General features: G+C 45.2%; 1 protein-coding gene and 1 long non-coding RNA gene across 4 annotated transcripts; one reads left to right on the top strand and one right to left on the bottom strand.

The window, feature by feature from the left end:
• Positions 1 to 60,558: 60,558 nt before the first annotated feature.
• LOC132249449 (uncharacterized) lies at positions 60,559 to 66,487 on the bottom strand. Its single transcript, XR_009460927.1, has 2 exons — positions 66,401 to 66,487; positions 60,559 to 65,430 (listed from the first exon to the last, which is right to left on the bottom strand). It is a non-coding gene; the product is annotated as an uncharacterized LOC132249449 (long non-coding RNA).
• KLF4 (KLF transcription factor 4) lies at positions 66,132 to 70,846 on the top strand. Of its 3 annotated transcripts, none has more exons than XM_059724599.1 (5): positions 66,132 to 66,317; positions 66,416 to 66,533; positions 66,619 to 67,456; positions 67,550 to 67,714; positions 69,421 to 69,624. In XM_059724599.1, the coding sequence occupies exons 1-5, from the start codon at positions 66,313 to 66,315 to the stop codon at positions 69,465 to 69,467; spliced, it is 1,173 nt and encodes a 390-aa protein (XP_059580582.1). In that variant the 5' UTR covers positions 66,132 to 66,312; the 3' UTR covers positions 69,468 to 69,624. The 3 variants fall into 3 exon arrangements, with proteins under 3 accessions (XP_059580582.1, XP_059580580.1, XP_059580581.1); XM_059724598.1 differs by lacking the exon at positions 69,421 to 69,624 and adding an exon at positions 69,631 to 70,846 and having other exon boundaries at positions 66,137 to 66,317; XM_059724597.1 differs by lacking the exon at positions 69,421 to 69,624 and adding an exon at positions 69,631 to 70,846 and having other exon boundaries at positions 66,135 to 66,317; positions 66,619 to 67,714.
• Positions 70,847 to 71,843: the final 997 nt, after the last annotated feature.

Genomic DNA, 71,843 nt, shown 5'->3' with positions numbered 1-71,843 from the left:
ACAGGTGTACGTGCACCCCCTGAGGTTGGCAGTGCCCCCCTGACAGAAGGGGGTGCACCGCCAGTCAGCGCTTGCTACCCCCCACAACCACCGACACTGCTGCAGGAACTCACCGCTCGCCATCACCACGCCACTGCCACTGCCACCACCTGTGGGTGGTCACTGTGCCCCCCCAGACTCCGGGGGCATGCGTCGTTCAAGCACCAAATAATGTTTCAAAGGACTTCTTGTGTGCTAAGTCCAGTATCAGGACATCTTTGGCAGGTAGATTCTAGGAATGGTTGTACTTCCAGGGTGCTGCATTTTCCTCAGATAGAGAAGACAATCATTCAAGGCTGTGGGGCAGGATAGGGGAGGAAGGGAAGGCCAAGAAAACATGGATAAAAGACACCAAGTGGTTAGAACTCGGAAATCAATCAAGCAACAAGATTAGCAAAAAATAGATAAGTGTGGAGAGTTTGGCTTGCCAACAATCCTCAAGTCAAGGCCAGTTGTATAATAATAAATAATAACAATTAATGCTAATTCTTTTTGGAGCACATGAAGTGGCCATTATTTGTAGGCCTGAGGCCTCGAGGGACAACCCCCACACTTGACCGTTATGTACTACATAATTGTAGGGGCTTGATTGTCCTATCTCTTAGGCCAGGATAAGTCAGGGAGTAATGAATCAGTCTGGCCAGAAAGCAGCAATTTTCTCTGGAAAAAAAAAAAAAAAAAAAAAAAAGCTTTGCAGTTTCAAAAGTTGATTTTCTTTCACACTGGAGCCAGCTTCTCAAAAAATACACATGGAGAAGCAGAAAAAAATTAGACTGATAGGGACCCCTGCCTCCAGCCAAACTCAGCAGAGGTGTAGGTGATCCAGGTTCAAAACCCACTTCTGTCCAAGTCAGGGTGGTCTGGGCTCAGACACTGCAGGGGCTTGAGTGCAGGTCCTAAACGTTGCTGGTTCTCATCCATTTTGGATCTTATCTACTCTCCCACTTACATGTATCTGGGACTTTTTGGGTGAAACCAGCACATTTCCAAAGAAACATATCTGTTTTTACCAAAATGGCATGTTTTGACAGGAAAACATTTTACAGGACACCTTTCAACCAGCTCTCATAATACATTAATTTGCCTTGGGTTGAAACTAGTGTAAGTGAAAATCTGTTCCCATGAGCATGGGGGCAGAGGGGAAACTCATTATCCATCACCTCTCCCACAGATCCATATCAGACCCAGGGGCATTCTGGTCTGTGGCTTTTTGTTTTACTCATCTATTTTAGTTCCCAAAGTCCAACTTCATAATCATTTACCTTTATAAACATCAGTGATGATAGATTGGAAACAGATTCTCCTGAACCATGTTTGGATGAAAGAAAACCTATGGAGATACAAAACCAAAAAAAGTGTTAGGGCGGCATATAAAGAAAATGGAATTATTAATAGCTTGGGAGGCCCTTTCCAAAGGTAGGTTCAGTCTCAAGACCAGATTATATAATACTTTCAAACAATAAAACATTGGTACTTACGTAAACAGAATAGGGAGAATAAGATCAGCTTGGATGTCAGGCCTGGCCCCAAAGATTTGGTTTAAAATGTTCCAACAAATTGTTGGCTTCCAGCTCCACATCCTAGAGGAAGGGAATGCCTTGGCAGGCACTTGGTTCCAAAGCATTCAGTTGGAGAGTAAACTTAACTCTGAAAAGTTGGCATTTCTTCCTTAGCTAAAGCTTGAGGAGAGCTATATGCCTCTCACCAAATTAAAGCTCTAAGTCATCTGTAGCATGATAAGCCTACAATGGCAAGGCACAGCAATGGGGTTTCATCAATCTGGAATTTCAAGGCAATCCGTCGTCGCCCGTAGCACAGAATAAGCACAGAGGAAGAGATTACTCATTGGATTTTGAACAAACGTCTTTATGCTGTAGTGCCTTCTCACCCACATTGCAACATGGGAGAGATGGAAACACTGAAGAGGTAGGGGACATATCCTGGCAAATGGACGATTCCTTAGAATCAAGGCCAGTCCTCAGTGGGCCTCCTCCGAACTCCCTGCTTTGGCAGCCAGGGCCTTTTCCATGCCGCGCTGCCTGCTTTAGTTGGCTCCCTGCCTGTTACATGTTTTGGCACTTCCAGTGGCACATCGAACTTAAGAACAGGGAAAGGGAATGCTGGAACTGCCAGTCTGAATGTATCCATCCGTTACAGCAGAAAGCTACACCTGTGCTGATCACAGGAAGCCCATCAGATGGACAGCCAGCAGGTCACCACTTGCACTGAGCACAGTTCGCTTGATCCTCAGCATTCCATGTGGTGCAAGATGTACCCAACCAATTTGTAACATCAGACATTTCACCAAGTGTTGATCTGCTTCAAAGTCTGAATCAGACACGTCAATGGAAAGGTCTCCTTTTAACACAATCAGTTATGAAACAGAGCTCATAAAATTGACTGCCTCCAACCAAAATTAACATAATCATAATAGAAAAAGAAAACGCAGGAGAGGCACATTATTGCTGCATGTGCAAGAGACAATTAAATTCATCCGTGATGAACCAGAACCACAGTATTACTCAGAGCTGTTTGTCAGGACATGCAAAACAGCACGTTCATATGGCACCATATGAATGGCCAAAAAAGCAGAGATGGCAAAGCCAATAAAAGCAAGATTTTACCCATCCCATTTTATATGAAGGTTCCATTTAATAATATTTTTAAAGAAGAGTTAATTGCTTACCATGCAGTCCAACAGGTCAGTGGGTTGTGTATAACCATGACTCATAATCATCTAAAGCACCTTCTGTGGATGTGCCTATAACCATCGACAGAACACGTTACTACTCATGTCTGTCATATGCTTATGACATCTATTAATCATTTATTAATCATTTACAAGTGGAACTTTAGTAAAAAGTGGGGTCTGTATTACTGCTAATATTTTTACTGGAAAAAATAGAAGGGTGGTCTTGCAGCTAAAGCACTGAACTGGGACTAAGGAGAATTGGTTTAAGTTCCTGACTTGTTCTGGACCTCAATGCGTGTCTTTAGGCACATCTCTCAGCCTCAAGTCTCTAGCTGTAAAATGGGGATTATAATACTTCCCATCTCCTGCTTCTTGTCTATTTGTACTGCAAGCTTTTCAAGGCAGAGATTGCCTTTTACTCTAGGCCTATAAAGCACTAGCCACAACAAGGCCTCCTTCTTGGATGGAGACTCTGGGCACTTACTGATTCATGTAATTATCAGAGCTTTCCCCTTGACCACAATAATAAAAGGACTGAAGAAACTGGTGACCAGCCATCTTCTCTTGTTGGCCCTTGCTCTGCCTCTCAAATCTCCCCAAAACGAACAGAGATATAGCTGCCAGGTGCTCACAGCATTCCAGCAAAGATGGCTCAGCCTCTGGAAAAAACAGCTGGCAATGATAATGGATGTGGGTCAGTGCTGTGTTAGGCAATAGGCAGCCCTTTGCGCCCTGCTGTACTATAGGCACAAGCAGAAACAGAGGTAAACACTACCAAGTGGAGACGATAAAGATACAGACAAAGATAAAATAAGATTCTCCTGCCACTTAATCATGCAAATTTGTGAATGTGGTTTGATGACAGTGACTCAGGGGAAAACAATTAACTTATCAGCAGTCCTCGATAGAGCAGGGCCATAAATGAAAATCATTATCCACTGACGCTGTCTATCACTGCCCCAGCATCTATACAAGACTTCATTGTACCCTGTCATATCTGTTTCTGTTAGCACGCTCAGCATAAGGAGATTCTGCTGTCTCTTCTGAGGAGAGACAGCACATTACAGGATTTGTAGCTATAACTTGGACTTTATCCTGGTTTTGAAATGGCAGCTATAGTAAGCAAACTACTAACCAGGATGCCATCAATTTGAAAAATCCTATTTTTGTGTCCTGGATTTTATTTTCCATTCTGGCAATACAAAGAGAATCATATTTATGTCAAGCCTCTTTTGCAGTACCAGTGATGGGAAGTGCTTTAACATAAAGAAAAATCCTACTAGCATTGTAATAAATAGTACCTCTGTGAACTGAGTGAGTGAGAAATAGAGCCCTTTTGGAGCTCCCTGCCCACTGAGGTCACAGATCATAATTTGGGACTGGGACCTCCTCCATATAACATGTCTGTTTTTATTTGTCGATCTGTTTGCTTTGTTCATTGGATGGTACTTCAGGCAGAATCCTATTTCACTTTACGTGCCTGAACTGCAATTACCCATATATGTAAGTGACATTTGGGGCACATTTGTGATCTTTTTTGCCCTCAAGTGTGTTTCTGCTGGACACAAAATGTAGTGGTGGTTCTTCACATCTTTTAGCCAAGCAGCTAGGGCCCTTACCCACAAAGCAGGAGTCCCATGTTCTAGGCTCCCTTCATCTAGAGAGGTTTTAGAATCTGTACTGGCTTCTTCCCAGCACCATGCTCTAATCAGCAGGCCATAGGCAGGCATTATCCAGTCCTATCTCCAGCCTTACACTTGAAGCTGGAATATGCACCTTGCATTTAATATTCATTAGCTAAAATGGATGGAGAACACTGGAGAAGTTTCTATCCCATTGGAAACAGGGCTCTAGGCTAGAATCCAAGACCTCATCCCTTCCAGGCCAACATCCTTCTCACTGAGGAATGCACCCTATGGCTTAGAGAAGCATTTCTCAACCCATGGGTCATGACCCAAAAGCAGGTCCCAGGAATATATGAAAGGGTCATGAACAAACTTTACAAATGGATCAACAAACTTTAAAAACGTATTCTCATTTAAAGGAGAAAACGTGTGAAACAGTGGCTTTTCCCTTGCAGGCTGGCAGAGTTCCAGCCCGCGAGGGCCTGCTTGGGGACCCCCATACCCCATGCACCCATTCCCTGCCCCACACACTGGAGAGCTGGGGCCTGGGGGCAGGGAGTAGCGAGCGGGTCAGGAGTGAGGGGCACTGGGTCAGAACTGGCCATTGATATTTACAAATGGGTCCTAGTACAAAAAAAGGTTGAGAACCACGTGCTTGGAGTACCCCACATATATCTAGTGCATTAGCTTCAAGGAAAAGAAGATGGATAATGCCTGACCAGTAGAGCTCTGTGCTGGACAGGCAGAGAGATGCGGTGTCAAGCCCTCTCCCTCTGGGTGAGGCAGGCCTAGAAGCTCAGTCTCCTGCTTCCTAGGTGAGTGTCCTAAGTCATGCTACAGGGCTAAAACATAGGAGGGTTCTCTCTGTTCCCTACATTCACCATGGGGTTTTGCCCAACTATAATGTCGGGACTTGCCAGTCTTACATACATACCTGGGTGAGTGTACACGTATGGATGCTTATGCACCCACAACTGCATGGGTAATAGAGGATAACAGAATTGCAAACTGTGGTAAGTGCCAAAAAAGCAGTTACAGCAATGGGTAACTGTTGTTTGGGCACAGCAAAATTTAACAGGATTTAGCCCTTTGTGTAGCTGATTCATTTTTTCTTTTCAGTAGTTGGCTGAAGACAGAGAAGTTGACTGACTGAAAAGAAACCTATCATCAGAGCCAGTTTGAACTCAGACTTTCTAGCTCATGAGAAATGTTGGCATTTCAGACTTTACTTTTCTTCTTGCTCTGATTCAGAATGAAAACTAGTATTTTAAAATTTCAGTGAACTGAATATTCAAAAAAGGTCAGTTTGAAATTTTGTTTGCCAATTCCTAAATTTCATTCTGATTGTAGGTGCTTTTTTATTTTATGACTTCTATTACTCTATATTACTTCATGATCTCTCAGTATTCGGACATCATGAAATAAAGAGAAAATATTACAAAATTGAAAACCTAATATGAAATACAATTAGAAAACAAAGCTCACAAATCCAAAATCAATTTCCAAAAATTCCCAGCTTGAAAAATTCTGAAACAACCTTCAAATTTCTTTTCTTTTTTATCCCCGGGAACTATGTTCAAAATCAATACTTTTAGAAATATTTCCATTTTAATAAAAACTATATTTCTTATCAGAAAACACTTTACCTCAAAATTCTATTACAGCTCAGTTTAATATCTCTACAATGTGAGAGAGAAACATTTTTGTTTAATTTTTTTTTTTTTTTTAATAAGGACATGCTCTTAAAAGCATCTGCCAATTTTTTTAATTACTTCTAAAAAAACCTTAAAGTTAACTGTGGGTACGTCTCCACTGGAGTCACAGCTACGATTGCAGTTTAGAGTTAGATATACCCTAGCTAGGTCTAAACCTGCTACATCGAGTACTAGTAACAGTCTAGCTTAATTTACTCTGCTGCTGAAATGGATTTACAGAAAAGGGGACCATAATACACAGGATCAGATAGATCTTCTCAAGCATTTGGGAGTTAGCTACCCAAAATACCTTAGAGAATCAGGGCCACAATATATTCCCTGGCATGACACAACTACATATCACCTCTTATTATAGGCTAAAAGATAGAGAAATTGAAAAGCAAATATAGATTTTAAGGAGTGGGCAAGAACTAATACAATGTCTACCTTGCCACAGCCTATACTGTCCCTCCATTGTTAATGAATTTATCTCTTAGTGTTGCAGTAATGCCTATGGACTCTGCATTCATTGTCCTAAATGACAAATCACATAACAAAAAGACGTCTTCAGAGAGTTGGTCATAAAGTGTTAACTATTAACTGTGGTGGCAAGAAATTTAAAACATGTATATATTTTAAAATAATGTGCTCATTGTTCCTTCGGTTATTATCTTTTTATTCTCTCCGTTTCCCACCTTTTCCTTGGGAAAAAACAAATGGATAAAAATTGCTTGTTTTTCTTTTGGGGGGTAGGGGGAGAATATGGGATGGAAAAGTTTCTTTGAAAAAATTTGAAAATATTATAATTCAATTAAATTTTCCACCAAAAAAATGTACAATACTAAAATTTCATTTCTCCTGTCAAAAAAAAAACAGTTGCCAGAAACAGTTTGACAAGCTGTGGTCCCTAGCTAACTTAATTATCCTGTCCATCTAGTGATATATTAGCCATATTAGCCTGAGACATGTTTGCACTGAACTATAATTTCTTTTATGATTAGCTCCCTGGGGATTTTTCCACTCCTCCTAATGAATTTGGCTGCAGTTAACATGCTTGTAATTAGATTATGTTTGGCTGTTTGTAGAGGTAAGGCCCAGAGAGAATACCCCTCATATTCTGACGCAGGGGATGTGAAATCAGGAAAGGTTGAGGTAAATGCATAGTGGACCAAAAGACACTGAGAACCATTTCCCCTGGAAACCGAAAAGGACGCACTTAAATTTGTAGCTAACATATTAATTTCCTTATAAAAATTGTTCTTGTTTTTCATATATGCTAAAATTTCTACTGCCAGGATTGCAAGAAGGGGCCTTCAAGTGAATGAGAAATAGACCCCCTGCTTTCCCTTACTCCCACTGCATACCTTACCACCTGCATACTGTAGTGGAACATCCTTTCCTTTCCTTTTTTCCTCCCCTATTTCTGCCTGAAACTAGCTGCTGTGATGTTAATATAATAGGAAGTTCCCAGACCCTCATTTACCTATTATAGACACATATGGATGCAGAAGAGTTACACCTTGTAATTCCAAAATAATTCAGCTGTCAGCAATGTCTGCCTGAGCTCCATTCTGCCCTTAGGAATACTTTCACTATCCCACTTCCTACAGGAGAGTTACATGGATGTAACTGAGAGCAGAACAAGGCCCTAGAGAGTGAAGATGCATTTTTCCAGGGATCCATGGCCGTGGTCTGCCAAAGCACTTATGCTCATGCTTAACTTTAAGCACATGAATTAATCCACTGGCAACTCAGGCAGTCATTTACTTTATAATTGTACAACAACAAAAGTAGCAGAGCCCCCACCAAATATGCTAATCCTCACAAGCATGTATTTAAGTGTTTTGCTGGATCAGGGCCCATTTGACAATTGTGGCATGAATTAAGGTTTTATCATTGCAAATAGGGTGCATGTACACCCTTGTGAAATTAGCTCTACCCCATCAGCTCCACTCACACCTAACCAAGGGAATCTCTACACCAAGTGGAAAATGAAACAAGCAGACAAAAAAAAAACCTCAGAAAAAGTTTAAGGAGAGGAAACATGCAGAAGACAGAAGTCGGTATGTCTGCTGCCAATTATTATAGCATAATGGCCATAGAACAGAGACAGATTATTTCTCTGTCTCCTACCTGACGCCACAGAATGCCAGGACTTTAGCCCAACAAATCAGTAGGAAGTCTAAGACACTGAACTTGGGACTCAGGTCCCCCTGATAAGGGGAGGTGCACCAAGCAGAGTGAGAGCTGGAAGCTACCTTTTACACACAGCGAGTAATCCCAGCTTCATGCTGATATTTAAAAGATCTTTGCCCTTTAGCTCGAACAGGAAATCTTAAAATGGAAAATATGCAGCATAAAGGAAGGGGTGAGGCTGGCTTGAAACGTAAGAATGTACATAGGAATAGGAAACAACAGGTTGTTAAGAAAATACAATTCAGTTTGAAAAAACATTGATGACCAATATAGAAACTATTTTTTTTCTATTTTGGATCAGGAAAATTATTAATTTTTGTAAAGGTTTTGCAGTCTGTGAAACAGCCTTTGCAAACAGGGGAGCAAACCATTTTCTTTCACTCTTCTACTTTTTTAATTGTCTGTTCGTTTAGCTTCAGATCATGTCCAAGGGGCTGAAGTGATCACTAGGTATTACGTGTGGCTCTGAGGAGAAATTTGACAAGCAAGAGAGGAGAAAAATAAACACAAAAATAAATGAAAAGCAAATGCAATGAAAACACATTTTTGTAGGAAAAAATGAACGGAATGAGAAGTGGAGAGGTGAGTTGTTGCAAAATGTGCAGTGGGCTAAGAACTGGATCGAAAGGCATCAATACATATAACACTTAGAATAGTTTAAACCTTAACTGGGCAGACAGACAAGCCTTTTAAGCTGGTTTAAAACCACGTGAATGTTTCAGAATTTCAACTGGAAAATAAAGTGCTATTTTGAACCTGCTTGCTATGAGCCAGCAAGAATTACGAACTGGTTCCCAATCCATGACATTCTGGAAATGGTTCACTTGTTATATATGTCTACACCCTAATTCATGGTTCATAGAACTAAAAAGTCCCTGCACTGAGACCCAGAGTCCTGGGCTGTGTGTCTTGGGTCCCTATAAAATGCATAAGGAGAGTTAGGTACTTCAGACAGGTGATCCAAGAATCCCATGCCATGAGTGGGGAGTTGTCTCGAACTAACCAATTGGAAATGGTGAGCATAAGGGTGCATCACCACATCTGTCTCCAGAGGTTAAGTGGCTGAGTCAGGTGCAGGAAGGTGCCTCTGTTCACAATGAAATCTAAGTTCCTCTTTTAAGTTGGAAGCACCTGCATTTATTTATTCAAATAACTCATATCAAAGAAGCCTCAGTCTCATCTCATGAAAAAAAGACAGAGGAGGTGCTTCCTGCCCTTTACATAATAGTATAGTGGCTAGAGCACTCTCCAAAAAGAGTGAGAGACCTGGGTTATAGGCCTGCTTCAGCCTGAGAAGATCCAAATCTATATCTCCAATTTCCCAGCCTAGTCTAACTTCTTAGGAGGGCAAAAGGGAGTGGGGGAGGATGCTCCACCCCTCCTATTAACTACAGAGTCATGTTTTCTTTTGCATACACTATCTCCTTCTGCCCCCTGAATTTGCTGTTCCTTTCTGCACCGTGTCACAGTCTCCATAGGAGGAGAGGATAGTAAACCCTAGCCAGATAAGTTGACAGCTTGATGGTTTGGGCACCTTTTTGGAAGGTAACGGCTGTGTGTTTGAATTGCCTCAGGCTGAGAAGGGGATTGAATCTGGGTCTCCCGCTCTCTGGACAAGTGCTTTAACCCTAAGGCTGTAATAAAAAAAGGTTGGCACCACCTCCACTTCCAGACTCCTTTTAAAAGAAAGTGGCAACACCTGCATTTTGTGAGTGGCCTGATCCCATGTGTACGTGCGTGTGTCTGTGTGTGTGTGTGTGTGTGTGTGTGTTACTTTCCACTCTGCAAACACTGAGTAGCTTGGGCCCCTCGGGATTTAAGCAAAGCAATATCTCATTTCCGTATTCTAACTAGGGTTAGATATGAGAGGGGTGCTGAGCTGCCCAGAGTGAAACTGCTCTGAGCACATAAGGGATCTAGACTCCTAGGGCATGTTGCAAAGCCAGCCTCCTGTCCCAGAGACTGCCGATGACAAAATCAGCCCCCCCTCATCCCAGAAACACACAATACCAATGATCAGGTACAACAGGCAGCTTAGAAGCAGCTGTGAATGCTTTAAAGAAGCCCTGAACTCGCATCCCAGGATTGGGGGAGGGGGGGGTCTCAGAGCCTGACAACATGAAAGTGGCTCAAGTCTGAGAGTAAGCAAGACCATGCAGACAGGCCCCCAGAGAATACTGAGGTCAAACTGGCAGTTACCCGAATTTAAGTACCTCTGGATCTAGCTGAGCAGGAGATTTTTAAGGACAACTTTGGACTTGGGTGCCTCAGTTCTGCCTAGATCTGCCTGGAGGCACCTAAGTCCTTCCTTTGCCCTACCCTTCAGTCCTGCAATGAGCTCTGTGTGGAAAGCCCCCCTTCCTCTCCATAAGGCCTGATCCTGAGCTAGTGTAAATCAGCATAGCTTCACAGAAGTCTGCTTTTACAGCAGCTGTGGGTCTGGCCTACTGCCTCTGTATGCAGGCCCACACAAGCTGCCATGCAGGATCAGGACCTGTGTTTATCTTTATATACTGCGTAATTGCTGCTATTACAGAAATGCTATCTGTAGCTGCACTGCTGAGGCTAGGTTGATTTATCTGCCCCGCTGCCTTGCTTAATAAACATTTTTCCCCCTGGACCTATATGCTATATAAAGGGGGGGGGGGGGGGGGGACATGAATTAACTCAGTATCATTAACACTCTTTATAGTATTGCCTTTTAATTAAAGAGTTAAAGCCAAGAACATACCATCCCACATGCCAACTGGGAACACACCCAACATGTTGGCAGCAGGTGACCTGTTAATTCACTGGAAAGCCTCAGGACTACAATCATGAACAATGACAGGGAGTCTGCAAGGGAATATTCAGAAGATACCCTTCCCCAATCCTTGCAAGACAACTGGTGTAGTTTTGTATGAGCTCCAAGATGGGTGGCTTTGCCTGGATCCTGCTGTTACTCACAACAACCGTCAGAACAGGATTAAGAGACATCACATCCCCACTGCTGTTTGCCTGTCATTTTACTCTCTAAGCACTGTTGGACCTACCAGGAATTCATTAGAATTGGAACAAAAACATGTGGCCAGGTCCTTAGCTGCTGCAGACATATGTAGCTGCTTTGCCTGCAGTGGAGTTAGGCTGTTACATATCAGCCGGAGATCTGTCCCCTCATCTGTGAGTAACTTAACCTTAGTTCAGGACTGCTAGTTCCCCAGGGAGGAGGATGGAAACAGGTGTCAGGAACATACAATCATTGGCTTTTCTGCTTCATTCCCTTCCTGTGTCTGCCCACAGCAGCCACCCTTATGCCAGCGGTGAGGAATCAGCTGCCTCATATGTTGATACCAGTGGCACCAGGTGCATTACCCAGTGAGAAACTACTGCTTTGTATGTCTTGGGACCTCTTCTTGGGAATGCAGGTAGGAATCCCCCATGGCTCTTTAACAGGAAAGCTTGGCCCTTTAGGGAGGCAACCAGCCCTGGGTTAGAAGCCCAGCTGTGAGGTACTAGCTGGCAGTTTAAAGTCAAAGTGGGGAGAGAGTAGAGAGCTTGAACTGGTGGAAGGAAGAGTTTGTGGGTGGGAAGGAGACTGAAATCTAGAAGAGCTTGTTGCTAGGAAGGGCCAGAGCTAAAGAGCCCTCTCTTGCTGCCTGGTGAAAGGCTGAAGGTTTGCTAACTCATTTATTTGTGTGTTTGGACTAAGGACTAGTGTTTTGTGTTTTGCGAACTGGCTGAGGGGCTCTCAAGGGAGCAAAGCCAGACAGAGAGACTGCAGACACCCAAGTCTACTTGGAAACTATTGTAAAGCCTGCCCAAAAGAGGCCTGAGAGGATCTGCCCGCACGGCAGCAAACACATCAACCCGCTTACAGGCTCCTTTCCACTGCACTGCCAGGTTTTCATAGATTTCATAGACATCAGGGCTGGAAGGGACCTCGGAAGATCATCGAGTCCAGCCCCCTGCCCAAAGGGCAGGAAGTCAGCTGGGGTCATAGGATCCCAGCAAGATGAGCATCCAGTTTGTTCTTGAAGGTGTTCAATGTAGGCGCTTGAACCACCTCCGGTGGCAGGCTGTTCCAGACCTTGGGGGCTCGGACAGTAAAGAAATTCTTCCTTATGTCCAGCCTGAAACGGTCTTGTAGTAGTTTATAACCATTCGACCTAGTCGTCATCCCTTGGGGCGCTCTGGTGAACAAACGTTCCCCCAGATACTGGTGGTCACCCCTGATAAACTTATAGGTGGCCATCAGATCACCCCTGAGCCTGCGCTTTTTCAGGCTAAAGAGCCCCAGGGCTCTCAGCCTGTCATCGTAGGGTCTGCTTCCCTGACCTCTGATCATGCGCGTGGCTCTCCTCTGGACTCTCTCAAGCTTCTCCACATCCTTTTTGAATTGTGGAGCCCAAAATTGGGCGCAGTATTCCAGCTGTGGCCTCACTAAGGCCGAGTACAGGGGGAGAATGATGTCCCGGGATTTGCTTGAGAAGCATCTATGGATGCAAACCAGCGTTTTGGTCGCTTTACTAGCCGCAGCATTGCACTGCAGGCTCATGTTCATCTTGTGGTCAATGATGACCCCCAAGTCTCTTTCTTGCATAGTGTTAGCCAACATAGCAGTGCCAAGCCTATAAGGATGCTGTGGGTTTTTCTTCCCAAGGTGGAGAACCTTGCATTTATGGGCGTTGAACACCATCAGATTCTTGTCCGCCCACTTGCTGAGCCTGTCCAGGTCAGCCTGCATCACCCACCTGTCTTCTGGTGTGGATGCTTTTCCCCAAAGTTTGGTGTCATCGGCGAACTTGGCCAGTCCACTTCTGACTCCAGTGTCCACATCATTAATGGTTACCAGGGTACCGAAAGGGGAGCTGATATAAATAAGAATGGAACCTGGGCATTAATTCATGACATGTACAGTGCCCAAAGTTAGACATCAACCTGCTGAAACCCAGTAGCAGAGGGTAACCCAGGCACCAGCCCAGGTGCCCGATCAGAGAGTACACAAGAATGGCAGCCACTGCTTCTGCTGGCTGTAGCAACTACACCCAGCAAATCTCCTGTCACCCAGGCACAGAACCTGGTTTTTATGCCACTGCTGACACCTACCCTCCCCAAAAATAACCAGTTAGAGCACAGATGAGTCAAGAAAGCCATTCTCTTCCTTTTATCTCTGTAAACAGAAAGGTGGGAAGTTGCACTATACAATGTATATCTTTGAAAGAGCTTCATTTGAGGACCTTTCTACTTATCCTCTCCATCAAGAAGAAGCCTGCCCACTTCTTTTCTCCTTCCTCTGCCTTCCTTTCCTTCAAGTCTCTGCTCAAAACTAAGGCAGGTCAGGAATTATTCAGCTCAATGGTTTTTCCATCAGGAAATGTTGATTCAGCAAAACTGAAGCATTTCACAAGGCAGTACCAGTTTTGCCTGAATTTTTGGCCCCCAGATGGAATTGCTGGTCAAATAAAAAACAGGGAAGAGAGGAGAGCTATTGCCTCAAAGCAGCCAGTGAGTAGAGTTCCCAGAGGAGAGGACAGAAACTAAGCTTCAGATCCCACATCTAAACTGAACAATTTAAGGACTAGATCCAGGGGTCCCTACAACTGCCATGAACCACACTTGCTCTTGGCAGTTCCAGTGTAAAAGATCTTTCACTCTCCAATTTTCTTTTGTTTCTTTTTTTTTTTTTTTAATAAACCAAGGAAAAAAAACCACTGAAAAATCTCAATTAGGTCCTGAAGGAGAGTACCCCTTGCAACCATCTTGTTTCTACACTCTGCCACACGGCTGCTTATGCATGAGGGTTGGTATTTAGTCAACATGAGTAAGGCAGAATGTGTCTTGTAGCAACTTCCCAGATGGCTCTTGAAGGTCGAGTCATCCCTGCGCCTGCGAAGCTGTGAGATGTCAACACTGTTATTCCTTCGCCCACTCAGTCCCAGATGGAGGATCCAAGGGGGCATAAAATATGTGACAAGGAAAGGAAAGTTGCAAGATTTTCTGTGTCATTATCCTTCCTCCTGTGCCTCACAAATCTGGTGCTTGGATTGACATCAGGCAGAATGGAGAGTCTGTTAGCAAAGGCTTAAAGTATGGAGTTGTGTTAAGTCAGGTGTTTCTGCCAAGGCATATTTAATGTAGCTCAACTGCTTGGCTGGCATTAGAGATGGCTGAAAAGATTCGAGCTACCTCGCAGTAATGTGCATTCTGCTAGCTTGTATGAACATAGAAAACTCAGCCTCCTCTCTGATGTCTAATTTTTCTTTTCTGGTGCATGGGGCAAGCAGACTTTGCTGCATTGCTGCCCTCAGGACCTGCAGCATTCAATTTCTTTACACCTCCAGATGTATTACTGCTTTACAAATGGGTAATAGATTCTTAATAGAATTGATCAAACAATCAAGCAAAGATCTGTAAGTTCCCTATTCTGGAAAAGAAGAGGCCTTGAGCTATGTAAGGACAAGGTCCCTGCAGCAAGGCAAACCCTTTGTAGTGGAAATTAGCCCAGGTTCTAGCAAGAGTTAACCCCAAGTACAAAGATCAGTGTTTCCTGTCTACCCTAAAGGTCTGCACCAGTGCAAGCAGATAACCAGCTAGAGAAGTGCTGGATAGAATGGCGGGAAAATTCCTAGGAGAAGCAAGGCCAACATTAACTGGCCTTCAGAACATGCTTCTAGGCTCATCTTTTTATCTGTGTCTAGCTTATGAAGCTGACAACTCTTTGGTTCAAGTAACTTTAACATTTACCATTATGGGCTAGGTTAGGGATGGTCAATCCATGGAACGTGTACCAAAAATGGTAAGCGCAGCTGCTTTGTGTGATATGTAGCAGATCCAGTAGGGAGCAAGGAGAACAGCGGCAAAAAGGTGTTGGCAGGAAAGAACAGAGCAACAGATTGGGCAGGGAGGAAAGTACAGAGCTATGGACTGGGCAGCAAGAACACAAGCAGACAGGGCAGGGAGGAGAGAACAGAGTAACAGATCAGACAGGAGAAGGGAATCTGGCTCTTTTGGAACTATGGCTCTGTATGACTCTAAGCCTTTTCCCTGCCTACCTTCGGCAGATGCTGCCCCAAATACTGTGCATGGACACATCTGGCAGGCAGTACTGGAGGGTTCCAAAGGACCACACAGAGTAGACAGGGAGCACTGAAGAGAGATGAAATATCTGTTATCAAAGGAGAGAAAACAAGTCCACAAAGCAGAAAGTCCCTGCCATTACTGAGCAGGCAGATTCAGGAAGAAGAAAGAAACCTTCAGGAACACAGCAACCTCTGCAAGGTGTTATGGGTGGGTGGTTGGGGCCACACCATTTCTGATTTCTTTTTTCATAGTATCTTCATAGTGGTAACCCCACCTGGAGTAAGAAGCATCAGGGCGTTCAGAGTGCCTTGGAAAGGATAAGGGAACTATTCTGAATGAGCTCCCTTCCCCATCTTCACCATTCATTAGTTCCACACTAGCCATCCACAGAGCAGCACTGGTTGGTTCATTGCAGAACTAGCTTTCCAAAAAGGAAAGGCCTTATGCATTCTTTATTTCAGTATGATTCTGAACCAAGATTTGGCCCTTAAGCAACTATGAGCTCAACAAGAGTGGCTTCCTGGATGTTAATTACTGGGCAGGAATTGACAACCTAAATCATAGTGTAAAACCATTATCCCCTGATGGCTTTTAATTCCTCTTCATAAATGCCCCCATATCTAGGAAGTAACTGGTGTTATTTTAAAATAGAAACAAATAAGAAGTATGTGGATTTCTGTAATAGGCATTGCAGTTTTATTTCAGTCTGTGCAGAGCATTTCTGGGGAAGTAATGACCTTTACATTACCTAGTTAGATTGCTTGAATCCTCTTTGAGCCTTGTATTCATTTTACAGGTCCCAATCCCATACACGAGTCAAGTAAAGTATCATGAATAGCATTTTAAAGTGTGAATCGAGTTTAATGACTGTTTTAAAGGTTTTGTTTTAGCTTTTCTGTAACATGAGCTTGGTTTAAGTTGATGAGGTGGATAAATTTGCAGGGCGTGGTTGGGAATTGAGATTCCTCACAGCACAGAACTTCTTGGGACTTTTGTTATCAAATCCTTTAACTATGAGATATCAAATATGATACTGTAGTCTAGTTGCCATAAAGTAGGCAGATTGGCCTAACAGCTACAAAAATGTCTGCTAAACATTTTGCTTGAGCATTACACAGAAGGGAAAATACTTGTAATGAGCTGCAATAAACTGAATGAAGTGCAAGAGGAATTCAGAGCAGGGTTTTAAATCACTAGTTTCATTCGCCAACATCAAAGAAACAAATCATGCCTTCTTCCTTTGTGTCATTTGGTACTTAAAATCAACTAACTATGGCTTTAGTTTAAACATATCGAAAGGAACGGTAATCTTGCTTCTTATTATTTCATATATTTCTTTATAAAATAAAGATGGATTCATAGATATGTGGAAGATTCAACTCTTTGCTGATATTTTTCTTTCTTTTTTATACATAGGTAGACAGTGTCTGAACTGCTGACCTGGCTGTATCTGCAATCTATAAAATCCTGACAAATGGAGCAATTATTAATAATTTAGCTTAATTGTAAAGCAGTTTCTTTGACTATAGCCCACTCAGAATTTCAGTGAGTTTCAACTATATGGAAACCTTTGAGAACTTTGTATTATTATCAAGACTATTCAGGATTTAAAAAAAAAAAAAGAAAAGATCTGACAGAGTGCCAAATATAACTTTTCAACTAACTCATTTTTTTTGGTCACTGGCAATTTTGAAAATGGATTAAAATAAAAGAATGTTTCCAGTTGGCACAAAAATTACCATGTTGAAAAAGGAAAAAAAAAAAAAAGAAAAGAAACATGTTTTAGTTAAACAGAACATTTTGTTTGATCCAGAGCAAAATGTTTCATTTTGAATTTGAGCAATTCTTGAAAGTACTTTAAAAAAAAATAAAATGGAAGGAAATCTCCAAATTAAATGGTTTCAAATAGAATAATCAGAACATTTTATTTTGACTTGCCTGAAAATGTGTGTGCTTTTTCAACATGAATAGCTCAGCAAAACAGAGACAAATATGGAAAATGTCTTGTTAAATCTGTATTTTTCACTGAAACAATGAAACTTACGTAAGTGAAACTTCTGTAAATGATTCTTTTTAAAATCATTTTTATCTCATAAACTAATTAATTGATATACTTGTTAATTGTCAAAAGGTTCATTCTACACTAAAAGAGTAAGTGCTACAATGTTGTGAAAGTCTCACTAGATTCTGGGGACATAAGAAACTGATGCAAAATTCAGTTCCCTCTTAACTAGGGAACAAGGATTGGTTCTTTACAATGCAGATGAAGATGGAGCAGGGTTGTCCAACTGGTGGCCTGCAAGCCACACGCAGCCTGCAGGGGGTCAGCATATGGCCCACAAGCCCTGATGGGCATCTCTCTTGCTTCTGTGCACAAGGAAAGGCCCGGGGGTCCATATATGCCATCACCACAGTGGGGTACGGGGGGGATGGCAGGGTGCAGTTGTATGCTGCTGGTACAGCCCACGTGGTGTGAGAACCACATGGGCAACTGGTGCTGCCTTAGTCGGGGGGGGGGGCATGTGCCCTTCCTGCAACCCACCAACAGGGGTGGGGTCCCCCCGTGGCCCATCTCGCTGCCAGCAGGGGGTCTCCCCCACGGCAGATCCCATGACGGCCAATTGTTGCAGCCGCTTCCGGGAGTGGCTGTACCTGAATCTGGGAGCAGCTGCAGCGATCAGAAGGGGGGCACCACTGCTCCCGCCTGCCCCCCCCCCCTATCGCCTAAGCAGCGAGTGCGGCCAGTCAAGGGGTGAACCGGCACTCTCGCCACTGGGAGGCCACATACCATTGGCACAGCATGGAGAGGCAGGACCATGTGCCACTGGGCACCTCTAGGGGCTGCCTGCCACTGGTACAGCCCATGCAGCAGGGGTCACATGCCAGCACCACGTGCAGCTGCCAGCCATGTCAAAGGTGGACAGCCCTAAGATATAGGGCTTGATCCTCATTTACAATAGGGGTCAGATCCTATGCCAACCTATTAGCTATATAAATGGACTTAGGTGCCTGGTGTTCCCATCCCATCCTGCTTAGGTTCCTGAAGAAATATTAGTGTACTTATTTTTGTAGTACACCATCATCACACACAGCAGCAGGAGGCAGGCCGTTCCACTTTTTGTCCTGCTGTTTTTCAGGAAGGTGGAAGGCAGGAGAGAATCCAGCCTGCTTTGTCTATTTGTAGCTCCTCCTTACTGTTTATGGCAACCAGAATCAGGTAGTCCAGCATAGACTAGTTTATACTGCTGCTATTGAGGAAAAGGACAAAGTTTAACAGCTTTTACTTGTCCAACTACCTCACTAACTACCTACCTCCCCTTATTCATAATACAGCAGATGACTGTGAAGTGCTGAGTTTATGGTTGTGCTGAGTTTGCCGCCTCCCCGTAATGAATGTTATCATGAGGCAATGTAGCATCTTGCACCTAACACTGATAGCAAAGAAGACTTCAGTTCAGATGTTCATATTTGTCTAAGCAAACTAATAAGGGCTTCCATTTCTTGGAGCCCAGCCTAATACAGCAAGTATAATGCCATGAGCTCTGGCATGCAACATGTGGCTATTCTAACAGCATGTGGCTATTCTGATTTTCAGAATGGTGTTTCCTACCTGCAGGCAGGCAGCCATGTCCCTGTACATTATGATATTGTCAGATCTCAGCAGAGGAAGGGGTTCACTACATGAGCGGGAGACCTTGTGTGCTGTATTAGAAAGTGCTGTTAAGAGATTCAGTAGAGTCCCAGTATCTCAGCATGGTACTGGCAGGTGTTATACCTCTAAACATGCCTTTTAAATGAGTCTTTGCACTAAAGTAGTCAGGATGGTTGACACTTATCTATTACCTTCCGTCTTCACATTGAATTCTGGTAAGTTTTAACTTTGTAAATGCCCCGTGTTCCACAGAAGACAGGTCAGAAGAGATTTCTGATGAGGTGTTTTAAACCAGGACATTCCTCACTTACTGTGGCCTCACCCATTTTCTGGCCCCTTTTTTCAGAGAAGTACCAGCTTTCTACAAATAGCCCCTTCCCTCTGAAAAAGCTGGGGTATAGGTCTTTGTGCCTCTGCAACATCTTTCCCTGCCAGACTTGCTACCCCTAAGAACCTGTGCAAAGCACTTCAAGCTGGGAACATATTTGGTAGCATTCCTGTCAGGCTGTTGCCCAGCCTTAGTGCATAGACTATAATACATTTTATTTACACAGACATTTTGTTCCCTGGTTTTATTGCCTATTTTATATTTTGTGTGAGGTCAGAGTCATGATTACAGTATGTGCACAATTGTCTCCCCTGACTTTAACCAAGAGACCCTGTATACAGTGTAACCATTTCCTTCTGTTAGGACGCATCTACACAAGACACTTACTGCAAATTAGCCTAATAACACTGCACAGTATTGTGGTGGTTAAAAACTATGCTAATAGCCTACTGCGCAGTTTTATTAGACTAATGCCCAGTAAACATCACAAAAAACATATGCCAGCGCTACTGTGCAGTAACTCTAGTTGCTGCACATTTAGTTAGTACTTTATTAAGCAAGTACTAAACTAAATGCACAGTACCTAAAGTGCATTAATGAACATGTAGGCACCCCATTATTGTAGGAGATTCCAATAAGAACATAGGTAGGCACAGTCAGTCAGGACCACTGGTTCCTTCTCCTCTGAGGCAGTTTGTTACCTGCCCGCATATTTTAATTGCAGAGGAAGAAACAGCAATTTCATCTCTTTCTTTCTTTCAAGATGGCCCCCGACAGCTGAAGCCCTTCTAAGCTCCTCCAGCTCAGGCGCTTTCAGCTCATTGCCCCGCACTCCCTGCCCCCCTTTTCCTGTCCCCCCCCCCAGAAAAACCCCTTGCCTCTCCCCACCCTGTCCCTGGGGACCCCCTCCCTGCCCCTTCCCCCCACTTTCTGAGCCTTTTTCCCCTGGGCTCTGGCAGCCTCGTTTGCCTCTGCCCCTCCACCACCCCCACCTGAGTTGTCCCTTTGATTTCTGCTGCCTCCCTCCCCCAGGGCCCCTTCCCTGGGTCCCTGCCATCTGCCCCTGCCTTGGGGCTTGCCCTGAGCCCCTGCGGGGTTGCTCTGCCCCCCCCCTCAGGCCGATTTTGGGGCGTTCTCAGCCTCCTCCCAGTCCCAGTCCCCCGAGTCAGCCTGAGGCTATTTTTTTTTTTTTTGCTGCGCTTCGCAGTTTAACCCTGTCCTGGCGAGGAATGGCGGCTCCTACGCCTGGCAGCTGGCATGAGGATGTCTCTCGGGACCTCCCACTGTCTCATGGCCTGAGGGTTCATACCCCTCTCCATGTGGGGCTCGAGGTTTGCGTGGAGGCTCTGGCCGCCCTCCTGGGATGGCGTACCATCCGCTACGCGGGGCGCGTGAACACGGTCCCGATGATCTATTTGAGCAAGCCCACCTTGGTTGACAGGGTGTGTGCGGAGGGCCTGGACATTGCGGGCATCCACTACCCTGTCACGCCCCTAGAGACTCAGGCAGTGAGGGTGGTGATTTCCAACGTCCCACCACACATTTCCGATCGGGAGCTAGCCAGGGGACTCGAGGCCTATGGGGTTCCTGCGAGTCCTTTTCGCCGCCTGCCGATGGGAAACAAGAACCCTCAGGGGAAGCACGTCCTGTCCTTTCGGAGGCAGGTCTTCATGCTCCTCAAGGAGGGCCCCCAGTCGCTGCCTCGCTCCCTGAGCCTCACGCTCGAGGGGCGGAGGTTTATTATCTATCTATCTGTGGGAGAGACCACATGCTTCAAGTGCGGGGGCTCCTCCCACCTGGCTGCGCAGTGCCCTCGGGGCAAGGCGGCCGGACCATCGCTGCCTGCGGCAGCGCCGAGAGACGGCGCGTCGACCTCTGGGGCACGCGGCAGGCCCAGGGAGGCTGGGAGCTCTTCCTTCCGACCTCCTTCCCCCCCCATTCCATCTCAGGGGACCGGGGTCTCCAGTGGGAAGCCATCGTCCAGCCGAGGGGTTGGTGCTACTAACATGGCCCCACCGCCCCCTCCCCCATCTGTGGCGCCCCCTGCCCTTGGTGCGGCAGCCCCACCGGGTGGAGGGGCAGACGCTTCCCCTTGCCCCCTGCCTGCCCCGGCCGAAGTGGCTGGGGTGGCCGGGGACTGCGGTGCTGGAGCCTCATCGGATGATGGGGCTCGGGCATCCTCCCAACCACCTGACAAAGAGAGGGAGATGAGGGGGGCCTCTCAGGACACCCCATCCCTGACAGACCCCTCCTCGGCCAGTGCCGAGGGCCCCCCCACTACAGAGCCGGACCCCACTCCGGCTGCCACACCACCCGCCCCATTGGATGTAGCCACCAACGGGGCAGACTTAGCGGGTGGGGGGAAGGGGCCTTCAGGGGTCCCCCTCCCCTTGCCTGTCCCCCAGCCTCCGGAGTCGGGCGGCAGCAGGGATAGTGGCGAATGTCTCTCTTCCAGTGGCCTGGCCCCAGGGGTGGCGGGAGAGCCTGCTGCCCCTTTGGTCACGCCCCAGCCTACCGGAGCAGATGGGGAAGTTAGCGAGATGGAGATCCAGCTCTCGGAGTCTCGCAAGAGACGTCATGAGCGGGATGGCCCCTCCCCCCCCAAGAAGACAGGGAATGTCCTCGCGGAGCCGGTCCTTGACTCGGACGACGAGAGGCGGCTGATGTGCCTGGACATCGAGGGGGTCGACGCTGCAGTTGCGGGCGAGCTTCCGCCGGGGGTGCGGCCTCGCCGCTCTTCCGTAGGCAACATCCACCCCAAGCTGACGGAGCCCCCCTGGGTCCCTCCTGACTATGGGGGACTCCTGTCCTTGCTGAAGCTAACTAAGGGGCAGAAAAATGTAGCGGGGCACATCAGCCAGTGGTGTGCGGACCCCAAAGTGTTTGTCAAGGCTGCCAGGGCGGCAGTCAAGCTTATGCAGCAAGATCGGGGCACATGTCAGATGGCCTACCGTCTGGACAAGCTTGCCCAGAGGGTGAGAGTGGAGTGGGGCCTGGGCGGGTCCCTCGACTAGAGTAGGGCACGGTAGGCCTTCCCTGACCTGTCTGTATTGCCTTGCTCTGCTCTTGGGTGCTCGCTCTTCCACCCGCACTCTGCTTTGCTCCTCCTCTCCCACACCCACACCCATGGCAGCCACAAACATTGGCACCTTCAACGTCAACGGCTGTCGAGACGCGGTGAAGCGCGAGGCCGTCCTGGAGCTCCTGCAACAGAAGAGGCTGGCCGTCGCCTTCCTACAGGAGACCCACTCTGACAGGTTCAGCCAGGCGGCCTGGCAGGCTGCCTGCCGAGGACAGGTGTTCCTGAGCCACGGCACCAACCTCCGCGCGGGGGTCGCAACACTCTTATCGCAGCAGCTGCAGCTTGACGCGGCGGTGCCGCGGGAGGTCGTCCCTGGCCGCCTGCTGACCGTCCGCGTCACCCTCGCACAACACCGTCTGCTGCTCATCAACATCTACGCGCCCTCCGATGGCCAGGAGAGGGTCGCCTTCTTTGAGACCTTGGCTGCCCTCCTGCGCGACGCTAGCGAGGATGATGACCTGCTCCTCCTCGGGGGAGATTTCAATTGCACCACTGCCCCGCGCCTTAACCGCACAGGGCCTGAGCCCCACCTGCCCTCCGCTCGCAAGCTGCAAGCTGCCCTGGAGGGGGCAGACCTCATGGACGTCTGGCGAGCCCTGCATCCCGATGCGCGCCAGTACACCTGGGCCAAGATGAGTGCCGGCGGTCTCACCATGGCTCGCCTCGACCGCCTTTATATCACCAGGCACCACCTGCCACTCCTGCGCAGCAGCCGCATCGCTCCCTCGGGTCTATCAGATCATGGCCTGGCCTTCAGCAAACTGAGCCTGCCGGGGAGAGCCTGTGCACGGGCACCGTATTGGTGTTTGAACGTTAGTCTGCTTCAGGACTCTTATTTCCAGGACTGCTTTGCCCACTTTTGGCGGAGGTGGGAGGCTGCAAGACCGAGTCACTCCTCCTGGAAGCTGTGGTGGGACGTGGGCAAGGTACAGACCCGAGCCTTCTGCCAGCAGTACACTCAGCTGGCCGCAAACGAGACGCGCCGCCGTATCCGGGAGTTGGAGGAGGACGTGGCGGAGCTCGAGGCTGCTCTGCTGGCCACTGGCAGCGACGCAGCACTGAGCGAGAGCCTCCGGCTCCGCAGGAAATGCCTGCGCGGCTTGGCGGAGAGCGCAGCCCGCGGCGCGAGGATCCGCGCCCGCTGCCAGGAGCTGGTGGAAACTGACTCCCCGACCCGCTTCTTTTTCAACCTGGAGCGGCGGAGGGCAGCGAGCAAAGTCTTGGACCATCTCAAGACTCCTGAGGGCCGGGTCATTACAGAGCCGGGCGAAGTCCGCGAACGTGCAGTCGCCTTCTATCGCGACCTGTTTGCGGCAGAGCCGTCGTGCCCCGAGGCCACGCAGGAACTCCACGAGGGCCTACCGCATCTCGATGCCCTGGAGGCCAGCGAGCTGGAGCGGGACTTGTCCCTGGAAGAGCTGGCGGCTGCCACGGCCAGCCTCGCCTCCGGCAAAGCCCCGGGCCTTGACGGGCTGCCTGCCAAGTTCTACAAGACCTTCTGGCCTCTCCTCGGCCCCAGCCTCCTGCACGTTTTCCAGGAGAGCCTCGCCGACAAGGTCTTGCCGATCAGCTGCCGCCGAGCGGTGCTGACCCTGCTGCCCAAGAAGGGAGACCTGGGCTACATGAAGAACTGGCGGCCGGTCTCCCTGCTGTGCGCGGACTATAAGATCCTGGCCAAAGCGTTGGCCACCCGCCTCAGCACGGTCATGGCCTCTCTCACCGGGCCCGAGCAGAGCTACTGCGTGCCGGGCAGGACCATACAAGACAACCTGTTCCTGCTGCGGGACCTGCTCACGGCTAGCGAGCTCTTTGGCCTCGACGTCGGCCTCCTCTCTCTCGACCAGGAGAAGGCCTTTGACCGCGTGGGCCACGCCTACCTCTTCCGCACGCTGGAGGCCTTTGGCTTTGGGCCCCTCTTCACCGGGGCCCTCCGGGTCTTGTACCGAGACATTTCCAGCCTGCTCAAGGTGAACGGTGTGCTGTGTGCTCCGTTCCCCGCACGCAGGGGCATTCGTCAGGGGTGTCCGCTGTCGGGCATGCTCTACTCCCTGGCCATCGAGCCGCTGCTGCACACGCTGCGACGCCGCCTGAGTGGTGTGGCCCTGCCAGTGGCCACCGGCCCGTCCGCTAGGCCTCCTCTCCGGCTGTCGGCATATGCGGATGATGTCACCGTCTTCCTCAACACTCAGGAAGACGTGCGGGCCCTGGCGGATTGCCAGCGTGCCTATGAGCGCGCCTCCTCCGCCCGCATCAACTGGGCCAAGAGCGATACTTTGCTGCTTGGCGCATGGACTGGCACGCTCCCCCCGGACTTGCCGGGGGGGCTCACATGGCGCCGCGAGGGCCTCAAGATCTTGGGCGTGTTCCTGGGGCCACCGGCCTTCATGGCGCGTAACTGGGACGACCTCGAGGAGGGGGTGGAGGCCCGCCTGCAGCGGTGGCGCTGGCGCCTGCCCAGCCTTTCCTACCGGGGGCGCGTCCTTGTCATCAACAACCTGGCGGCAGCGACCTTGTGGCACCGGTGCGCCGTGCTCGACCCCCCACCGGATCTCCTGGAGAGACTCCAGCGCAACCTGGTGGACTTCTTCTGGGATGGGCGCCACTGGCTCCCACGAGCCGTCCTTCACCTGCCTGTTGCCGAGGGGGGCCAGGGTCTGGTTGACCTGGCCAGCAGGGTGGCGGCCTTCCGCCTGCAGGCCCTTCAGTGACTGCTTTACAGCGAGGAGCAGCTGCCATGGCAACAACTGGCATGCCGGTTCCTACAGAGGGTCGGCGCCCTTGGCTTTGACCGGGAGCTTTTTTTGTTGACACCCACGCTCCTGAACTGGGCGGTGCTTCCGGCCTTTTATCGCAGCGTGGTACGAGCCTGGCAGGTCGCCTTCCGCCTCCAGCCTCGAGCCCGGACACTGTGTTTCCCGCAGCTGCTGAGGGAGCCTCTGGTGCACAACTCAGCCCTGTGGGGCTCCGTGCCGAGCCTGGCCTCTGCCAGCCTCACGGCCACCCTCATCCAGGCGCGTGTCCTCCGCCTGCACCATCTCCTGGACCCCGCTCGGTCAGCCTGGCTCTCGCCCGAGGCGCTGGCCACACGGCTGGGCGTGCGCTCCATCCGCACCATGGGTCATCTCCTGCGTGACATCCGCGCCGCCCTCCCGCCGGTGGCGGCGGCCGCCTTGGACGAACATCTCCGTGCGCGCCAGATCCCGCGGGCCGCGGATGCCGCGAGCGAGGCTTTCCCTTCGCTGCCGGTCACCCCGGCTGTGGCCGCGGAGTTGGCCGGTGGGCCGGGCACTCTGTTGCGGCTCCCCATGCCTCCCGATAGTGACACGGGTTGTCCCTTTGCTTCTCTATCGCGTAGAAGCTTGTATGCCTGGGTGGTCTGTGTCCGCCATGCTCAGGTGCTGGCGGGACGCCCCGATACACCGTGGCGACGGCGCCTGGGGCCACCGGCTTCCCCACCGGCCCACCCGGCGTGGCGCACATTGTATAAGCCGCCGACCGCCAAGAAGACTGGCGACCTGCAGTGGCGGTTGCTGCACGGCATCCTAGCCACTGGCACGTTTGCGTCCCACTTTGACCCAGCCGCTTCGACGGCCTGCCCCTTCTGCCCTGGGGGCGTGGAGGAGGATCTCTTTCACGCCTTCCTGGACTGTCCCCGCCTGCGGCCGCTCTTTGCCACCCTCGAGCGGCCGCTGCGGGCGCTGGGCAGGAGCCTCTCAGAGACCACCTACATATGCTCCTACCCGTACCGGGCGGCCGAGCGGGGCGCCATCTGCCTGGCCAACTTTTTGCTGGGCCAGGCCAAGATGGCCGTCCTCAAGAGCCGCCGTAACCGGCTTGCCGGCACCGGCTCAGACGATGCCCCGCGGCTCTTTGGCCTCCTAGTGCGGGCGCGCCTCTCGCTGGAGTTTGAGCACGCTGTGCTCCGGCGGGGGGTGCCCGCCTTCGAGGCACTCTGGGCCCTTGAGGGAGCGCTGTGCCACGTGGAGGACGGCCGTCTCAAATACGCGCTCTGATGTTGTGACCGGTCTGGGCGACCGGGCGGGTGCGGTGGCAGACTGTGGCTTCCGGCTTGTGCCGTGCCCTGGGCCCTCACCAGGCTGCTGTTGTTTGTTTTCTCTGGGTGAGAAGTCGAAGGGTTTTGTACGTGTACTATGGGACAGGGAAGGGTGGAATTGTTCGTTTCTCGAGGGCTATATACATAAATAGCATGTTAGACACGATGTGTATTACTGCGAAGGTGTTTGTCACGGTGTGATGTTCTGAACGTCCGGGAATGGTTTCTCTTTGGTGTGGTTTGATGGTTTTTTTGCTTTCTGTACCTGATCTTTTGTGAAATAAAGTTGTTAAAAGTCAAAGTCAAAAGTCAAAAGTCTTTCTTTCTTTCTTTCTTTCTTTCTTTCTTTCTTTCTTTCTTTCTTTCTCTTTTTAACAATTTCAGCTGCTTTTCTGCCCCAAATCATCTAATGACATATAAAGAGTTTCACTGTTTAAAATAATATTTTGTGGGACTCTAGTGTGTTGTGTGGATTATTACTGTCGGTGGTTAAAAACATTCAGCTACGGTAAGTTACCTTGAAAAAGCCATTGCTGTGCAGCTTTTGACAAGGATTTAAGTATTAGAAATGTTGCCCAATGCAGCTAGCTTAATCTTGTTAAATCCATGCAACACTCTCCTCCCCCATGTAGATACCTTTAAATCGCTTTCGTCTTTCTTTAAGTTGATCTAGCCTGTGTCAGTAAATTACCAAATTAATCTATATCCATTTGAGCAATGATTGAACCGGTTTGAGTGCATCACTATTAAGGACTTTCACCAGTATCACTTAAGAATCATTTCAGTTGAACATCAAAGTCTTTCCCTGTAAAGGCCAGGTGAGCAAAAATAGCCGTAAGAATTCCAACCACAGATAGACCTGACAGAAAACCCCACAACATCCCAAACCCAAATACTGCAAAACTTTGTGAGTTGATAAAGCCAGATTCATAGTATGAAAATATCTTTAGCCTATAAGGGCTCAACACCCCTCAACTCTGGAATGTATGAAACTGGAATCCCTGATCTGAAAGTAGCAGTCTTGGGCTTTTATACATTTCAGTGCAGTTCTTCCTCTGTCTCCTAATAGGGATCAAACCGTTTTGCAGAGATATAGGGACACTGAACAATCCTACACTTCATGTCTCCTGGACACATCAAGATAAGGTGACCTAGATTAGTCACCCCTTATAGTCAGGGAATGTTTCTACTTTCCAAAGAGATGATAAATTAGTAATAGCTAATTATGACAAAGTGAATCAATTCCTCTATATTGTTGCAGAGTTCTACAGATCAATGAGTTGTCTATATTACTGTGCCTTATTACTATCTATAATACCTTTTACTGATGACTTTATAACCTTCTATTATACATAATACTCACACCTGTATCATTTTCATTATGTCTGTTAATCATTTTTTAATATGTTATAAAATATAAATACACCCTTAAAATACAAGGTGACTCATAAATTATCACAGTGATAAGCCTTGGAATAATAAGGTTTAGATCCAAAATTTAACTGACATGTTGTCTTGTTGTATATTAAAATCCAGTTACGTTTTGGAGATATGGAAGTTTCAGAACTGAATACATCCATTGTCTTCAATATCCTTTCCCTTTTGCCCAACTCTCCTTTTCTCACAATTAAACCTTCAATGACAAATTTATTTATACATGTTATAAAGAGAAAATAACGAAAAATACATCTCACACTAGTATCTTGGCTTTATCAAATCTACAAAGACATACCCTGCTGAGTGGGTCAAGGCATTTTATTATGATCTCCCACAATGAAAATTATAGCCACAGAACATAAAATTTGAAGGCTTCACTGCTATGAAACTCCCATGAGTGTTAATAGAAGGGTTACATGAGGAATGGTTGGAGGAATAAGCTTGTAATATTGTTTTCCCATATTTTTCTCATGCTTAAAAAGACACACTGTACCTGGCAATTGTTCAGGGTTTGACTTCAGCTCTGAGTCTTCAGCAATGCTGAGCAGGACCAAGGTGACTTGAGGACAGAGTGGTAGCCTGAGCCCTGACTCTCTGGTGGGAACCAAGGATCAGATCTGAGGGTTTAACCCTGCTCCCCTTAGAGTCCATTACAACTTCTTTTTTGATTCAGTGTTCCAGGGCCAAATCTTTCTAATTATTTTCTTTGGCTGAAAAAGTTTGTCTGAGGCCCATATCCCTATCTCCCTTCCATGGGAAGCAAACAGTTCTTTTATCATACACACTCTTGACCCCTAGGGATGACTGAATTTCCACCCCTCACCTCTCACTTAGGTGCATGTGGATTTCCAGGGTCACTGTCTGTCCACATGTCCTTCCTTGTCATGCCTTATGCAAAGTCCCTGTCTGCCTGTGCAAACTAAGTGTAAGTATTTTACAACCTCTTTGTAGCAGTAATAGTGACTGTCCCTGGTGTAAAACAGTGTAGAATGTTTCTCTATCATGCACAGTGGACTGTACTAAAATCTTCCAGTTCTTCCTCTTGAGATGGCTGGAGTGAAGTTACATTTGGGGTCAGAGAATGGAAATACCTACAGTTCCACTGAGATGGATCTGAGCCACAAGAAGGAAACTGTTGTACGTGATATACTGGCCTCTATGATAGATGGGCAAATGGATGATCTCCTTTGCTCCAGCAGCTCCTGTGCCCAAACTAGTTCCAAACATACTGGTACCTACCTTTCCTTTGGATTAAACCAGCAAGACTGAGAGGGGAACACTGTTGCATGGGCAGCTCAGTGTCTCCGTATACACTGCCCAGGCTTTTTCACCCTGGAGAGGTCACTCCTTTATCTTTCAAGCAAGGATTACATTCACTGATGATGTCTCACTAAGCATAATTCTATTCTCTCTCAAGAAAGAGAGATGCCTACTACTAATCAGTTCTGACAAATTATAAGTGCAAGCATGGATCTACATCCAAAATACAGGCTCTCTAGTCACTATTTTGTAATTATTCACTTCCTTTCATTTAATCAATCAAGGGTGTAAATCATTGGTGACCGCCAGATTCTCTGACAATACAAAGCCATCACCTTAGCAAGATGCCAAGAGAAAATTTATAGCTGTTTTGAATCACTAGAATAGTGCAAAGCAGCTGGAGAATCCTGGCTAATATAATCACCAAAGGCTGCTTGCAGATGTTAAAAAAAAAACAAAGCAGCACTTTACTTTAAACTCGGCACATTCCAACATCGAGCCCCATCCTACCTGAAAGAGGCAGCGCCTTAGTTTGACCCAGCTTGCCCAACGTCTGTATAGATCAGGTGCTTTAGTGGGGCTTTTTTGGCACTTTTTTCTAATAACTGATTGGATCAGCTTTAGCTAAAAGTGCCAAAAAACCATGCTGAAACACCCAATCTATGCAGATGCTATGGAGCCGGCTCCAAGTAACGTGCTGCTGTTTCCGGTAAAGCATGTTTTCGGGTGTTTTCGAGGTGTGGGTTAATATCAGCAGAGCAGCCAAAACAAGCTCTGCATGGAGGTTTCCTTCTGCCTTAGATCACTATGATGTAAAGCCTGAAAAAGAGAAATGGAATTAACTGGAAAATCAGATCCAAAAATAGGATTTAGGTATTAACTCTTCCTTAGCTGTCCAATCTCCCATTTAAAGCAAACAGGAATTGGGCACTTGCACACTGTTTTGGGTCTAGTTCCTTATATGTTCCTCTGCCCTGGTTTTTCTGACACTATCTGAGCTGGCATCTTTATTCACATTTTTCTGTGGAGGTCAGGCAGTTAAAGAATAAGATGCTTTTCAGAGAAACAGTGGCCTCAGGAGAAGCCTGGGTGCTGTGGTGATGGGAGACCTTGTCAAAACCAAGAGTGAATGGAATAGAGTAGGAGAAAGTTTTGCACAAGAACAGGCCTTTTTCAACCACTCAAATTCCAGATGTTAAAAATTTGTACTGAGCCTTGATAGGATAATTATTCCAAGAGGGTGAAAACCAGGCAAGCAAGCATCCCTTTACTTCAAGTCATTAAAAATAAGACGTGAAGCCATTTCTAAGCGCAGCTGTCATCAGTCAGTTTAGCTAAACCAGTTCTGACTGTGGTTAAACTGTAAATACAAAGGACAAATCATGCTCAGCCCAGATTGTCCTGTGTTTAATCCTGTGTTGCAAGCATGGAGTTGTCAGTACTTGGAATTTAATCATGTCCAGGACTGATTTAACTAAGTTGATTGCTGACAGCCATGTTCCATAGCAGCATAATTTTGTAGGCCTAAAACTCCATGGGTCAGATTCTCCAGTAGAGTAAATCAGCATTACAGATTTGAAGTTAATTTGAAGTACAGATTCATATTAGGGGAGAATCAACCCAGTGAGTTTTAATGGGGGTAGCGGATTCATTAAATAAATGAAGTTGCCTTTGTGCTTGACTAAAAGATACCTTGACAGACACTGTGATGTTTTCAGGCATAGCATTTGGATAAATGGCAGGCTCTGCAAACCAGACTTTGCCAACTTACAACTGGTATAAAAATCTTTGCATTGAACCCAAGAATTTGTGATAGTGGAAAGAGAATCAGGCTTGAAGGAATTGTGGAATGTCTCCAGGGCCAGATCCAGGAGGGTACACTAGCAGAGACAAACACCCCCTTCAGTTGACCGCACTGTGGGAGCAGCAGCTGGGAACTTTTCTTTAAGTCCTTGAAGCAAGTAAGAATGCTCTTATCCTTCCCCTACAGGATCAGTGGCACCTCCTCTCCCCTCCATTCCCTCTCCCCGGGTCTCCAGCTGTCCCAGGATTGGGGGGGGGGGAAGGGAAGAAGCTCCAGAGCTGCTCTTGCCCACTCCAACTGGGTTCCTCACAAGGTTGCGGGCTCAGCCAGGGACAGCAGCAGGCAGCAGACAGGTCCCTCATCCCTGCCTTGTCCCCCACAATGTTTCTTGCCTGCCCAGAAACAGGTGCATGGTAAAGGAAACGGCTTGCTGCCCCTGTTTCTTTGGAGCCTGGCTGCACTGAGGCAGGAGTGGTCATCTCTGAGTCATCTGGGAACAGCAGTAGCAGCAAGCAGGGGAGCGGGGAACGGAAGGGGAGGGAAGGAGAGGGAACATGCTCCTGAGCACAGAGTGAAAGGGAGTGGGCAGGGACAATTCTTATCTGCTCAGGGGACTTACAGAATAAGTCCCCCTCTGCTGCTGTTGCTGCTGTTGTGTGGTCCACCTGCCCGGTTGTAGGGCAGGGGCACCCTGGCAGTGCTCCCGCACCCCTTTCAGAAATCCTGGATACAGCCATGTATGTCTCCATTTACCTATCTGCATATTCTACAAAATGAAACAGCAGTAGGATGTCTTGAACAATTTAGGGATGATTTAGGACATTTTGATAAACAAACTAGCAGGTAGTGAAGTAACAGGCAAGAGTTAACCAGTATCAACCTGACTTGTATGCACACGCATGAATGCAGCATACACACATACATGTGGTAAAGAGGTTGTATTGGTTTTTTTATGAGGCAGGAAGTTTCCTTCCAGGCTTGGGTAAGCTAATAAAAGAGCTTCCTTGCTTCAATTGTGCCAACCAGAAAAGATCCCCACCCTGGTGATCATCAAAAAAGTCTTGACACCCACCTTGCCGGTGTCATCTGACCCCAGCAGTCTTTCTTGCCCAACTGCAGGGGGGCTGGACCAATGATCTGTAATGTCCCCTTCCAGCCCCTAACAATTATGAAACTATGAAAAGAGAGGGGTCCAAGGTGCTATAGGAGTTCTTCAAAAAGAACTTGTGTGAGGCATGAGGCTGGCACGTTGCTTTCACTTGTAAATGTAAAGGACTGGTGAAAAGTAAATCTGTCCACCCCCATTACTGTGGAAAATCACTTTCCACAGCCTGGGAGGACTGCCAGGCTGTATCGGACTCCTCCTGGGGGTGCAAGCCCCCAGATCTGCATGCCAGATGAGAGAAGGCTGCTGCTGCCACCTGGGACAGGCAGCAACAGCAATCTTCGCTGGTACTGGGTGCAGGCTGAGCTCAACACCGGTCCCAGGCAGCAGCGGCAGCCTCCTCCAATCTGGCATGCAGATCCGGGGCCCCGCATCCCCAGGAGCAGTCCGTCACAGCCTGGCAGCCCTCCTGGGGGTGCAGGCCCCCGGGTCTGCACACCGGATGAAAGGAGGCTGCCACTGCCAGCATGTGTCAGGAATTACATTTTGAATAATTTGAGATGCAAGTTCCCAGAAACCCCTGCACCTGTCCCCTTGAAACTTGGCAGGTTTTGTTCCCTCAGAAGGGGCTGGCATCCCTGCAATTTTCATCCAAATCAGGCAAGAAATGACAACGTTTGGGGCATTTTCATGATTCCCCATTATAGCCTATGGGCAAAACGTCGAAATAGTGCAACAGTTTCGATGAAATGAAATGGGACAGTGTTTCAAAACGAAATGAAGCGATGAAATGAAACACAGCCTCTTTGAAACCATGAAATGGACATCAAAATGAAACGATGGTGTTTCATACAGCCCTACAGTGTCCACCCTCCATAGGGCCATTGTTCCCCTTCACATTCCAGCTGCCAATGTTGAGGAGTGAATGGAGCCTTGGCATAAAGGAGGAGGGAGTTTGCTCCTGTGATAACACAGGTATAGAGAGGGAATGCTGCTGACCCTGAGCCTATTCCCAGGGGAAGTGCAGCTACATGCTGTCTTTTATTCAGTCCTGAAAGAAAGACACGAATGAGCCTTCTTTCTTACTACAGCTCCAGCTGAACACTCTCCACTTAAATGGATCATCATTCCCCTCCCCTTAAAATGTAAACTTTTGTTTAAATTAGCTTACAAGGCTTGACTTAACCAGGAAAGAAAGCATCCTACATCTTCTTTAAGCTCTGTGTTAAAGATCTTCCCAACTGAAGAAAGCGCGGCTGAAATGCCAAATATATATTAAAGGAAGCAAACACTTATTTGCACTTTAGTTGGGTTAGATTTGCATTACAGTTGGTAGAAGGGAATTTTATAACATGTTAGACATAACTACCAAGGGAACTTGTTCTGTTTCCTTGTCTACTTTGTAGAATTTCCCTGTATGAGGCCTCAGGAAGGCCCCTATCATTGCAATATCTGAGTGACTCACAATCATTATTGTATTTAAATATTATATACAACAACCCTGTGAGATAGAGAAGTGCTATTATTTTCCTTGTTTTATAAATGGGGAAGCTGAGGCACACACAGACTAGTGGTAACATTTCTAACTTTCAATTTCTAACATTTCAACTTTTATCATGGGTCCTGGCTAAGCAATGACATAGGACACCAAGTCAATGGGGCTCCATTTCCTATGTATCTCAAGACCAAATCCAAAGGTGGTTTTTAGATATCACATTCCTCACTTCCACAGATATCTTTGTTGTAAGTCACTTTTGAAAACAAGGACTGATCCCTAGATTGTTAAGCAGCTAGTTCGTACTGAAGAATGTTCCTGGGCAATTTTGGAAATACCCTTAGGCTCTCTCTGCATCTTTAAGCATCTAATTCCCCGTACAGTCTGGCTTTGAGCGATTTGCCTGTGATTTCACATAGAGTCTGTGGCAAAGGAAGGAACTCAACCTCGGCTTTCCAAGTTCCTTAGGAACTGCCAGTGTCACCAGCTATAATTTCCACCTTTGTGAGGAGTCACAACAACAAAGCCATGAGCAGAAGGACAAAGAGATTGAAGTATTCTCTCACACCTTAAGTTGTCCCCCTGAGTCAGCAACAGGAACCAATGCCAGGGCAAGTCACTGTCTTTGTTTCAGCTGCTCTGCAGAGACAGACAGTTTCCATCTCTGGAGTAGCTGGCAGATGTTACACTAAAGATGTCATTAACCACTTAAACTGAATGTGTGGCTGGTGTGCTCCTGGGGCTGAGAGCACCAGGTAGCTAATATGTGTATCTTAAGGGCTCTGGGGCACCTGTGTGAGGCTGGGAGCACCAGGGGTGCACCAGACACCTGCTTGGGGCAGGGAGAGTCCAAGATCAGGATCTCAGGCTCCCCCTGTGCCAGCAATAGGGCACAATTAGGATCGGTACCTTTAACTGAACATCTAAGTGCCAGCTCACCCTGGCCTCTGGAATGCAAGCTGAATTCATCCCAGAATTTCTGTAAGCGAAAAAACACCCACAATGGCCCCTGTGCACTCCAGTTGCTTTCAGATGATGTCTCTAAAACTATGTAACATCCAGCTAATAGCCTTATGGTTAATGGAGCTGCACTGGTAACTGAAAGCTCCCTTTGAATGACAGGGTAATATTCCCGGTGATGAAGCACTGGCAAATAGAGAAGTGAGCTTGACTTTCAGAGCTTGAATTGAGTATTCCAGGTGGGGAGTTAGAATAATTTACAAACCTTGCATACTCTATCCATGGATCTAGGGACACCAAGAAGATGCCTCCTTTCCACCCACATAATAATGCTGTTTTTACAAATTTGCCTTCCAAAGCAGAGACACATTTTTAAGGGCAATTTTTTAAAAGTGAAGTAACAACCTTCATTCTGAGGTCTTCTGTAATTCTGTAATTCTGCTATCCAGTGTAATCCCATCATTAAAAGCATCTTAACCCAGTTCAACTAAAGCAGTTTGAAACACATACAGATGGTTCAGTTGCTTTACATCTCAGCCAATCTACCTTGTAAAATAGGCTGTGTATTTCAGGATGGGTTGTTTCTGATGCTACTGCACAGTAGCTTTGTCATCACCGTTCATGCCCAGTGACACTCACTATGCCCGTAGCTTATCACTATGGCAATATAGTGTCTCGTGCAGATGTGCCCACAGGTTATCAAATGGAGTCATAATCCCCTGAAGTCAATGGAAACTTTCCCATTTACATCAATGGCCTTTGAATCAAACCTTTGATCTGCTGTTGGTGGTATCTTCCTTGGCAAGCAACTACGTTTGCAGAAATTTTTTTAATGAAGTTGTTTCTTCAGCTGCTGTAACGCCATTCAGCTACATTTCTGCTCAATTGACCACTCACTGTGAGCAGAGAAACATCCAGAACTGGCACTTCCCAGCCTTCTGTATTTTTATAAAGATATTCTTGAGGATGCCTCCCTGCAACAGCAGCAAAGCATCTGGAAACTTATCACTGACACCTCCATCCATGAACTGGCCTAAGGAGATGACTATACAGTCATCATTATTGTGCAGTATCAGTGCACTCCTTTGCCATGAGAGAACATGTTGGATTAGGCAGGGTTCTGATTATGCTGTCTTGCAAATTAGGATTTTGGGAGCCCATGCCCTCAGCATCCTGTAAAGGCACTTTGCATCCCAAACTGATCTCAAGGAGGCTCTAAAGAAGTATCTGAGGTTTTCACCAGTGTGGAGGAACTATCTGACAAAACTGAGATAATGTCTCCTACTTCCCAGACTTTCCTTGACATAGTGGGCATGGAGGGGCTGAGGGAGTGGGGCTGGAGTGTACAGCTTTGCACTAATCCACAATTAGCAACATTTTGTATAAGGAGTAATTTATGGCCTTATCAAACCTTAGCCAGAAAGTAGAAAGGGAAGGAAAAATAAGTACAATGTCCCAAGTACCCCTTATACATGACAAACCTAAATCAAGGTCTCTTGAGGATTGGGCTGATTGTGTTACTCAAGGATTCCATTTCTAAATGGATATAAAAATGGTCTTTGCATTCATACATTTAGCCTCTAATTTAAGATTAACATGGCCACCCAAACCCTCTTAGTTTGGCCCTGCAGCAATTAGAAACAATGTAGTAAAAATGCATGCACTATTGTATGGGAGAAGCTGTGAGGATTGTAGGATATTCTGTGACTTTCACCATATTTTGTTTACATTATTTTTATGCTGGTAGTGTTTACCAGCCCCTAAGGAGACCAGGGACTCACTGTGCTCTGATCTGCATTAGAACATAGAAAGAGAAAGTTTCTGACCTGAACAGCTTAGAGTCTAACAAACAAGACAGGCAAAAAGAGGGAGGAACTGTTGACGCACAGAGAGAAGAAGCAACTTGCTCAAGGTCATGCAGCTGGTCAGTGGCAGAGCTGAGACTCCTATGTCCTAGTTCAGTGGTTGGGGTGGACTGACAGAGAGGCAAACATACATTTTTATCCTCTGGTCAGAAGAATGAGGAACCGTGCTTCAGGGTCTTCCTCAGAAAAATGTCCTTCCTACTCCCCAGCCCAGACAGAGCTCAGCATATGCAGCCCATGCAAGTGTTTGCCATCAGAGCACAAAGAAGCCTCTAGCCAGAGTGCCAATGCCAAGACAGCACGTCGTCCCAGGCCAGGCTATGTCCATTGCCAAGTGTCCCTCCCACACACCAGTGTCCACTGTGACGCATTCAACACACGTTAAAATTTGCTTTCACCCAGCAGCCTCCACAGGACTCATACACAATCTAACATGGGGAAATGCTCTTGTCCAACTTGTTTTAATTAAAACCAAATCCCCCTCCCCTACTCAGACTCCCCTCTCTCCAAGTCTCTCAATCTCTGAGCATCTGATGCATTTTAGTAGACATGCCATCAGACTCCAGATTAGGGGAGGAGAAGCACCACCTAATGCTGCATCTCACATCAGCATCCCACCCTTCTCTTGGGAGGCTGGATTTGGCAGGCAAAAGAAGCCATTTAGTGCTACGGATGCAATGTGCATGTGTGCACAGACAAGACAGGAGGAGCACGTTTGTGTGAGTAAAATGCCCGCAAACAAATTTCTGCTCACTCAAGAACTGCATCTGGCATTCCAAAACCAAACAACTTTGTTTCAGACACCAGGCAACATTGCTTCAAAAAGGTTATTGCTGTTACAGAACTGGAAGGGACCCCTTGGAGTCCAGCCCCTTACTACTGCAGGGAACCAAGTTGTATATTCTGTTGTGTAAAATGATCCATCTCCTTCTGAAAAGTAGTTTGGTTTTCTCCTGTTCCAGAACCTCACTGCTGCACTGGCTCACAGTATGCTGCTTACCTATAACAGAATTTGCAAAACCCACATGTTTTAATCAAAGGCAAGGACACTAAATCCTAAATACTACACTGTAAGTGCATGAGCCAAGATTTCCACTAATAGGAGCCTGAAGTTAAGCTCCCAAAGCTCAGATCCTGAGGCTAAGTCCCTGTTTAGACAGACATTTAAATTCCAAGATCCAATTGAGCTATGTAGGAGCTGTTGATGGTTCAGTGTTTTTGAAAAATCTGGCTATTTATTTATATAAATTTATTTATATATATAAATATACACTCGGCCTTGGTGAGGCCACAGCTGGAGTACTGCATCCAGTTCTGGGCTCCACTCTTTAGAAGGGATGTGGAGAAGCTTGAGAGAGTCCAGAGGAGAGTCAGGCACATGACTGGAGGTCAAGAGAACAGGCCTTATGAGGACAGGCTGAGGGGCATGGGGCTCTTCAGCCTGGAGAAGACAAGGCTCGGGGGTGACTTGGTGGCAGCCTATAAGTATATAAGGGATGTGCATCAGGAACTGGGAGAACATCTGTTCACCAGGGCACCCAAGGGAAGACAAGGTCTACTGATCACAAACTGCTGGAAGACCATTTTAGACAGGACATAAGAAAAAACTTCTTTACTGTCCTAGTCTCCAGAGTCTGGAATAGACTCCCCCCAGAAGTGGCACAAGCACCTACTCTGGATACCTTTAAGAAATGCTTGGATGCTTCTCTTGCTGGGGTGATCTGACCCCAGTTGACTTCCTGCCCCTTGGGCAGGGGGCTGGACCCGATGATCTCACAAGGTCCTTTGTCTATGAAATCTATGACCTTGCACAGCTGCACCAGCAAGCCACATTCAGGGGTCTTGCACTGCCTCAGCACCAGCACCCCCTATGTGAAGAGGGAAGAACATGGCACCTTCCTTCACTCAGAGGACACCAAAATGTCTAGTTGCACTTTTAGTCATCACTTTGATCTCTGTTATTTTGCTTTTGTAAAGTGGAAATATTAATATATCCGTTAACTAATGGTGGAATTCTTGGATAAGAAAGTTGTCACTGTAATTCTGTACGTGCAGTTTAATAAAAGGAGTTAAGCATATAAGACTATCAATTTTGGGGGGGATGATGCATGTCTTGCAGCTGAGGCTGATCAAAAGGTTTCACTGAGATATGACATTTGCACACACAGAGGCAGGTCTTCCTGGTATGAACTAGCCTATGGAACTTCAGTGGAATGAAACAGGTTTATGCCAGCCCATGCTTTTTATATTTCTTTTTCAGAAGCTTTTTGTGTTCAGTTTCTATTCTGAAATGCAAGAGGCAAGGATTTCTCGGGTGATATCTTTTATTAGACCATCTAGGTGATTGCAATAGTTAGACAAGCTTTTGAATGCAAGACATGCTTCACGAGGTCTCTGATGAAATGAACTCTGAAAGAAGAGAGTTTACTGTAGATCATAGCTGAGGTTGTGGTGAGATGAAAAATGTTAGTGTGATAAGGAAAATAAGCCGTATTTTTCATCCCAGCACATTGCTGAAGTCAATGAAGTTACACTTAAACTGATGCTACAGTCACCAACTTCTTTTGGAGGCCAACTGCATTTAGATCTGAAATAATTTGTTTCTAAGACAGGTTCTAACTTAAATAAAAAATTGACAATCTTTATCACAGTCCCGTGGAGATGATGCTGGGTGTTGTTTCTGGAGAGCTGGATTTAATTTCATTTCTAATTCCCTTCCACCTTTGTCTTGTCAATTTAGTGTGCAAGCTTATGGGAGACTGCACTATCTCTGTTATTGTTTCTGTGGCGGTCAGCACTATGGGATCCCAAATTCAGTTGAAGTTTCTGGGAGTAGTAATACTAGCAGCATCAGTAGTAGCAGTAGTAGCAGTAGTAGTAGTAATTGTTATTCTTGTTGTTGTTTAATACCAGAATCCCTTTTTCTCTTTTTTTAATAATAGAGCAGGGGGGGGGTTGCCCCAAAAATCTATCTAGGTCAGAGTTCAAATAAATATTGAAATTGCCTAACATTTTGAAGTTTGTCCATCATTAATCATAACAAGTTTACCATCACTGGATAACTAATAAACTGAAGACTGTGTGTCATTGCTTTCTGGAAAGAGCACATATTATCTTGCCAAGCATTCAGGAAGAGCTAATTGAGTCCAAAACCTCAATCTGCAGCAAACTTTATGCAAAGGATCAAGAAGGGTAAGCACACACATATAACAAATTGGAAAGCAAGCTGGTCAGGGACTTTCTCTGTGTGTTTGTGTGTGTGTGAGGGTATGTGTAAAGTTGAATACATATATAACTAAATCAAGGGGTCAAATTCTCCACTGAAATCATGGAAAATTAGAGAGCTCATGTAATCATTGAGCCAGTTAAACCCAGCTAAGGTTCTATCCCTTTTAATTAAGAATATATTCCTTGTATTTTTAACACATCAGGTCTGAAATCTTGGTGGTTATAAATCAGAATTAAAAAAGATAGACTAAGTACTTCGACTAAAATTTCCAAAGGAACATAAAAGAGTTGGGCACCCAGGAGTTTGGTCTCTAAATTCCTTATATCAGGGATGTCAAACTCATCTTGGCCCAGAGTGGCTGGAGTGCATGCTGTGGGTGGCATAGTCCTGCTCCAGCTACTTCAAGGCTGTGTTGCACATGCTAGCTGCTCTGCCACTCTGGGATGTGAACTGGATCAGGTGCTGCATGCAGTGTATAGGGCCATCCAGTGTACTCTGCGTGTTGCCTGTGGGTCAACTCCAAAACCCAGGGGCAGCACCAGGGGCAGATGATAGCGCTCCAAGGGCCAGATCCAACTCAGATCTGGGCCATATTTTTGATACACCTGCCTTATAGTTCTTTGCAAATGCCAGCCAAACCTTTACTTGAGATTTGAAAAACTGATTTAACTCTTAATAGGGCACTAAAGAGATCATCAAGCAACCTCATTTTAGCACCTCCCAGGTCTTATCCACATGTAATAAAACAAAGCACAAAGCAGTAGCAGTGTATTCTGAGGGTCTGACAGAAACTAATAATATATAATATAGCATACTGTGATTAAAAAATCCATTTAGTTACTGAATGAACATTTAAATGGAGGCAGCATAGCCTATGAATAAGGCACTAGTTTGGGGCTGGGTCCAGACCCTGACATGTTTTGACTGATCTGTGGAGCAGTCCATATCAACACTTTGTGCCTCAGTCTCTTCAGCTTTATAAAGGGAATAATGACACCTTTCCATTCTTGTAACATCCTTTGAGATTGAGAGGTAAATAGTGTCCCGCAAGAGCTAATTATTATTGTCAAAAAAGAGAGACAATACTGTGTAACCCAAATGCCATCATAATAATAACCATAACATTGCAAAAAGTGATCCATGTGCCTGATATATATTTTTAAAAATGTGTAAGACATTGAGGATTTTATATTGTACAGATAAGATAATAGCAACCATAAAGTTCATGTTGTCTCCAATAACTGTTACAAGTCCAATCACAAAGAACTGGGGTTCTTTGACCCGTGCTTTCCAGATGGTCAGACTAGATTGCTATAATATTCCTCAATGGCCTTTAGACTTATGAGTGACTCTGGGAAACACTGGAGGAATAGCCATAATAAGGATATGGGCCTGAGTGGGAAAAGCATCTCTACTCAGCAAACCACTTAAACACCATGTTTTATAGAAAACTCCTGTCTCTATTACAGTGAAGCCAAATGATATGTTAATACCATTTTTCTGGAGTCCCATTTTTACACATGCAAGCGCCATAGTGCCAGGCACTTTGAAAAGTGCCTGGCACTGCAACGCTTACAGTTGCATAAGTGGCAAAATGCATGTCAGCACTGATAAAATGGCAGCAGCATGCTTTTGATCTAAAACACATCGAAGGTGCTTTCATTCAAAAGTGCACCACCCCCATTTGCTGCATGCTGATGTGTATTTATCCGCATATACAACTGCATGCAATGCAGTGCAGCGTGCATCAGCTCAAGTGTGGCGCAGACTCGATTAATCAAGTCTGCTCCGAAGTGACGAATCTCCAGCGCATCGCAGGACCAAAAAGTATGTGTATAAATATAAATGCCTTTAGACCAACTCCAAGTGTGTCCTTCTTACACACTTGCTCTGTGTACACCAAACTCAGAGATGAGGTGAAGAAGTTGCCCAGAGGGCCCCCCACTTGTTGCTCTCAAATGTATGAGTGTTCAAAAGTGGCATGCCCAATGGGATTAAATCTACAAGTGATTTAGGAGCACAGGACTGAAAGGGCCACTTTGGACATCAAGTTCAGTCTCCTGCAATTACAGACAATTAAAAATGTTGACTTCATGAGAATATCACTCCAGCCCCAACCATTCCTAGCAGCCACAAAGCAGCCTTAATACCCTTTAGCAAACATAGGGTCCTTAGTACAAACAAAACAGAGCCTCAGAAAAACTACAGTATGCCACAGAAAAAGAGCAAGAGAAGTAAGGATACCCTGTGGTATCCTTACTTCGCAATAATAATGTAACAGCACTGCATAACACATTCAGGTCAGTTACATTTAGATTAAAATATGAATTCAACAGCAGTGTAAAAAAATAACTATTCTTATAAAGAGACCCAGCACAAAGCTTGTCACTGTAACTGCATTGGAAAGTTTTATAGACATTTAATTCCCTTCCCTTTGGGGAGCAGTCTGGCTTGACTGGACCAAAAGAAGGCTAAAAAAAGCAACAATAAAAGGGAAAAAATAAAAGGATAAGAAAAACGTGGAATAAGAGGAGGAATAGTAGGAAAATTGGCAGAGGCAGCCAAACAAGGGTAAGGAAAAAAATAGGTGAGAGAAATTTGCAGGGCAGCTCATAGGAAAAAAAATCAGCTAGCTTTATGGTTATGGTATGCACAAGGAACCCAAAATATCTGGGCTTGGTTCTATCACAACCTTGTTGTGTGGCCTTAGGAAAGTTATTGCAACACTAAGGCCTAGACTGTTAAAAGGTATTTAGGCACCTAACTCCCATTGAAATCAGTGGGAATGAGGCCCCCTAAAAAGCCCTGAAAACCTGGGTGCTTCCTCTATAAAGAATCAAAAAATAGTATTTCCCTTCACCACAGGGATGTCATGAAGACAAATGCATAACTACTCAGAAAATTACTCAGATGCTCAGTAATTGGGACTTTATAAGTATTCTGATGATCAAAAAAAAACCTGATAGGCAATCTTGGCCAAAATGGTACCTGTGGTTATCAAGAGATGTGCTATTATTTTCAAAATTTTCAAATACCAGTAATATCAATGGAAACACAGACAAGGAAGGTTATATAATAATTCATCATCAAACTGCTCTAGTATGAAAAATGCTTTAATTTATATAAACAAATTGAAACACATTCGTAATCATTAAAACATCCACTGATATAAATCTTAAGGACTGTATTCCCGCAGAGAACCTTTTCTTTCACAGTTGTTATCCAGCTGGAGACCTTTAGTTCTGATTTAATCAAAAACTTCACGAGGTTCATCAAAGAAAAGCTTCAATATCTATCCAAGAAATACCCAGCCTAGCTAGGTACTGCAAAGAAATATTGCGAAAATTAGGTTTTATTATTTTAAAGCAGAATTTATTTTTCTTGCTTTCTGGCTGCTATTGAAGCAGTTCTTTATATACAGAATTAATTAATTCAACTACAACTGCTCCATTTCTCACCCTTTCTGGGCTAGCCATTAGGAACTTAACCAATAGATAAGCCTGGACCTTGCAATTTTATTCATGGTGAAAACCCTGCTGCACTGAGAGAGCAACATTAACAGAGTTCATGCAAGCAAAAGGCTCTGTCCCTGCAGCTATGATTACAGGTTTGGGGCCCTTTCTATAATAAGTGTACAGTGTCCACAACCTATTTGAATTACACTGGGTGTAACACGTGATTCTAATAACTGCTGATTCTATTAAGTTGTGGCAAAGTAAAGGGAGCAAAACACAAAGCCTGTGCAGATGCTTAGCAGTCACTGGTCGTATAGTAATCTAACTGTGCAGCAAATAGGCATATGCATGGACTTGATTTTAATAGTCATGGAGGGAGAAAAGTTTGCATGCATAGATGTTGATACCTGTAAGTGACTGAATTTGTTAATTGAGATTCTAATAAAAGATAGGATATGTCTGCAGTACAATGCTTTCAGCATTTGGTTCTTGGAGTTTGGATGCTATTTTGCAGTTGATTCTCTTTAGCAAGATTCTGCTAGCCAGGGGACAATGTAGGCAGAATCTTGAACACTCTCAAATACTAGTTACTCTTATGTTGGAGCTTCTGTGGCAGTTTCCCAGGTGGTGAAATTCTTCAGGTTGTTTCTTTTTATTTTTCCTTCATTCTGATCTGAAATATCTTTTTCCTCTGTAACACTGGTCTTCTATTCAGGTGTATTTTTTCAACCTGAGATGTACTCAAGCCAAAGTCTTCTGCTGATTTCCATTCAGCTTAAACATGAGTGTTTCTGATGCTTAGACCTCATGGGGATTCCTTTCACTTGCATCATTATCCTAAAGCCATTCACTTGAATTCTCTTGAGGCTTTGATCTCATTGCTCTACTGGACTGTAATCCATGTTTCAGCAGCAAGGTTCTGAGCACATTTTGAGATCTTGCAAAAGCTGTCAGAATGATCAGGAACAGTTTTATGCTTCATGGAAAATTACTGATGTTTACAGAGTGTTACAAAGCTATCAGGTTTTTGCACGAGAAGGCTTCTCATCCAAATTTTTATCTAGGATAAAATGGAGTGTTTTTGAATTCAGTACAGCTATTCAGTTAATGACACAGGAAGATACTTACCCATCTTTAAGAAGGCTCATTCTCTTCACTCAGGAAGGAAGAGACTTTAAGAACCAACTTCCAAAATGTGGGACATGTAATTACATACACACAAATGTGCATGTAACTTATCATTGGATTACTGTAACCATATATGCAAATCAGTTGTTCAAAACAACCTTTTGTGCATCTTGTTGACCATTTGCAATCAGTGCTCCAACTGCTCAACAGTTTTTGCCGGTACCACCGTATATAGCTAATTTTGAAAAGCATTTGCAGAACTTTTCAGCAGTGATTTTGTTCAAACGGTTCCTAAAGCCATTTTTAGTCATGGCTAAAGGATCAATAACTATTCCCAAAGGAACACTGTGATAAAATTCTGTAATTGTAGTAAACCTAACATGTAATATCAAATCTCTTGCACCCTTTCTAGTGACAAAATATGCTTTTACAGGCTAGGTTGCTATCAATTTTTTTTTTGTGTGTGTACAACAAGATAGTCCTGTAGCAAACATTAGGAATGTTCATGAACTTTTTATCATAACATTATAATTATAGGTAGTGGCACCATGTCATTAAGCCACAATGCAACACCATTATACATTGACACAATATCTCACATTGGGAAGCTGAAGTGTTGTCATATTTCAGATGTTCCTGAAAAAAATAAAGGACACTTTGATCGTCCTGTAAGTTACTGTAGACTTAAATGATCATGGACACACCTAGGGAGACCAGAACTCTCTTGTTAGCCTTGAAATATATGGCAGATTTTCACTGGAATTCTGTTGGGAAAAGGGTACAATGTCATTTGACTCCAGTAGTTTATGGCTTGTGCTTTCAACATGACCTTGATGTTAAGACCTATAATTATTAAGCATAGCAACAACAAACATAATTTTGTTGACTGTCATCTTCATTGTAAAATACAATAACCTAAAGCTGGAAATGTTTGTTGTTAAGTTTGACCATTGTTTTATTGAAGAAAACCCATTTGCTTTACAATATCAACATTAATGTTAGGCCTCGTACTCTAATAATTAGAAATGAGCCTGAACCACAAACTCTAATCAAGGTCTAGAACTCAGGTTTGTTCTGATGACACCTTTACACAACCTATTATAAGACAGGAGCCAACAATTATATTTAGATTTCAATTAAGACCTTCCCAAAGTTCAGGAATCTTTCAATCAACAATCAAGTTAGTGTCTATCTCTAGTAATACTGCCAAGTTTTGTAAGAACGAATGTACAGTTTTTATAAGAACATCCTTACTAAGTGTTCAGTGCTGCAACATACAGAACAACCTGGTCCAACAAATGCGCTTAAGTATATGATAAAGTCAAGCACATACTTATATGCTTTGCTAGACTGGGGCCAAAAAGCTCAGCCCACCACAGCATCATGCCCAAAATAATAGGAGTTAAGGAAGCAGCTGGCCTCTGCTTTGTGGGCTTTCATGTGGAATTGACACACAGGTACCTTAAACTAACTGAAAAATTGTTTTATGTATACAGGCATTTAAGAAGCTTTGAATCAATGCTGTTCTGTTTGGTTATTATGTTACATTCTTTTGTGTTGCAGACATTTTTCTAGGACATTTTGTCCCACAGGCTTCATTAGTCTATTTTTTCCTCTGATTGCATAACTTTAGCCAGGAAGTTAACTCTCTTTCAGACTAGTTCCACATAATCCTATTTACTTTCATAATTCATATGCTGGTATGCAAATGCATTACTCATCACCATAAACTGGGTGATCATCTTCACTCTAAGCAAAATTATTTTAATTGTTGTAGATAATAGTTCACTAGACACTGTGAACTGTAATATTTTGGCATCAGACAGCAAAATGTTCATGCCTAGCTGAAGGATTACAGTGACAACAGACTAGTATGGCTAGGATTTTCAAAAAAGTTCTGTGGAAGTTAGGCACCCTGTTCTCATTAGCTTTCAATGGCACCTTAGACTCCTTTGAAAAGCCAATCTATATTATTATATTGTAAGGCAAGCCCTAAACAACTTTCATAGCAGTTGAGCAAGTAGGATCACGCTGTGTTAATAAACCAGTTAATGCCATGCTGATGAACTCTGTATTCAGCAATACCCCATTCAATTCATGTCCTCACATCAAATGAGAAAGGCTATCATCAGAGGACAGCCACCATCATACCTCCATGAACACAAACCTCCAGTGTACACAGGGACAACCACCAGCAGCCATGTTTTGCACAGGCACAGCTTGTCTCTGGTTGAAACCAGGATGAGCTGCACCAGTGAAAATAGTGGCCTGCTGAGTCTTTTCCTATCAAGATTAGTGGTTTGTACTATGGCATATACCAGTGGCTGTACCTAGGACAAATTCCCAGTGAAGAGCAGACCTAATTGTTAAATATAGAGCAAAGAGCCTGATTCAGCACTGGGCTGGTTCAGTTTTATGCCAATGTAATTCTACTGAAATTCCTGGCACTCAGTCTACACCTGGCAAAATTCAGCAAAAGGACAGGCCTTACATGTTTATATTAAGATTTTGCTTTGCATTTGATTCAAAATACAACCAGCCCTAATTTTGTCTTTTTGTTTGGAAAACAATATATATTTAAAGATGCATTGGAGAAATGTTGAATTTGATCCCAGTTATTAGATGCATCAAAAATGCAAGCCAAGCCAAATACCAAGCATTTTTCAGCCTAAACAAATACAAATGCAACAGAACTCCTCTTGCTTTCAGAGCCCCCTGCTCCCAAGCTCCTAAAGGACCAAGCCTGAATATGAAAGAAACTCCTCCAGGGGAGGGGGGGGGGGCAGACAGGCTCATGTCACACCTTTTCCCCACATTGTATTGTACCTCTGCCATAGGAAAAGTGCAAGAATCAGGGCCTCACTCTAACTCATGGCACATTACATAAGGCGCCATGAGTTAGAGCCCCTCCCCTACCACCACCCAACCAACAGACATTGGCCTGTTAGGGTGGGGTTGGAGCCTGCCTGCACCAGCCCTGGCCAATGGTTTAATTTTTTGCATGAATGGCCATTTTAAAAACACTCTACAGCTATGCACGTGTGCTAAGTCAGAGCTGTAGAGTGCTTTCAGGGGCCTGATTGCATGAAAAACGTCACTTGTGTAAGCATCCCAAGCGTCATGTAGCTCATATGAAGAATTGGAAGATCATGGACAAAATATTTCCCTTAGAAAGAACCAGTGTTTATTTCTTTACTTAGTGTCCATGTTGGACCAAGAAATACAGACACATAAAAATAAGGGCTTCTGTGCACAATGTAGATGAGATTCTTAACAGGCCATTGGGGAAAACCCTGTTGGTTTTAATGAAGCTGTGACTACTGACATATCTGAGGACATTTGCCTGTATTTCAGTGTCATATTCCACATGTTAGAACTGTCATAATAAAGTGTTTCTATTGTGTTTTTAAACTATTTTTCATGGTAAAAATGAAAAATTAATTTAGATATAACAGTCTTTTAAGACTGGAATTTTTTTTACTTCCTCTCAGTCTGAGGGCATTTTTTTCTAGTTTCTCCCTTTACTTTTTATATCTTTTTTCCCACCATGCCATGTATTTGATTAAATGTAGTTTGGATATTTTTGGTGTAGTTAAATGCCAGAAAAAAGTGTAGCACTGTCTTTTATTCTTAAACAATCCAAAACTGAATTTAACAACTGAAACTTGGCACGCTCAGCAATTTTCTATGAAGGCTACACATGCTTTGCCAAGTTAAAGCAGAGATATTTGGTGTTGGCTGAGGTATCTATCACTGCAAATTGAATACTAGGCATGTATAGTGTATCATTTTCAGTTTCATGTTCTCTTGTCAAGGGACTAGAGAGGAGAGGTGACTGCTTTCTCTAACAGATTGAACATCATACTTCAAATTGTCTTATGCTTGATGTCGAGATAAGCAGAACAGTCAGAGAAGGGGGGGGATTTTAGACAGAAGTCTTAAGGAGGGAAAGCAGACATCCCTCTTTCCATCAATTACAGTGTAATAGACTAGACATTTTAACAGAATTACAATAATTTTGAAAAGGCACTGCAAAGTCATTTATATTTGTAACTTGATTTTTTAAAGGTTATAATGAGATACAGAACCAAAGCAAAACCTTGGATCCAAACACCCCACAACTTTGGAGAAGTGAGATCTACATCCAAGCTTTCAGAGTTTGCCCCCTGCCCTATAATGGATGAAAGAAAAACTCAAGCTTTACAATAAAGTTCAGTAGTTCCCATGGTGGAAAACATCCTCTTAACATTACTATTCAGCATTTGCAGGGCACTAGCACAGGCCAGACATTAACTAATCATAGCTACACCCCCCCCCATATGAGGCTGATGGAGAAAGTAAAACAGAAAGAAGCAGTTTCCCTGAAGCTACTCAATGAGTCAGCAACAGACCCAGGATTAGCATTTAGTGCCTCCTCTCTCTCAGCTCTTTGCTGTTCCTCCAGACCACATTACCATTCAACACCAGCTCAGAAACTTTCACCAGCTTGGAAATTTAGACAACATTGAAGTCAATGGAGCTATGATAATTTCCACTAGTCAAGGACATGGTCCATTGACTTGAAAGGTTGTCATGTGTTTAAAAATGCACAAATTTACTTAAAAATGAAGGATTAGAATCCTTTCCTTTCCCCTTCACCCATTCATCACTCTGTCACTAATAAATGTTAAGAAATATTTCATAGATTTTATAGACATTAGGGCTGGAAGGGACCTTGGAAGATCATCAAGTCCAGCCCCCTGCCCCAGGGACCTATAAAAAATTAATATTTTTGTTTCCATCCTATGCCATATAGTCAGCAGCAATAATGAACTTACCTACCAATAAAGTTGGCAAAATTGCAAACAAGCACTTTGCCAAAAAGCATGTTGTGCAAACAAGAAAAGAAACTGAAAATTCTGAGTTGTCCTTAAACACCTTCCAACCATGGAGAGAACCATGGTGAGGTGCCACTTCAGTGTAGGGTGACCATATGTCCCATTTTAGCTGGGACAGACCCAGGCAGTCCCCATGATTCAAGACGGACTCAAGGAGAATGCCTCAAGACCTAAGGTTGAGGAGGACCAGGTTAGAGAGCTTCCAGAGGGGCTGGACGTGTTCAAATCAGCAGGTCCAGATGGTCTCCACCCCAGGGTGTTGAGGGAGCTAGCAGGGGTTATTGCAGGGCCCTTGGCATAGCTTTACGAGCGCTTGTGGTGCTCGGGCCAGGTGCCAGATGATTGGAAGATAGCCAATGTGGTCCCCATCTTTAAAAAAGGGAGGACCCGGGCAACTATAGGCCCATCAGTCTTACCTCAATCCTGAGGAAACTCTTTGAGAAGATCATCAAGGAGCACATCTGTGATAGGCCGGCATCGGGGATGATGCTTAAGGGCAACCAGCATGGTTTCTTTAGGGGCAGGTCATGTCAGACCAACCTGATTGCCTTTTATGATCAGGTCACAAAAGCATTGGATGCAGGTGTCACCGTGGATGTAGTTTTTCTGGACTTCAGCAAGGCCTTAGACACTGTCTCCCACCCCATCCTCATTAAAAAACTAGGCGACTGTGGCATCGATGCCTACATGGTCAGATGGATTGCAAATTGGCTGAAGGGTCATACTCAGAGGGTGGTGGTGGACGGGTCATATTCAACCTGGGGGGAAGTGGGCAGCAGAGTACCCCAGGGCTCAGTCCTTGGGCCCACACTGTTCAATTTCTTTATCAGTGATTTGGACGACGGGGTGAAAAGCAGCCTGTTCAGATTTGCTGATTATACCAAAATTTGGAGTGAGGTGGGCACGTTAGCAGGGAGGGAAAGACTGCAGAAAGACCTGGATAGGTTGCAGGGGTGGGCTAACAAAAACAGGATGCATTTCAATACTGACTGCAGGGTGCTACACTTGGGCAGTAGTAACCAGCAGCACACTTATAAGATGGGAAACTCCCTTCTTGAGAGCACGGAGGCAGAAAGGGATCTTGGAGTCATCATTGACTCCAAGATGAACATGGGCCAACAATGCGACGTCACGGTCGGCAGGGCTAACTGGACCCTATTGTGCATCCACAGGTGCATCTCAAATAGGTCCAAGGAGGTGATCCTCCTCCTCTACGCGACACTGGTCAGGCCACAGCTGGAGTACTGCGTCCAGTTCTGGGCAGCCCACTTCAAGAGGGATGTGGACAACATTGAGAGGGTCCAGAGGAGGGCCACCCGCATGATCCGGGGACAGCAGGGCAGACCCTACAATGAGAGGTTACGGGACCTGAACCTGTTCAGCCTTCACAAGAGAAGGCTGAGCGGGGACCTAGTGACCATCTATAAACTCACTAGGGGGGACCAAAGGGTTTGGGGGAGACCTTGTTTCCCCTAGCGCCCCCCAGGATAAGAAGGAATAATGGCCACAAGTTGTTGGAGAGTAGGTTTAGATTAGATATCCGTAGGAACTACTTCACAGTTAGGGCGGCTAGGATCTGGAACCAACTTCCAAGGGAAGTGGTGCTGGCTCCTACCATGGGGGTCTTTAAGAAGCGGCTCGATGCCTACCTGCCTGGGGTCATTTGAGCCCAGTTTTCTTCCTGCCCAGGCAGGGGATCGGACCTGAAGATCTACAAGGTCCCTTCCAACCCTACTTCTATGATTCTATGATTCTATGATATGATTTCAGAGGCTAGTCCCAGCTGGCTGTTGGGAATATAATAGGTGTCCTGGAAACACAGGGGCATAGGGCACAGTCTGGCCAGGAGTTGGAGTGGCATACAGTGTTTTGCAGGAGGGCCGGTAGGCACCGCTGCCTGTCGGCATGCAGCCCTGCCCTCCACCCACCAACTTATGAAAATGGGGTTGGGGGCAGTCCCCCATATTTCTGGGATTTCCATATGATCAGCCTACTTTAGTGCCACTGGGGAGAGAGATGCAGGCCGCAGCTACACAAGACGCTGACTGTGCAGTTGCTACTGAAGTCATTTAGTACTTCTATACACAAATACTAAATGACTGGGCTGTAACTGGAGTTACTGCACAGTAGCATCCCCGAATGGCTTTCTGATGACACTGACTACTGCGCAGTAGCATTGTGTCACACTCCATGCCACATGACACTACCGTGTTGTAGTAATGAGCTACTGCACAGTAGTAATGAGCTACTGATCAGTCAGCATCTCATGTAGTCATGGCCACAAATGAGGAAAAGTGACAGCTCTTTCTCCTGGCCATGTATTTTCTCTGTGCCACAGAAGTCATAGTAAAATAATGGGCTTGAACCTCAGCTAGAATAAATCAGTGCAGCTTCATTTACTTCAAAGAAGCTGCATGCCTTCCGGAACGCACAGCACCACTTCTGCCATCTTTTGCAAGCAGAATTCCTGTTAACTTCAGCCACGAAGAATTGTAGGATGAGGCCAAAGATATGAAATTCAGAAGGATTTTCATGGCAGGGCAAATGTGGGTGGGAAAAGAAAATATTTGCATAAAGCACCTTTGCAGTCATTTTTCAGTTCAAAGCACAGTGGCTGAGTAAGATTGCTCTCTCCCCCAATGGCTTGAAGCGGCAGTGAAGTCATAGTTCTGTGCTTACTCCATCTGTCTATTGACATGGAGATGATTGTGTGTCACAAGTTCAACACTGTGACTTGACTTTTCTGTGACACTCTGGAAAGTTCTCTCTTTTCCCAGTGTGTCACTAAAAGATGTTTAATATTAAAACAAATGCTAATTCCTGGAATACATGGTGCTGGCTGGCCCTCTTGATTTTAATCCTCTTGTTTGTGTTACACTTAAATCTGAAAGAAAGAAACAGATGTATAACTACTACCTGGATTTATAGTTCCTTATGAAGCTAAAAATGTTGTACTTTTCTCATAAATGCATCTAGTTCACGTGGACCCAGAGCAGCTACTTAGATCATAGCTACACTATGGATGTAACTATATAGGCCAGGGGTGTCAAAGATATGGCCAGCTTCCGGTGCTAGCACTGCATGGGGCAAGTCTAGGATCCCCCTTGCATGCTAGATCCAGCACCCACAGTGTCCAGTCCAGCCAATCTGAGACTGTGCCACACATGGCATGTGCTCCAACCAAGCCAGGGCAGGCCCCATGTGCAGCACAGGTTCTGGAGCAAGCACCGCATGTAGCACAGTCCTGGACCATGCCGGATCTGGCATGCAGGGGTGGGGCTGAGGGTGGGCAGGGGGCATCTGAGGCCAACCCAGTGCCATTCATCCAGCCTATGGAAGGATCCGAGGCCACTTATCCAGATGAGTTTGACAGTCTTAATACAAGCAAACTCTCCCAGTGCAGATGCAGCTTGTAAAACTAAAGTGCTCTAAGTAGTATAGCTTATGACAGTGGCCCAAGCAAAATAAGCTAATATTGGCAAAATCGCTTTTAATAGGTACATGAGAGCATTTGCTGATGTAAGAATATCATAAATAAATCACTTTTCTCCACCAATATTGCAATACCAGCAACATTTCTAGTGTAAATCTGGTCTTAAAATAAACTTTCAGCTTAAGTATTTAAATTATTCGTTTTAGGTATTTAAATTTATTATATGATATTTATAAGCCACTTAAGCTATGTGTTTCAGGCATTTTTGCCATACTAGGTCTCTGAAACTGGCAAAGGGACGATCCTGCCTTGAACATGGAGCAGGATTAGATGACCTCATTAGGTCCACCCCAACCCTACTTTCCTATGATCCTATGATCCTGAATATCTGGCCCAAAGTAATGCATCCTTCCCTTGGTGCTGATTTTCAGCCAGTACCCAAAGAGTTCATTCTATTCAGTGCTGAGTGGCAGATACACAACATAAGAAAACCCTTAATTTCTTTGCTCAGGGGTTCCTTTCCTTCAGTTTTCAGCATGGCTCCACTGACACCAGTTTCCAAGAGATTCTAAGAATTGTGAGTGGCAAAGGAAATACAATACCCAAAGTGTCTTAAAAATGTTTCTAATGATATTGGGGAAGTCAGAAGCACTGGCTAGTAAATACCTTCTCTAGATGTGTGTGTGGGAGTATTGTTGCCTGCTTGGAGCCCTGTAAAAAACCCTGTTGTTTTGAAGCAAGGTATTTAAATATGCCTAAGGAAGTGTGATGCCCAACTCCTATTAGGAGAATTTAGCACTTAACTCCCTTAGGATTGTTGGGTTTTTTTAGTTTTGCCTTTGAACACTATAAGTTAGACTGGAGATCAGGACCACGACTGATGATTACAGAGCAATCTTACCTGCTAAGTAAGGATAAATGGACTATCATGCTAATCCTCTACAGTACCTTTTGTGTAAATAACAAGGAGGGAAGGGATTTGGTTAGAGTGGTCCAAGGGGTGTATTGCAGTAATGAAAGGAAACTCAGTAAAGGAAAGTTTAGGGTGACTGTCAGGAAATATGCCCTTAGTTTAAGGTTCAGTAGACTATGCAAGTCTTCCAAGGGAAATGCAGGCAACCCCATCTGTTGAGTCACTGAGCACATCTATACAAGACATTTACCAGGGAGTTGCCTAATTAGCTCCACAGTAAATGTCTCAGAGTTACACATGTGCCTTTATTAGGCCACAGGAAACTGATAAACTCTGCAGCAGGTTAGTTCTTTGAAATACAAGTACTATCCTTCTTCAGAGTTTTATCATGTGCAGTAACACGTGTAGACACTGACCCAGCTAGCTGGGGCACAAGGGGCATTTATACACATATTTTTCTGTCCCATAACGTGCCAGAGATCCACTGCTTTGGAGTCGACTCATTTAATCGAGTCTGCCCCGCTCATGAGCTAAGGTGAATTGTGCTGCGCCACATGCAGTTGTGTAAGCGGCAAAATGTGAGTCAGCATGCATAAAATGGTAGTGGTATGCTTTTGAACTAAAGCACCTCCAATGTGTTTTAGTTAAAAAACATGCTGCCACCATTTTCTCTGCACTGATGTGCATTTCACCATTTATATAGCTGCAAGCATTGCAGCACTGGGTGCCATGGCACTTGCACATGTAAAAATGCCCAAGAAGGCTTTAGTGCAGGGGCTGCCAGCTGGCTGACCTGGGCCTCCTGTCAGTCAAGGCTGCTCTGACCCATGCACCCACTGAAAACTGCATAACAGTAATACAATGAATTGGAGAATATGCTATTAGAAACAGCTCAGAACTGACAGAGTACACTGCCCTAATGAAGCATTTCTCTTTGTATGGACCTAAACCTGCAGTCCTTACTCAAGCAAAACTTCCATGGTATTCAGTTGGGAAGCTCTGCAAGTACTTGAATTTGGGACTGGTTCTTAAGAGTGAATGGCATCATGAAGCCACCTCTCTGGCTGGCCAAAATAGAAAAGAGTGGTTGCAATTATATTGAGACTATTAAAAAATCTGGCTGTAGACATTGGTGATGGACACAGCTTTTGATGCTGTGATAGCGCTATTCGTTTCCTATTGGCCTTTGCTTGTGATAAATTGGCCCTAGAGATCCAGGGCAGTCACTTCAGGCTGGAAGAAGGAAGGGACTGGTCTCCTGATATTAGCAAATCCTATTAGTCTCTTTTTTCAAACCATTTTGGAGACAGGCTATCAGAAATTCTGCTTGGCTTCATCAGTCAACAAAGGTGGCCACTCAGGCACCAAGAATGGGAGCTGAAAGATAATGAGGAAAAGTTCTCTTCAAATCTACAGCTGGGAAAGGAAGGAAGGAAGGAAGAAGCTGGGGGGACGGAATAGGAAAAAAAGAACATTTGCAAAGAAAACGTTGAATGGAACTGATAACAGAGACACAAGAAAGGAGGTTTGAGAAGAGGTGGGAAGAAAAGTGTATTGTTTAAAACAGAAAGATTTACCATGATAAGGTTACACTGATTAATCAGCCCCCACCCATATTTAAAGTGTGGTGCTGAGTGTTCTGTGCTTGCTCTCTGTTTTCCATTTCAAACATGATCAGTGCAGGAGCATCCAAAGACAGTCTCCATATCTGCCAGCACTACATGTTCAGCGTGGAACTATCCAATTTAGATTTTTAAAACTAGACAGGACCACATCTGATCTCATGCACAGCAAAGATCATGAGCTTTCACCAAATGGCTCCTTTATTAAACCCATAATTTTTGGTTTAGCCAGAGCATCTTCGTCTTTAAAGCTTGCAATCGTGATTTAAAGACTTAATGTGATGGAAGCTGCACTACATCCTTATGTTTCCCCAATTGTTAATTCTCCTCATTCTTATAAATCTGTGCCTTGTTTCTGGTTATTCACTTTTGACTCCAGCCATTGGATCTCGTTATGATTTTGTCTGCTAAGTTAAAGATCCCATTATCCTCTCAGAAATCTTCTTCCCATCTTCTTCCAGACTGGAATCGAGTGACCTCTTAACATTCCCTTTGTTAATAAACTCGATACATTCTGCTTCTTTAGTCTCTCTCAGAATTTCCCAGACAGGAACTTAATTCTGAGAATGATTCAGGAGACTTAAAAGAATGCACCTCATTCCCCCAAAGCTGCAACGCTGAAAGAGCAGCCAAAACTAGTGGTAACTTATTTTGCCAATGAAGTCAGCAGATACAGCTCTGCATATGCACAGAGAGCAGATTTATGGAGTGAGAAGGTGCCACTGATGATTGATAAATCTTCTTGGAAGTTTTCATTCTCAGCAAACCCAAGCAGTTCATTTAAATTAACTCCTTGACCAGAATCCAAGAACTGACACATTTGTGACATGCCATGCTGTATCCACCAGTTGAGAAGTTTTGTAACACAAGAGTGCAACACAATGTAGAAAAATTTATCTATGGATGGAAGCATTCTTTGGCAATCAGGCTTCAGTCTGACAATAAAGTCACAGATTCAGCTGACAATGAGTGTTTGTTTGCTCATGGGACTCTGGCTTCTGAAATTATTAACTGGGGTGAGTGTCCCACTGTATCTTATTTGATTCTTTTTGGTCTTGATTTGTTACATTCTTGGAAATACATGCATTACAAAGAGGTTCGTACTAATTGATATAAACTCATTGTGAAACTATTTAGCAATAGATCAATAGATATTTTTAAGTTAATCTATTTGCATCTATGCCAGTATACTGTCTCTATATTAAATATACAAATCTGTTAATGTTGCAAAATCAAGCCCTCAAAAATGAGGAACTGCCAGAATGAAGGTTGTCTGTACAACCTTAATTTGAATCCCTAGTGCAAGAGCACTAAGATAGCAATTAAATTTAGCTCTTATTTTTCCTATTTTTCCCCCTGGACTTCTAATAATTCAACACACAGGATGGGTGATGCTCACCTAAAGAGCACACTTTATTTTCAGTTCAATATTTTGTTTTCTCTTCATTGTTCACTGTGTAGCCCCTAGGCCTTAGTTACCAAACACTATTCATAGCCTGAGTACAGGGTACAGAATTACTAATTTCCTCATTTTTTTTTCTACAAAGTAAAGTGATATTGCTACCCACATGTAACAGAGATTGTAATCAGAAGTGTCCATTAATTTTAGGTGGTTCACTTGAGATGCCTATGGCCTTATTTTTTCAGGGTATTTAGCATTTTATAGCACTTCCAGTAAGGGGAATTTGAACTCCTGAGTCTCCTGCCTAATAGGCATGAAGGGAAAAAAAATCTCAGGTCTGTTATCATCAGTGGTAAAACAGCCATTGTATTCAGTAAGGTTGGGATTTTACTCCATGATGCCAAAATCTGTCTTCAGTAAAAGCATCAATGAAAAGTATGCAGGATCCATATCTAGGATTCTAAAGTAATTTTCATATTGCTCTAATTAAGTGATCATGTCTGTGCAAGGGAATGTTATCTTAGGATAATGGTCTCCTGCTGCTACATAAATGTTGAGGCATAGCTGGAGGCATTTATGGAAAAAATGCTGGAGCATGATATTTACTTTCAAAGCAGGAGGCATCGATCCTCTCCCTATGTTCTGTTTCAGAGACTTTGTTTCCATATGGATGATCGGAATATTTATCTAATAATTTCCTGGGCTGGATGTTGGTGCAGCAAGGTAACAGATGTTCCCCATACATCTATTGACCTGCAGCACAGTGATTAGTTTAGAAAGATGTATTATGTGATTCAGTCAGTCAGAACAGTTTATCCATAAATGTGTGTACAAGGAAATATGGCAGTAGCTAGAGGGGGGGGGAGGATCTGGTTTTTTGCTAAATAAGTGTCCCTTAAGCATCCCATTCATTCACATTGATTTAGCTTAGCATACTTTTCATTAACAATCAGAACTTTACTGTTTACTCCTTACTTTCTCTTTATATGAACGGAAGAGCTGCACATATGCAAGCATGGTGCATTTTTCTTGGGCCAGGACAGATCCACAGGCCTTGAAAAGTCCAAGTAGTTGATGGAAAATTTTCCCTGGGGAGACCTAATGCATCAATTTCTGCATAATTAAAGTTGGCATTGACAGATATGTTTCTGATGCACATATATGCAAAGAATCTTCAAACTGTGTTCCAAATGTTAAGTGATGTCTTTCCTGAAGCTGCTGGCAAATCCAAATAAAGGCTGGTGCCTTTCCTGCTGCTACTGCTGCTGCTGCTCAGAACTTGGCCAAGCAACAGAAAAAAGTTAATAAATTAAATCAATCAGTATCATTGCTCGTTTTCAGAACAGAGTGGACAACAGTGTAACAAAATTGATTTCATGCTGATGCTGCTTGGGGAAGCTGTAAGAAGCAACACAGCTTGGCAGTAGAGCTACTAAAAGGAGGGGAAGCCTTAAAAAGAAGATCTCAGGGGGAAAAAAAAACTAGTAGAGCCATCTTCCACGCAGTCTTCTTGCAACAACCTAGGAATCAAGAAGATGGGGAGAATAGTGGAAATCCTCTCTCACCTCAGACAGGAGCTTCTGCTGTGGAAGAGAGAAGCAAGAAGCTACTTTTCCTGCCAGAAACTATACAATAGGCAGTGTTTAAAACATTCTAGATGGTTAATCTGGGGGGGCACCCACAGAAGCCGCCGATGGAGGCGGCCCTGTCACGTGGGGCACCAGCCCTACTGACAGCATCAGTGTCAGCTGTCAGGGGGGGCACTGGCCCCATCAGAGGGGGCACGTGCACCCCCGAGCACCCACTACCAGTCACCTATGGAAGCAGGGCTACAGAAAGTCACTCTTCTCAAAATCACAACACTGTTCCTGTTCCTTTTCCTAACAGCTAAGACGGGTGATGAAGTTTTTCACCAGTGCACAACCTACAGTTCAACCCCTCATATTTTATATCTGCTACTGGTTGGTAGGTTTAAGACTTCCAGCAAATTTACCAGCTGGAAATTTGTCAGGCTCTGCTGTTTTCTCTGATTCCTCCATCAGCTCAGGGAAAGCATAACAAATGGCCTAACAAAAAGGGACTTATCCTCACCACTGTCTTAAAAATACTCAAAGAACATTTAAAAGAGATTATTGTTACTTACTCTTTGTACAGGTCCCCATCTAGGATCCATGTATATTAAATCATTGTTAAAGTACAGGAATGACTGAGTTCAAAGGCTGGGGTAGTGCTATAAACTAACGATATATGAACTATAAAGAAAATCATAAAGTGATTAATTTGGGACAGAGAAAAACGTCAAGATGTTTTATCATGATCAAAACAAAAAAGCCACTGTTTGAGGTGGTTCCCTGGACGGTTTGAAAAAGAAATACAGTTTTGCATGAGGAAAATCCACTGCCCAGTACCCAGCTGAGCAACTTATGGGTCCTGGGAATCTGCAGGGGGAAGATGATGAAGGCTTCTCTTTCCTCAGTCTGAAAAGCAACAAGAGACCACTGGCTGGAGTAACCTCCATCATTCTAACCCCCAATTATAGCCAATGAGAACCAGAGGATCTCAGTGTCTCTGGATTTGGGTGCCTAATCATTAGCACTCAAGTACAAAACATTCAGTTTAGGTGACTTAACCAAAGCCACATAGGAGTTGGTGGCAGAGCTCAGATTTGTCCCTTGTTCCAGGTCCCCGGTACATTGTGGGCCTCGTTGCCCACCTACTTGGCCTCCCATTCTTGTGTTTAGTGTTCATGTTAGCTGCTCAGCCAAAAGTGTGGCTTGTAGCCTCAGCTGATCCTTGAGCCAACAATGATAGCCTGAGTGGCACTGCACCCCACAAATAGCTTAGGGTCTTCCCATAGGTCCTATGGCTATGATTTATCCTCTAAAAGCCAACCCTAATCAGATTTGAGGCAGCTGTGGAAATACCAGGGTCCAGATTTCAATACTAACAACCAATCTGTATTGTTTCTAGTTACAAAGCCATCTTCTCCAGGAAAAGTACTTGACATTTACTTTTAAAAATAGTCAGTTTCTCTTCTACATTCCCTGGAATCTCCAAAATTAGGAAGGGCTTTTGTCCACAGGATGTGCAATATGCAAAGGATGGGTCAGCTTCCCTTTCTTTGAGCAAACTCTTCCCTACTACTTCTTCAGGTGCAGTGCTGCTACAGGTCAACAGCCTCCTACAAAACATCATTGTTAAAAGGCCCCCCACCCCCTCAGCAAGACACTGAGGGCTGTTATGCAGTAAGAGCTGGTAAAAGTGAAATCAGAGATGAAAGTGGTGGTGGTGGTGATGGACAGTATACTCAGTGGCTGTAAGTGGCATATAAGTCAGTATACTTAGTGGCTATCAGCAAAAATAAGACATGCAGCGTTTTCTGACTGCAATGTCATTTCAAGTGGAGGGTTTTCCTTTAAGAACCATGATGAGCAGGATTTGGGACACTGAGTCTTCAGTGTAATTCCATTAAACTTGGTACTTTACCCCATAAGGTCTGGAATATAGATCAGTGACAAGACTCCTACTGTAACAAGGAGTTCTTTAATAGGGGATTTTAAGTTCTTACATTCATGTGTATATTACTAAAATGGCCTCAGGATCTTCTGTAATCACAGTTCAGGACAAATGCCTTTTCCCTTTATCATTCTACTTAAAAACAATAGGGTTTTAAGGAAGAGCAGTTTGTGCTATGAATTATTTAATTAATCAAAAGGTGATCTTCATGAAGGGGGTGTAGTGGCAGAGCAGCTAAGGTGTCTCACTGTTAGAGAAATGTGAGTTCAAGCTCTGCTTCGGACCTGTGGCAGAGGCTACCCCTAAGTTCACCTGGCTGTACATGGATGGATGGTCATTAGGGTGACCCAGGAGTCAAAGGCAGCTGAATGTGATGCTGGCCATGTCACTTCTTTGTGTGCCACTGGCTAAACTGGGGTGCCTTAGCCATATTAGGCTCAGGTGGCTCTTTCTTAAACAGCTGTATACACCCTTTCTGAGCAATAACATATGGACTTGTATGTATGAACTTGTCACCTGCTAGCACAAGTATTTGCCAGTGCTTGAAACAAGCCTCTGCCTTTACATGCACAAATAATGGAAGATCCTTTGAGAAAGTGACCTTTTAATTATATTTAATATTCCACAAGAGTCATCTAAAAACAAAGTGGGACTTTATTTATATGGAAAAGCCACACTCACAGAAGAAAAAGCAATGATAAACAAAATTCAGCTGCACTTTATAAAGAGAGGAAAAAGAAAATATTCAGTTAACATAAACTCAGCAACAGATCCATCACATTTCAGATTTCCCCAGGCACTAGCTCATAGGCCAATTTTGCATTCAAGATTGTAGCAATCTTCTCATCCACCTCATAATGCCTTGGAAGGGAGGCAGGAGAGAATAAATCCTCATCCCTGCATTTCCTCATACTGTGTGCGTCTCGTGTATCCAAACTTTCCAGCTGTTAGTTGCTTCTCAGACCTTCCCTCTAGGTCTTGCCTTCAGTGAATGTCACTTAATTTGGGTTCTGCAGGGTTTCTTAAGGCCCACATATCAACTGCCCTGTAAACCTAGTACAGCTGCCCTTCTCCCCCAGCTGCCTCCTTACAGGCAAGATCTTACATGGCTTAAATCTATGGATTTTTTTTGTCATTAATTTAAATTACAGCAAGATTGGACCTACCAAGAATTTCCTCCCTGTTCTTAACCCATTAATATTTGTCCCATTCAGGGATTAAGGCTTCATTATTTCAGGCATTGTAAAACAAAGCAGTGGTCCAGCCCCAAGCACTCTAGAGCACAAACCCAAAGAAGCTAGAAATGCATCCTGGTGAGTTACCTCAACAGCCCCTCCATGTAATCTATCTTAATGTCTGCAGTGCCTAATTTTTGCAGTTGCTATCCAAGACAATTAAATTAAGGAAGATAAATCACATTATGGCTCCAGAGAGGCAACAGTTTGAGAAACCATTTTAAAAAGTCATTTAAAACAAATGCATCAAGATAAATGGGTTAATCTTTGCTTCACACTCAAATGACATAGATCTTTTTTTTTTTACCGAAGTATACTTTACTTTTTTTTTTTACCGAAGTATACATACCTTGATCTCTTTCCAGTGAAACCCTCCTTCCCATACCTGCACTTTTTCATTTTCCCCATCCTCTTTCCTGGTCTAAATTTGCAGGGTTTTGCCTTTCCTCACAAACTAAATGCCCGATCTCCACTAGAAAAACTAACCATCGCTGACAAGGGAATTCAGCGCCAGTTCAGGTTAACCTGGTTTAAATGCAAGTGAAGACTGGGATAAACCACATCCTATGGTTCCCCATTTTCTGAAAGGTGTTCTATCCAGCTCCACACCTGCTGTCAAAACATGCTAGTGAGATTCTGATGAATGCACTGTTGATACCAGTTGTCAGCAATGGGTAATTTTTTGAGAGTAGATTAAGCCTAAAATGGGTGAAAGACTCTCACTTCGGAGCCAAACCAATGTTGGTCTTGAAATAACTTAGCACATAATCACAGAGCGAATGACTGAAGGCATTTCATCTCTTTTCCAAAGGAATAAATGTACTGCCTCAACAATGTTGCCACACTGTTAGTGGTAGAGCATGAGTCTAAGCAGACACAGGAGAACCTGGGAAGATGCCATGACATGTCCAGATGCACCAGAAGCACAAATTCTTTGCAATGCTTTATGTGAATTAAGCAACCCCAAAGTCAAATTTGAGCTGTACAGAAGCATCCTGTGCTCGGACACGCTGAATAGTGGAAGGAAAGTTTTAGAATGGGCTAGGATGGCCTGAGCAGACATAATAACCTAAGACTGGATTGCAAAAATGATAGGCCTATATTACAAAGGACAATTTAGATAATATTAGAAATGAAAAAATCTAGCAGTAAATTTGTTTAATTTTTGCATTTCTCTCATTTTAGGAAATGAAATACTTTTCGCTTTTGTTTATATTCAAGTTCTCAAACTTTGGATTGCAAATACTGAAGCAGGGAGGTGTTCTTAAAAGAAATAATAAACCTGTTTGTTTTTTTGACTGGTTTTGTTCAATTTGTAAAAACCTGGCGCTTGGTTTTGGGGGTGGGATTCTCAAGAGGACTCAGCAGTAATCTGATTCTTCTCCATTGAGCTCAATGCCAGGAACGAGTACTTCCAAAAACTCACTTTTACAAAATTTAACTTTTGGAGCAAATTTCAGTTGACAGTGAACCTTCAGTGTTCGTGTTTACGATGCTCTGAGTTACCAAGCAGCAATGCAACAAATCGTATATCCATGAAAGCAGCAGAAGAACCTATATTATTTCAAACTATTATTCTTGTCATCCGGAAATTAGGGGAATTGTCCTTTCCAGTTCAAAGGGATCAGATCATTCATCTGTGCTTGAAGTTTCTTAATCTTGTAGTTTTAAGAAGGAATTCAATTTTAATTTTTGCCTAGAGTCACTTCCAATATCAAATTATATTTAAGTACTAACATGTACTATTTGGTTTAGAAATATAAACAAATGTGCATGTACATAAATAGGGAAAAAAAGACAAAGAAGTATTTGACAAATACACAAGAAGACAAATAAGTATTTCATCCCTTTTACAGGGAAAAATAGAGAGAGAGGCCTGGAAACAATTTATGTTTCCTTTCATTAATTTTCCTACAGATTGAGATAGAAGGGAGAGAAGTGTTTTCTATAATTGTTTTAAACAGGGAGAGGAACCTAACGTGATCCCTCTCAGTTAGCATATTAATTATATCGTATCTTGTCTGAGAGAAACTTCAGTGCTGAAGAGAAACAAAATAAGGGAGAGCTCATGGCCTAAACAAAGTAATTTAAAGAAAGCATTGTAAATGAGGTGTAGGGCAACAAACCAGCAAAAAAAACTTGCTATGATAGAGATGCACCTATAGGTCTCTCCATATAAAATATTTAGACAACCTCCTTAATGTTTTACTACCTTTCATGTCTCCACATTAATCCTTTTCATATTGATGGTTCCCAAACACATCCTATGCCAAGAAACGGACTTTGTGCAGAGAAAATCCATTTTCTAGCGCCAAAGATATTAATAATTAACGTATATACTATGAAACTGGCAATACCAGTTTGTTAAAATAAAGGCTGAGCATTTTATTATTATTTTAGAATTTAATTTAGTCATCAGAGGTTACTCAGACTCATGTTTATAAATTATACAGGGCAGGGACTTAACTCTGCTGGATCGACCTGTTTTGGAATAATGACTGTACAAATAGGGAGGTTCATAACCTTGTTTGAATATCTGGCCAACCTTGAAAGAAGATGATTTACAAGATTGACAAACCCTCATCATTTCAAGAATCTGTGTCTGAGAACAAGATTTCCCTCTGCAACGCAAACAGCAGAGCAACTTGGTAAGGCACTGCTAGAAGCGGTAACTTCGGTTTATCTAAGAATCATACTTACAAAAGGTAAGAGAAAAGTCTGCCAGTAGGGCACAGCTTTTAGGGAAAAAAATTAGTTACATGCTGCACAAAAATATGGGTATCTTGAAACTACCTAAGTCATCACTAGCCACACTATAGCACACTCTAGGTTTGCCTTCTGGCATGTGCTTTTGGAAAGTCCCGGTCCCATTTTAGAAGTACATAACCAGGGTCACCCAAGCGTCAAGCATAATTTTAAAGAGCTTTAAAAATTTCACCTGGCACATAAGCAATTTTGGAGAACAGATCCCACTGAAATCAGAAGACTTACATTCCTGTACCACTTTGATCCTTTTGAAAATCTCAGCAAGACTACTTTCCAAGACTACTGCTGCCAATCACCAATATTTTATAAGGCATTACTTTTTTTGTAATTACTTGACATAAAAGTAGCCAAATTATTTCCTGGCACTTTAAATTAACAGACAAAGCAATTAATGAGAGTTACGTAATCTCATGCCACAGAGAGAAGAACAGGTCAGAATGAAGCTGGAACCCCTGGAATTTTACAGCACAGCATTTCTGGTCTCATTTCTGATAAAATGTCTCCTGAAATCAAAGATATGCCCAGAGCAACTGTTGCCAGCTGTAAAATGCCAAAGCAAATAAAAACACTGGGCCATGGGGGTTACAAGAAACAATGGCCACAAGCTAGCAGAGAGCAGATTTAGATTGGACATTAGGAAGAACTTCTTCACAGTTCGAGTGGCCAAGGTCTGGAACGGGCTCCCAAGGGAGGTGGTGCTCTCCCCTACCCTGGGGGTCTTCAAGAGGAGGTTAGATGAGTATCTAGCTGGGGTCATCTAGACCCAGCACTCTTTCCTGCTTATGCAGGGGGTCGGACTCGATGATCTACTGAGGTCGCTTCCGACCCTAACATCTATGAATCTATGAATCTATATATTTGTGCATGGAACAGCTTTTGCGTGCTACTTCCCAAGCCTGCTCTTTGATTCTTGTGCCGGTTTGTTGGGAGGGAACAGAGCAGGAAGAATTTTGAGGACAAAAAGTCGACTCTCCTACCACTTCCATATCCAAAGGTTTTGACTATATTACAGTATTTCCCTGCAGTTATGTACTAGTCACTTTTCACTTAGCGTCTAGATAATAGCTTTCCTCTGTAAAAGAGAAAAAGACCCATGCAAAACCAAGGTACGCCAGTAGTGCCATAATGGCATGCTCGATGCACTCGAGGTTGTTGACTGTGCAGCAGCGGTAGGAGCAGGACATCTGTGCGGGCACCAGTGCAGAAACAGGCAGTGTCACGACTGAACACGCAGAAGCCCATGTGGAAGAGCAGGTTATCGACCCTGGTGAGGACAAAGACATGTGTCTTTGATTTCTACCACGCCTGCAATTTTCAGTCTCTGGAGTTAACCTTCCAGACATGAACTGACGCCGAACTGTGGTCCTGAGCCTGCAGGCAGGGCGGTCCAGTCACTCTGCGATGCCGCAGAGCGGTGCCAAGCACTGGCCGAGGGAGATCGGTGACGGAGCTGTGATCCCTGTCAGCGAGAGCAGCGAGGCCCTGGCAGGCGGCAGGGAACTGGCTCCTAGAGCACCAAGAAAAGCAGGAGCCCACGTTATTCATAGGAGAGGAGGCTCCCAGCAAAATAAAGCTGAAGGGGCAACAAGCACCAGGCAGCAAGGGGCAGGGGGCGCCTCCAGCCAGGACCCAGCTTAAAAGTCGGTGTTAGCTGGCAGTGGTACGGTGCTGGGACAGGGCTGGCCGGGCCTCAAGTGCCTCTGGGGCGGGGGTCGCACTTCCCTGCTGTGGCTCTGAGAGAGGGAGGGGGCAAAGCCCTCGGACACCAGCCCCGTCCCCGGGCCTGGCCCGCCGCCTGCTCCGTGGCTCTAGCCTCGGTTCCCGCTTCCCCGCCCGGGGACCGACAGGGGGGAGGGGGGCTCTGGCGACACTCGCTCCGCACTGGGCGCGGGGCCGTTTGCCCAGAAGGGGGGATCCCCTCCCCTCCCCTCCCCTCCCCTCCCCCCCCCCAGCTCAGGTGCGTGAGTCCCAACGGCGCTGGGGGGGAGCCCCTCCCCCCCCCTCCCCGCGCCTCGCGGGCTCCTCCTGGCTGGCGTCACCGGCGCGCGCTGCCAGCCAGCTGCTCGGGCCTGCGTCACGGCCCGTCACGGCCCATCCCTCCCCCCCCCCCACGTGTGGCCCGACAGTTTGTTTTCGCGGTCGCCGTGGCGACGGGAGGGGGCGGGGCCGTGCCTGAAGTGATAAGAGGGGCAGCGGCGCGCGCGGCTTGACAGTTCCGAGAGGCCCGCGGCGGAGCGCGAGGCGGCCCCTGTCCTGCCCGGCCCCGGCCCCGGCCCCGGCTCCTGCGCGCCCCCCACACGCACCTCCCCCATGGCCGCGGCACAGCCCCGGGAAGCGTCTCGGCGCCGCTGGTAGCGCCCGAGGGCGCCACGCTGCTCGCCCGCCGCGCATGAGGTGGGTGCCGGGCGGGGTGAGGTGGGGCGGGACGGAGGATTTGGCGGGGAAGGGGCGCGGGGGTCCCCGGCGCCGGCTCTGACCGTGTCCGCCCGCAGGCAACCCCTCGGCGAGTGCGACATGGCGCTGAGCGGCGCGCTGCTCCCCTCCATCGCCACCTTCGCGCCGACCGTGGCGGCCCGCGAGCGAGCGCTGCGCCAAGCCGGCATCAGCAACGTGAGTAGTGGGGCGCGGGGCGGACGCGGCGCGGGGCGGGGGTCCCTGCCGGGCCGGCGACTAACGCCGCGTGTCCCGCCCGCAGCGCTGGAGGGAGGAGCTGTCCCCGCTGAAGCGGCTGCCCCCGGGCCGCCCCTACGCCGAGCTGGAGGGCGGCGGCGGCAGCCCCGGGCCGGGCGCGCTGGTGCCGCCGCGCCGCGACGCCGAGGAGTTCCACGAGCTGCTGGACTTCGACTTCATCCTGTCCAACTCGCTGGCGCAGCAGGAGCAGGAGCCCGCCGCCGCCGCTGCCGTGGTGCCCGCGCCGCCCGCCCCCGGGCCCGGGCCTGGCCCCGCAGCCGCCGCCGCCTGCAGCTTCCCCGCCGCCTTCCCGCTCTACGCGCCCGGCCGCGAGCCCGCGCCGGCCGCGCCCTTCGACCTGGCCGACATCAGCGACGTGTCGCCCTCGGGGGGCTTCGTCGCCGAGCTGCTGCGGCCCGAGCTGGACCCCGTGTACATGCAGCAGCAGCCCCCGCCCCCGCCACCGGCCCTCGGCAGCCTTCACGGGAAGTTCGTGGTGAAAGCCCTGGGGGACTACAACCACCTCAGCCTGGCCGGCAAAGGTGCCCCGGCTGACAGCCCTGCCGGGCCGCCCTACAGCCCCCTGCCCAGGATGTGCCAAAAGATCAAGCAGGAGGCTGCCCCCTCCTGCCCCATTGCCCAGCCCCACGGGGGGCCGCCGCCCCCCCACGACTTAGCCCTGGGGCGGCCCCTGCCCGCCAGGACTACTGCCGAGGAGATGCTCGGTAGCAGAGACTGCCATGCCTCCCCTCCGGGGCTAAGCCACCCCCCACTGCCGCCGCTGCCCCCCGGATACCACCCTGCCCCCGGCTACCCGCCTTTCCTGCCCGAGCAGCTCCCGCCCGGCGCCCTGCAGTACCAAGGTCAGTCTAAGTATCTCGGTGCTTTCGGAGAGCCCGGCACGGTGCCACGGTTGGGGCGAGGGGTGATGCTGACTCCGCCCTCTTCGCCCTTAGAGCTGATGCCGCCCGGGAGCTGCCTGCCCGAAGAAACCAAGCCAAAGAGGGGGCGCCGGTCGTGGCCCAGGAAAAGGACCGCTACGCACACCTGCGAGTATGCGGGGTGCGGCAAGACCTACACCAAGAGCTCTCATCTCAAGGCACACCTGAGGACCCACACAGGTAAAGGCCGGGGCTTGATATGCATGGGGCCGAGAGGCAGGTGGTAACTCACACTTTGCATGGAAACAGACCCTGCTCTGGGCTTGGCAGGGGGGGACAGGACAGACGAGGTGTTCAGCTACAGCAACTAAAGACTAAACCTTTCAACCAGGAAGAAAAGGGCTAGGTTCTTGTGTGAGAAACAAGGTTTGTGAGGTGAGGTAATATATATTTTATTGGGCCATTTTTGTGTAGCAGGGAGAGATGAAGGACAAGCTGTCAGGCTGCAAGTGCCCTCCATCAAGCATGAGAGAGAAACTTGATGAGAGTGACTTTTTTTTTTGTTTTAGCCCTAGTTTAAAAAAAACATGCAATTTATGGCTCTACCTATTGGATTGGAAGGTTACTTCATGGATCAAAATGACTCAGACATGAGAGGGTGTTTTTGCAGACACCAAGTTTGTTTGCATGTCTATTGCTATGTGGCTAGTTAATTGGCAGGTAGCTGAAAGTCAACTGGATTTGTTGAGCTGCATAGCACTGGCCCAATTTTGTGACAGGAGCAGATGTTGCAGGCCTCTCTTAAGGGTTTCTTTTTTTTTTTTAACTTGCTTTGGTCTTAGTTAAGCTTTTTTTTTTTTTAAACTCGTGTCTTGGCTTGCTCCTGTAACTTGAGAGATTCTATTACAAGCAGTTCCCAAGCACTCACAATTCACCAAAGGCCTGAAATTGCTGGGAGTGGCTGATAATTTTTGAGGGAAGCCAGATCAGAGCCCCGCAGATAACTGAATTATAAAATACTATGTGTGTGACTTAATAGCAGCAGGACAATCTGTATCCTACATTGGAAAGTTAGTCTTGCCTTCTGTTTCATTAGTTCTGAAAAATCTAGCCTAAGATTATTTGACTACTGCTTGAATAGAAATGAAATAACATATTCATGTTTACATTTAAGCTTTAGCTTTGCCAGTGAAGAAACCCTTTTCGCAGTCACAGTGTTAGGGAAAGCACTTGTAGTCAAATGGTAGTCATAGTTTTGACAGTCCCTAATAATAAAATGATAACTTCAAGCTTTGAGTAATTCAGGACCCCTGAATGAAGCTGCCAGAAATCGATTTAGAATGTGTTCTGGGTGAAGAGGGGTTGCGGAAGAGAGAGAGAGAGAGAGAGAGAGAGAGAGTAGTTCAAGGTTTAGAATACAAACTAGAAAACAAATAATTCTCCAGCTCATATCAGTGGGAGCAAAACTGGGTTCAATGTTTCTTCAGAAGTAAATGGCTAGTAGCAGTTCTTATGGTGTCCTTAGATCTGGTAACTGTTTCCAAAATGCTTTGGTGCTTAGTTGGTAATTGCTGGGGAGGAGAATGTCTTGAAGCCAACATGAGTTTAGCTTTAGTAAAGACCGGGAAAATAAGCTCCTAATTTGACAAAGTTGATCTAATGAAAGTAGTTTCCAGACAGTTCTTTAATTCTCAAAACCTTCAATTACCTAAATCCATGATGTCTACCAAGTGATTTCTGGTTGATATTTGACTGTATGATACCATCATCAGCCAGCGAAATGCATGCAGGTCCTTATACTATTATCTGGATTTAAGTGTCAGACGTACAAGACAAATGATGGAAATTAGCATTCTATTTAAGGTTACAATAATACAAACTTCATATAAATACATTTCATAACCTTGTTGTGCAAAAATGGGCATTTCTTTTATTCTGGTTTTTAGATTCCATTTGTAACTACAAAATATCACAGCCTGATTTATCTTATTGAACACAAGCAATTTTTGTTCTGCATTTCAAAGCATTCAGAGTTCCTGAATGCAAGATGTGGAATTAAGGCTGGAATCCTGTTGTTGCTGGAACAAGCTAATGCACCTGCCTATCAACTGACCCATGCCAACCTAACTGATGTGGTTCTGTCTTGTTTTTTGAAGGAGAGAAGCCCTATCACTGTGACTGGGAGGGCTGCGGGTGGAAATTTGCCCGCTCTGATGAACTTACTCGGCACTACAGAAAACATACTGGCCATCGCCCTTTCCAGTGTCAAAGATGCGACAGAGCATTTTCCAGGTCAGACCACCTTGCCTTACATATGAAGAGGCACTTTTAATTGGAAGCAGTGGATTTTTTTTTTCCTATACTGCCATAAGAGATTCAGTATTCACAGCACAGACTGGCTTCCGCAGGAGGGAGTGACACAGCTAAAGCACTACAAGGAATCATGGTGAAGTCTTCCAAAGAGTGGGAATCAACTGATAATTACACATGTTGGAGCTCTCTCTCTCTCTTTCTCTCTCTTTCTCTTTCTCTTTCTCTCTTTATCTGACTCTGGTATAATGGTTCGCACTCTGGACTTTGAATTCAGCAATCTGAGTTTAAATCTTTTTCTGCCCTTTTTTTCTTTTTTTAATAAATTAAAGAAGAACATTGGGGTCAATGACTGGATCTTCTATCATTCCATTTGTAAATCCAACTTGAATTTTTCTGGACTACAAAATGCCAACAAATGACTGGAAGTCAAGGCTATCAGGGTTAAAGAGACTGCTTTTGGGCAGGGGTGGGGGGCAATTACATGGGGAGATCACATTCCCTTAAATTTTGGCTCAATGCAATATTAGATGTAAATGTCATCTTGTATTTTCTTTTTCCTTCTAAAAAGCCATTACTATGTTTAAAAGAGGAGGAAAAAAATTCAGGTACAGAATTTATGTTTAAAAGCCTATTTCATGGTGCTTAGTGACTGTTGGTTCTAAAGGTACCAAAAACAGGAAGCCAAAGTTCTCAAACTGCTGCATATCTGACAAGGAATTATTTTTGTCTTCCGATCTACAGTTATGACCTAAATCAGGTAAATAAACCTGGTTTATTTTCTTTTTTTTTTTTTAAGAAAATAACTTTTATGCAGACAGTCTGTAATGCACTGTGGTTTCGATGTGCAATAATTTGTACAATGGTTTATTCCCAAATATGCCTTAAGCAGAACAAATGTTTTCTATATAGTTCTTTACATAATAAATATGTAATATAAATTTAAGCAAACTTCTATTTTGTATATTTGTAAACTACAAAGTAAAAATGAACATTTTGTTGGAGTTCGTATTTTGCATATTCAAGCTGAAAATAAGTTTTAAATAAACCTATAATATTTTATCTGAATGGTTTTTCCATTTTTCTGCACACTGTTCCTAAAGAAATCATATTTTCAAATGTTCAGTGACCAATAGTGTTTTTAAATGGCTTGGGATTATAGGTTCTTATTCAGGCAAAGCTGTAGGGTGAAGAGTAAAGTTGGGTTCCTGTTTCCAGTGCTGCTATGAAGCTTTGATGTTAGGAAAAGAAATGCACTGGAAATTACTTGCTCTGACTATTGAGTCGCTATTCATCTCATCTTCTCCATACTGCAGATTCATGACTCTCCATTTTTTAAGTTGATACCTTTTGAATTATTTATGAGTAGAGGAGCATTACCAACTAAAAAGTCAGAGACATATGCATTCAAAATTTTTAAAAAAGAACCCCTTTAGGATCTCTTTAGAAACTAGACTGTGTTTTAATAGCGAGCAATCTCTGGCTTTGTGCCTTCCGTGCGATACCCACATTAATACTTGGTCCAATCTATTCATTGAGAATTATTTTTAGCTTCGTGAGCTTCTATGTTTACATTGTCTAACATTTTATATTGTCAAGAAATTAGTGTTGTAGCATGAAAAATAAACTCTATTTCAATGATAAACTTTGGGGTAGGTGTCTATAATAGTCAGACATTATGTTGTGGGAGTATAATCTGAGGTCTGATGTGTCTTGAAAACAACCTAAGTGAGAATTTGGGGTCTTTGAGGAGTGAGTGTGTGTGTGTGTGTGTGTGCGCGCGCATACGTGTGCGTGCACACGTGTGTGTTTGCACGTGTCGTTCAAGACACAAGAAGCTAGCTAAGCACAACTGCTACATCTGCATAGAATTCAGTAAGTTGAGCACTAGACTACCATGGTTGTAAGAATGTACAAAGTTGCTGGTTACGGCTAAAATGTTTGATCTTGCATACCTTGCAACCTGCATGTGTAATGTTACGTGCTCTAATGAGATGAACAGAACTTGTTTCATGAATAAAGTACTTATTTCATTGCAACACTGCTGGTCATAGCTCAA

Source organism: Alligator mississippiensis, chromosome 3, assembly GCF_030867095.1.
Source record: "Alligator mississippiensis isolate rAllMis1 chromosome 3, rAllMis1, whole genome shotgun sequence".
Classification (NCBI taxonomy): domain Eukaryota; kingdom Metazoa; phylum Chordata; order Crocodylia; family Alligatoridae; genus Alligator; species Alligator mississippiensis.
The sequence above is the reverse complement of the archived record's forward strand: the minus strand, read 5'-3'. Positions and strand labels throughout refer to the sequence as shown.

Bases quoted from the DNA above. Each gene is read 5' to 3' on its own strand.
- KLF4 (XM_059724597.1), top strand. The intron at 66,534-66,618 runs GTGAGTAGTGGG...TCCCGCCCGCAG, and splicing joins GCCAAGCCGGCATCAGCAAC to CGCTGGAGGGAGGAGCTGTC. The intron at 67,715-69,630 runs GTAAAGGCCGGG...TGTTTTTTGAAG, and splicing joins ACACCTGAGGACCCACACAG to GAGAGAAGCCCTATCACTGT.